Below are 72,089 nucleotides of genomic sequence, written 5' to 3'. Positions count from 1 at the left end.
GAGGGGGGGAATGTCTTGGGAGTGGACGGCTTGGTAGCAAAACCTGTTGGGACAACACAAGACATTAGAGGGTGTTGAGGATGTGGTTATGCATGTGCGTGTGTACATTCATCAGTACATGAACTCACGAGTGAGCTTGTCTTGATTCTTGGCCTTTATGTGACGCATACGATTCAGAGGTACCAGCTTGATCAACTGTCCGTTGGGCTGACGATACATTTTACAGCCCTGGGAGGAGACTGTCTGTAGTAGCATCTTTCCAGCAGGGGGCGATACAGGGGGCGAGCCTTGGGAGGTGCCTGCGGCAGGAGGGGCCATGGGTACCAGGAGCAGGGGAGAGCCGACTGGGTCTTTAGGGTTTGTGGTGCTTTGACTGGTGGAGGTTTTGCCTTTAGATTTGGTGACACCTAGGGACCATGGTGGTCTGTACGGAGGAGGCCTGTTCTTCCCTGGAAACAGACCGCAGTGACAGTAAGAAAGAGAGGCCTTTTCTGAGAGAATACAGAACTATCGCCATCCTTGAACCATCAGGCTTCGGTTACTCAACTGTCTAATTACATCACAACTAATACAGTACAACAAAATGTAAAGGTTAAGTTGATAACTTCTACTTCAAGCCTCTATTGAGGAGGAGTGAAAGGATCTTACCTGCTGGTGTCTGGAATACTTTCTGGGCCAAAGCTCCTTTCTTAGCCATAGCTGTAACACTACTACTGCCTTGAGGAGCAACAGCAGTGACTGCGGTCTTCAAGTGCCCAGCACCCACAGATGTTTTCTTCGCCCTGGGGAAGCAGTTTAGAGGCTTTTGAGGGGCCTTCTGAGGGGCCTTGGCTACAGAGCGCAACCTGCCGGTGACGAACGCAGCTAGCCGATTGGCCGGGTGCAGAGCTCCCATCTGCCCCAGCAGCAATCTGGCCTGGGAGTAGGATTTACCGTTCACCTGGGGAGGAAGAAGAAGAAAGAAGAGAAAGAATGGAGATATAGGCAGAACAGATTAACATAAAGAACAGGTTCCCTGTGGAGGATAGAGCTTTTCACTAAATCTAGGTATAATTGTTAAATTAGAAATAACTCGGAGCTCCTCAATAAAAATAAAAAAAACATTACAAACTACACTTGGTGGTAAAGTGAACCTAATAAACCCACCTGGATTAGTCCTACAGCAGGGCAGGTTGGTTGTTTCTTCCTGGCTTTCAGTCTCCCTGCTGGCACTACTCCTGTCAGGAAGGGAGTCACTCCAACCTGCATCTCCGGCTCCTCAGGCTTAGGGATGCCCTCTTCCTCGTCGTCTTCATCACTGTCGTCACTACTGTTGTCTGTGAGTTCACTATCAGATTCATCACTATTATCGGTATCACCGTCTTCAGCCTTACTGATGCAGACCTTGAAGTAAGGAAGTGGATGATAATAAATCACACTCATTTGTCACTGATCAAGTTATGCATTTTAAATCTGAAACATGGAGCAATTCTGAACATTATGTATGACAGCATGAGTTGGTCCAAATAACTGCTTCTTTAAGACAGGAACGGAAATGGCATGTTTATTGCTTCATTCTAAATGGTCATTATCCCCCCTACCTTGAATATGATGATGGTGCTCTCAGCCTTGCGTTTGTGTGTGTTTGAGAGGAGGCGGACGTGGTAGGGGCCAATGTTGAAGGGTTCGGACAGACGGTTTTGGGTCATGCGTCGGCACAGAACCCCCAGGACCAGTTTCCGGTGCTGGTCCCAGTTACACTCTGACTGGATCTCCAGCTGCCTAGTGGGCTCAGGAACTTTAGGCTTCTTGGCCTGGGTGGAGGGACTTTTCACTCGTACTACTACAGGGGGAAAGGTCAGATGTCACAGGTTAAGGGTTTAGGGGTAAACAGATTAAAACATAACATTTTGAACAGCCTCTTAAGAACTGTGGTGAGCAGTGATTCTGTGTTCAATCTTACCTGGTTTATTTGGAGGTGAGAGGATGGCAGCGATCATTTTCTGCAAAGACAAGAACATTTATAAATGACATTAACTGAGAGGGACTCAGTCTTACATCACCAAGATAGACTAGCTTGGTTACTCCTCTTCCATAGCCATTGAAAAATGTTTGTCTGCCCCTAGTGGCTAGATTAACTTCCTAAATCAGTGATCACCAACCTTTTCTGAGTCACGATCATTTTCGCAGTCAAAAAGCAAGCCGAGATCTACCACTCAGAATTGATTTTATACATGACTTTAAAATGTAAGCCTGTGCAACATTAACCTAATAAAACACTTAGGTAGGAATGAGGTTTGTGCAGTAGGTCTAATACATTATCACAGCATATCAGCTTTATGCCTGGCCTGCCAATACTGTTCTTCTCAAACATATTATATTTCAAAACGCAAGCTTTGATAACAAAATAGATCGGTTGGTGAGGCACAGCGGAGCAAATAAGCTTTTTTATTTTACTGGACTGATGGTACCTGCATCTGATGGTCAGTCTCAGTGGAGGTAGAGAGAGAGATCAGCAGAGGGTCCACCTCTCACAGTCCCTGCTCTCCTCTTTCCTCCAGTGAGACTGACCAGACAGAGGGACCACCTCTCACGGTCCCTGCTCTCCTCTTTCCTCCAGTGAGACTGACCAGACAGAGGGACCACCTCTCACAGTCCCTGCTCTCCTCTTTCCTCCAGTGAGACTGACCAGACAGAGGGACCACCTCTCACGGTCCCTGCTCTCCTCTTTCCTCCAGTGAGACTGACCAGACAGAGGGACCACCTCTCACGGTCCCTGCTCTCCTCTTTCCTCCAGTGAGACTGACCAGACAGAGGGTCCACCTCTCACAGTCCCTGCTCTCCTCTTTCCTCCAGTAAGACTGACCAGACAGAGGGTCCACCTCTCACGGTCCCTGCTCTCCTCTTTCCTCCAGTGAGACTGACCAGACAGAGGGACCACCTCTCACGCTCCCTGCTCTCCTCTTTCCTCCAGTGAGACTGACCAGACAGAGGGTCCACCTCTCACAGTCCCTGCTCTCCTCTTTCCTCCAGTGAGACTGACCAGACAGAGGGTCCACCTCTCACGGTCCCTTGCTCTCCTCTTTCCTCCAGTGAGACTGACCAGACAGAGGGACCACCTCTCACGGTCCCTGCTCTCCTCTTTCCTCCAGTGAGACTGACCAGACAGAGGGACCACCTCTCACGGTCCCTGCTCTCCTCTTTCCTCCAGTGAGACTGACCAGACAGAGGGACCACCTCTCACGGTCCCTGCTCTCCTCTTTCCTCCAGTGAGACTGACCAGACAGAGGGACCACCTCTCACGGTCCCTGCTCTCCTCTTTCCTCCAGTGAGACTGACCAGACAGAGGGACCACCTCTCACGGTCCCTGCTCTCCTCTTTCCTCCAGTGAGACTGACCAGACAGAGGGACCACCTCTCACGGTCCCTGCTCTCCTCTTTCCTCCAGTGAGACTGACCAGACAGAGGGGATACCGTCTTCCACCTGATGATCGAGTCTCACAGCATCTGTCTCATACACAAATTCATGTTGTTCCTATGACCAGAGAAAGTGAAATATTCCTCAATATTTAAATAGACACGACGAGCTGCTAATAATAAAAACGCAGTCCTATCGATACACTTGGCTTCAGCGCGAGTAGAAGTAGGGAGAAGCGTGTTTTATAATAGTGTTCAATAAAAACAGTGTTGACAGAGCTGAATAAAAACATGAACTCACAAAAAACAGCAGCTGTTTGCTGTAGTCTTTGACAATCTCTCTCTGGTCATGGTTTTAAAAGTTCTGAAATCTCACGTAGGCTAGTATCAAACTTCGGTGTGGGGTCATGTAAGCTGTAGGCATGATGATTTGAGCTATATGATTGGCCAGCACAGTAGGCACACTTGAATTAGTCACAGTGCTCCTGGTCCGCCGGGTAGGCGGAGTTTGTTCCTTCAGACAAATTAAAATGGTTCACAATGGGAACACTTTGCCTACCCAGCTTGCAGGGCTTCTGAATCAAGTCCACCTACGGCCAACAGCGCAAGACAGGAAAACAAATTATAGGAGCACAAGGCTTTATCATTGGCTTTTCTACAGAAATGTTCGATGACTGACTAGGAATGGCTTGAAGATTGACCAGTCGATCGCACTCCTTAATGCATATACTCCGACAATAAATATTTAGTGTGTGTGTGTCCTGTGCCTCACCTTTCTGCTGCTGGGGATGATGGAACTATTATTGTCCTTAAAGAGGTGGACCTGTGGCGGCAGCACCTGCGGCGGCGGTTTACTGTTAAACTCTCTGACACGGGCGCACGTCATCATGCTCTCAAAGTACTTGTAGACTGGGTCCTTGTCCTCCTCTCGCAGCTGCACACACACACACACACACACACACATAAAATCCCTCAACTTTTTCATATACAATTTTTGTCAAATCGAGGTTTCCATTATATCACTACAGTTGAGTAATTTGGGGTGGTAGTTTGACAACATAGGATGTGTCTCAAATGTTCCCCCATTCCCTGCATAGTGCACTACCAGGGCCCACAGTATACTATGACAGAGGAATTTACCTCGGGGGTGAGACGAGGTACGTAGCGCTTTGGACCAGGGTTGTAGATCCTGGTTAGAGGCTTGATGGGTATGTTTGGGGCAGGTTTCGGGCTGAAGAGGGGTTCGGGGTCCACCCCTGAGGTGCAGTCCCACAGGGTTGAAACACGGACGCCTCGATTGGGCTGAACCTCATGCTCCACGTTAGACACAGCTGAGCAGGGAGAGAAGACACGTTCATTAGCTTGTTCAAGTTGATGTGTCATTCATTTGGTCAATATAGAATATAATACAACTCTCACAAGTACCCAAATGCACCCTGGGTATGAACTTACTGTAAACAGGCAGTGTCTGGTGCTGGCCGTTCTCTGCTGCTGTGGTCTGTTTGGTGATCCTGCGTTTAAAGCAGGAGCAGCCCAGCATACAGTCAGGCCTGTAACAGTGGAGCGGACCCCTGGACACCCGGGCCAAGCTGGAACACACACACCCCAGCCTGCAGAACTCAGAACCACACTCTGGACTGTCCACTGGACTGGCCTGGGGGGCACGGCTCTTAGGGAGACCCTGGAGGGCAGACAACAGAGAAGAGATAGACCATCAGAAAATGTGTGTGCGCATTGTGTGTGTGTGTGTGTCTATAATCTAAGTCCTACCTGCGCAGTGAGCAGTGCCATCAGGGCTCTCTCCACCCTCTCAGTAGTGATGTGTGTTCTATCGTGTCCTTGGTAGAAGGTGGCATCTTCCATCTCCATCATTCTCAGCTGGATCTTAGAGAGACCGACCAGTCTGAGCTGGTTCTTAGAGAGGCCAGTCAACCCGCTGGAGAGGCCTCTCCCTGGGCTGGAGTCCCTCCTCACAGCCCCCTGGCCTGGAGGAGACCTGGAGGTACGAGTAAAATGTTTAATGAAAGGCTTTATTGTCCAATTTAGGGTAAAAATAGGGTAAAAAAAGGACACTTGTTGTAGGCTTGACAGGCTCAATCCCAAATATCTACATAACATCCAAACTATGAAAACAATTGACATTACTGGCATTTCAGACCAATTTCATATTGCTTTGGGACAACAACAAATATAGATGTGTAAACTATATGCTTTGGCATGGGTATATCATGTCTTTAGCAGCTTACCGCTGTGCAGTAGGAGGGCTGGTGACTTTAACCCCAGCTGTAGCTTTAGCAGCAGTAGTTTTGTTACTGTTGGTGACCTGGATGGGCCGTAGCACAGAGGCAGATCTGGCTTTGCCCTGGGCTGGTGTTATATGGTGCTGTTTGCCCTGTGCTGGTGTGGGTTTGGCTGCTTTAGGAGGGGTCCTGTGGTTGTTGATGGGTGGAGGGGGTTTCTTTAGAGCTGCGTAGAGGAGGGGTTTCCGAGAGAGGGGGCAGGGTCTACAGAAGGCGGGGGACGGGGGGGCACGTGTCTTCAGAACACTGTCGAGGGTCCGCACATAGCTGGTGCTGGTCACAGGCAGCTGATAGGCCACTGAGCCCAGGGGGTTGTGGGAGAAGGCAGCAGCGCGGTCGCTGATTCGCTGGGCCTCGCTCTCCAGGTATTGGTCGAGCATTTCGCTGCAGAAGGCCGAGCGGTTGGGGTTGTGGTTCTTAGAGGTCTCTTTGGTCCTGATGAACTTGTCCCTCCAGCCCTTGATCTTGGTCAGGTCACTGGTCTTCCCCGTCCTGGAGACAAAGGACCTGCTTCCATCTGCACAGCGAAGAGACAAGGCCGTTTGAGAAGAGATACCAATTCCAAATTCCCAATTCCAAATCAACCTCTAGACCCTTCACCTAGCCTCTACCTCTGTTGTTTGGAGACTAAGTAGAGCCATCATTATATTGCACTTATCCAGTCCCTTCAGATTTGCAAATACTGACAGGATTGGGGCTTGTGGGTTATCATCAGACCAAATAATAACCTCGCCCATTACCACTCCCCCATTCTACCACAGTGGTGGGAGTCACATTACTAGGGCTAATTCTGAGTGTTTAAGTTGGTGTAAATCCCATAATTGCCTTGCCTTATTATCTGCCTGACTGACGAGGGGGTTCAATGTGGATGATGACAGTAAACTGGGTATGAAGTGCTCAGTGACTCTGATGTATTAAACTAGCTGAGCCATGCAATTGAAAAAGCGCTATCATCTTTCAAGTGTAATTAACTTACTACTAGGCAGTCACATTTCTCAATCAGGAAATAATAACATGTCTATTAATACGTCCCCTTGTTGGCAACCACGACAACATCCCTACGGCCGCCACGACAACATCCCTACGGCCGCCACGACAACATCCCTACGGCCGCCACGTCAACATCCCTACGGCCGCCACGTCAACATCCCTACGGCCGCCACGTCAACATCCCTACGGCCGCCACGACAACATCCCTACGGCCGCCACGACAACATCCCTACGGCCGCCACGACAACATCCCTAAGGCCGCCACGTCAACATCCCTCGGCCGCCCGCGTCAACATCCCTACGGCCGCCACGACAACATCCCTCGGCCGCCACGACAACATCCCTACGGCCGCCACGTCAACATGCCTCGGCCGCCCGTCAACATGCCTCGGCCGCCACGTCAACATCCTTACGGCCGCCACGTCAACATCCCTACGGCCGCCACGACAACATGCCTACGGCCGCCCGTCAACATCCCTCGGCCGCCACGACAACATCCCTACGGCCGCCACGACAACATCCCTACGGCCGCCACGACAACATCCCTACGGCCGCCACGACAACATCCCTACGGCCGCCACGTCAACATGCCTACGGCCGCCACGTCAACATGCCTACGGCCGCCACGTCAACATGCCTACGGCCGCCACGTCAACATGCCTACGGCCGCCACGACAACATCCCTACGGCCGCCACGACAACATCCCTACGGCCGCCACGACAACATCCCTACGGCCGCCACGACAACATGCCTACGGCCGCCACGACAACATCCCTACGGCCGCCACGACAACATCCCTACGGCCGCCACGACAACATCCCTACGGCCGCCACGACAACATCCCTACGGCCGTCACGTCAACATCCCTACGGCCGCCACGTCAACATGCCTACGGCCGCCACGTCAACATGCCTACGGCCGCCACGACAACATCCCTACGGCCGCCACGTCAACATCCCTACGGCCGCCACGACAACATCCCTACGGCCGCCACGTCAACATCCCTACGGCCGCCACGACAACATGCCTACGGCCGCCACGTCAACATGCCTACGGCCGCCACGTCAACATCCCTACGGCCGCCACGTCAACATGCCTACGGCCGCCACGTCAACATGCCTACGGCCGCCACGTCAACATGCCTACGGCCGCCACGTCAACATGCCTACGGCCGCCACGACAACATGCCTACGGCCGCCACGACAACATGCCTACGGCCGCCACGACAACATGCCTACGGCCGCCACGACAACATCCCTACGGCCGCCACGACAACATCACATCCCTACGGCCGCCACGACAACATCACATCCCTACGGCCACCACGACAACATCCCTACGGCCTCTACCTATGGCTCTACTCAAAAACCAATAATAAAACAGTGAAAGTAAATAATACGTATTGTGTTGGTGTCCCATATAAAGATCACTGGAGAGCTTTGAGATATGAGTTTCAACCATTTTTAGAAACAATCAGTAATCTCACTGCTGTTTTGCTGGTCTTATTGCTACTGTATGTGGCCTACATGGCTAGTAAATTACCCATCACTTAAGTGTAACTCACCAGTGGAGGTAGTGCTGCCCAGCCCAGTGAACACAGGCGGAGACAGCGGTAGACGCACCCCCAGATACTGTAGATCGATGGCCAGGCCTTGGTCCAGGGAGCTCAACTTCAGCCCAACTATAGGTAAGGGAATAACATACACGTTAGGGTTATCAATGGTGAACATTACTGTGAAATATCTAACTCTCTTAGGGCAGAGACTGGTAGGTTTGTGTGGTGAGAGATGGAGAGGGAGGAAGAGAGAGAAATACAGAGAGTGCATGCGTGAGTGTGTTGTCCACTCACCCTCCTGTAGGACAGGGTGGATGACCTGTCTGTGTTTGAGTGTGTTCAGGTCTTGCAGTAAGATAGTCTGCAGACCTGCAATCTTCTCCTCAACACTCTCCAGTACTGCAATCTTCTCCTCAACACTCTCCAGTACTGCACACACACACACTTAGGTTAGAAAATAATAGAATAGACCAGTGTCATCATTATTGGAGACTTTCAGAAATGCATGTGGTATTGTGAATGTCAATCAGTGAAAACAGTAGTGGGTGTTGATGTTCTATTTTGTGTCTCCAGCAGGTCTTGTTGCCAAGTACACTGTAATTGACAAGCCCCAGTAGAATATAACTTCTTCGCTCCCACTTACCAGTTTTCTCTGGCTGTTCCTGAGTGACTGGTGATGTGTTATCGGATGGCATGTCCTCCACATGGACACCAAGAGCTTCCTATGACACAGAGGAAGAGATAACCGTGTCAATACTGTCTGCACCTTCAGCAAAGTTAAACAAAGTTTCCCTCCTATATTTCCAACTCTGGGGTTTCTAAATGAACATTTCCGGATGTCTGAAATTCCTATTTCCCATCATTCTGACCGCACACAAGTGTCGTGTTTTACCTTGGAAGTGAAGGACACAAAAAGTAGACCCTCCACGTCATCCAGTTCCGGTTGCATAGCAACAGGTATTGGGCTGCTAGTTGCAGTGACAGCCGCTGTCGCCGCCTTGGTACCCTTAGAGACTTTTCCGACACTGCCCCACCGATTGCCCCCCGGTTTACGCCCCTTCTTCCATGGCTTAGGAACAGCAAAGGGGGACGCAGTGGGGGTCAGAGGTGAGGGGGTAGGAGAAGGCTTGGGTGCAATCTTTTGAGGTTTGGATGTTTTAGGGGTTAAGCTCGCAACCTTGTCCTCCTGAGTTTCTGTAAGCGAAATGGGTGCGGTCATGGTTGGCTCTACAAGCGGAACCTTCTGTGAAGGCGGAACCTCAGAGTCCATTGGTTCTACAGTAGAACGTTTTAAAGGCTTTGAACATCTGTTTGTGTGTAACACAGTATTCTGAGGGTTAGCAGTCAGGCTGGCCTGTCTGGAGTGGTCCATCCCAGCACCCAGTCTCTCCCCCCCAGCCCCCGGGCTGTTCTCTGGCCCGGAGGCTCCTGAGGGCAGGGCTAGCTGGGCTCGGAGGTACTGCCTGTGGAAGACATGGTCACTGTAGTCCAGATCCATCCCCTCTTCACTGGCAGACACATCAGTCTGATTGGCATCTGAATCTGCTGTACCAGGAGCTACTTTCCTCAACTTCCCTGAGACTTCCCCCACAGGGTGAGTTGTAGGGAGAGAACGTTTCTTCATGCTACAAGACAATGAGGGGTGCAGGTGAACAAAAAAATATTAGCGGTGTATCAAGAACAAATGGAAAACTGAATAGCAACTGTAAAACACTAACATTCAGTAAATTGTAAGGAAAACACTGGAATTATAGTACAACACGATAACAGAAAGCTTCACTCACCTGATATCAGCCACAACATCGTTTACAGTAACAATATGCTCAGTCCCCTCACCACCATTGGACCTAGCAGTGCTACGACCAGGGGAGCGGATATCTCCCTTCCCCGCCTGAGGGTGCTCCGGCCTGGGCTTTGCGAGGCGCGGGCTGCCGCTGTCCTCCCGGAAGCCCTTAGCAAAGGGGTTATAATCTATCTTCAGCTGGGTGATCCTGGTGTTCTGGTACGACGTCACTGCATAGAACTCGGTCTGCGGGAACGTGAAGGTCATGACCTCCGGGCCGAGGAGCTGGAGGTCAAGCAGCTTAGGGTCAAAGCCAAGGTCATCTCCATCTGCGACGGGGATCACGTGTAAACTGGGCCTGTAGCGGTGCATGGAGTGCAGCAACACATGTCCCTCCTGGTCCAGGCAGTGGTTAGTCAGTTTGAGTTTATAGAAGGAGACCAGGCTGGCCATCCAGACCTTCCCCAGGGCTGATGAGTCCTGGTGGGGAAAGAGTCGGCATGAGGCCTGGGTGTGTGGTTCTCCAGGACCACTGGGTTCCCACTCCTTCAGGTTCCAGCGATGGCGGTACGTGTCGACGGGGGTGATTGACAGGACCAAGCAGTAACGACGTGTTGGCTCCAAACCCGTCAGGCGATAGCGGCAGTAGGGAAACATGCGCCGGCCCTGTTTGGTGAGGATCATCTCGGTTCCACAGCAGTGGAACTCCCTCCAGACATTGCTGTTCTCCAGAGTGACCCCCACACTACCACATGAGCTTATCGCTGAGAGGCCTTCCTCCTCGGGATGCAGGCCTCCGGGGGCTGGGCCACTGGCAGCAGATGATGAAAATGGTGAGGGGAGGGCTGGGTTGGCACCAGTGTTTGTCACAGTGGCAGCTGGTGATAAAGATGCTGATACTATGGGTGTGTTAGCTGGCTTAGCATCAGAGTTTATCCTACTATCCATGGGTACGGCTATGGTTCCACTCGCTTCTTTGTTTGTAATGACATCAGTGGATAAAGCTATTGCTAAGTTCACTTCACTGTGTGTGGATGATGCCATAGCTAGGTTGACTTCAGTGTTTGTTATGGTGTCAGTGGATGAAGCCATGGCTATGATGGTTAAGCTTGCATCCTTGTCTGTCATGGCTACAGCTTGGTCCTCCACCACATCCTCGTTGGCCAGGCCTGGCTCCATGGTGACGCTGTCAAATGGGATTGATGTGGTGATAGAGGTAGTAATGGCCGAGTCCTCTACCCTCTCCTCCATTACAGTAGGATCCTCCATAGATGGGACAGAGTAAACGTATACTATTCTTCTTCACTAAAAAAAAAAAAAAAAAGCACCTCAAGTTGAACTATGGTTATTTTCAGTTGACATCCTGGAATAATGAAAAAATAATGTTATGTTAGAAAAATGTCTCATGTGAATGGCCAGATAGTGAACCAACTAACAACATGTAAGGACATGTCTAAATGACTTATTACAGCATAATATATACATTGTGAAAATTGTTAGAAAAACATGGATATTAAATAAGATTTTAATTTATCAAAAATACGTTGTTTTTAGACGTGTGACCTTTCATGTGAAGTTTAGTGTCACCCAAAAGCAGAAGGCAGATCCCTAAAGCTTGGAGCTCGTAGTTGTTTTTGGAATTTTCTTGAGCAATGGCATTGTATTCATGTAATGTGTCATTCAAGTGTAGCAGATGAGGTTGGTCAGCTCACTAGGCTCTCTTCATTGGTAAGTTGCCATAAGGCTTTAGTTCAGATGGATAACACAATCTTGAGTTGGGTCCTATGGAACTAAATTGATTAGCCTAGTTACTAGCTTAAGTTACATAGATGCTAGGCCTATATTCCAAAACCTTATCTAAACTGATTAGGTTAAATTAGCCTAGCTAAACGTTTAAGCTAACGTTACAACAATATGTTCCTGTGCAGGTTCAAATGCAATTATGACATTAACTGGAATGTCCTGGTCAATTTAAGTTCAGAAACAATACAAATACCACGACTTCCTTTCATGTAGCCTATAGAAGTGCTTATTGGAGGTGTTACCGTTATTATTTGTTAAATGTGGTTATACCAAATTATATTTCCATCTCAACTATCAAACCAGTATTATTTTTCCATGAGCTTTAAATCGTGTATTTCTTCAAAAACACATGCCAGTGTCGAGTATAAAAGTTGCTTGACAACACCCCTCGTCCTCTCCTCCCCAAGCCTTGTTGTAGGCCTCCAGATATTTAGCCAGCAAGTTAAAAAGTTGGACATTCACTGACGCCTACCTTCCACCACCGTATGGCGTGTTGCGCTTTTTGGAGAGCAATAATAACAGAGCAAACTCCAACTGTTGCGTGCCGTCGTCGAAACAAAAGGCCTCGAAATAATCTTCGAGCGTGCACATAAATTCGCAAATGGAGGCCGCCGAAGCCACGCAATGTAGCCTAGCATCGACCATGCACACAGGCTACCAAGGCGCATGCACAACATCAACCCTCAATGGCGCGTGATTTCCCACGCCAGCGCGAGGAAAAGCGGGAGTCCATCCCGGGGATCTCTGCCACCTCGAGTCTAATTCGTGGCCTCGAACAACTCCGGCGAAAAGTCTGTGCAATAAATAACAAATACACAAATTGACTCTACCTTTGTGAATCGTGCAGGAATCGGATAGCGAACTGTCTGTTGTGACTCTCTTCGAATCTTGTGCATGTCCGTCCACTTCCAGGCTATCTCTCACTCCTTTCGAACATCTATCTACACATTCTCACTCCACGGAGACACACACACACATCCGTGCTCGGGGTGTGACGTAAGTCACCATGGCGGCACACACACTCAGGTTCGGTCGGTGTGTGTTGCGCAGGCTCCCTCCAGAGGTTTAGCGGGCAGTTATTTCTTCCGTGCAGCCGCCACAAAAAAAAGCATAAAATACGATTCAATCTTTAGTACAGCTGATAACGCGGAAAAAAACGTTCAGCCTATCTGCTCTGTTTTGAACACCTCCATTGGGGGAAATTGCCATTTTAGCCTGTATTCCTGCTGTAGCCTATCTGTGTGTGAATGTGCGTTTATCTGCCTGTCTTTCTGATGGTTGGACGTCTGCCTGAGATTTGGTCTGCCTGTCTGATTTATGATCTCTGTCTTGATCTGTCTGTCTGATGATGGTATGTCTGTCTGTCAACAGCTGAGTTACAAGTTATATTTTCACTAACAGTAGTACGCTATAGTCTACCCACAACTTGATAGGCCTATAGGCTGTGGTTATAACCATAAACCATGCCATCAATACACTGAATAATACATATAAACATATTTACCATATGGGACAGGAGCCAATAGACAGCCTATGCTATTATTTTCCCATGTCAAAGTGTTTAAGTTGTTACATTGTTGCAGCCAAACTGCAATGTCAGAAAGTTCCAAATGTAGCCAAATACAATGTTACAGTAGGCTAGGCAAGTGTGATAGAAATGATGCGATTTGTAAAATAGCCTAGTTATTAAAAGTCAATATTGACCATCCAGTCTATCAATCATGTCCATGGTTACTGCTGTGAAATATAAAAGCTCACAGCGCAAATTGTTACAACTTAAACCACCCAAACTGTTAGCCACAATTTGTAGCCCTGTGTAAACGCGTTAGTCTGCATGGTTTATGCCCCGTATTTTTACATCAGTACCATATAGGACATTTTGTGAATGTTATTTCAGCGCGAGTGACAATGGTTCATATTTTGTGTTCAATTTGTAACTTCTATCCTATAAATGGCCAAATTTCCTATGCTCTTAAATGCGCCATTGTTGTCATTTTTTCGCACTGGAATAACATCAGCAACGTGATTCCTGACTCCTCAGCCCACCTCGGGGGGAGAGTGAAGGACAAGGAGCCCAGATACAGGACTCCAGGGCCAGCAGAGTATTGCAACCTATTGCCGCCTTCGACAGGCTGTGAGGGCCGCAACAATTTTCTTTCTAGGTTAGAACACTAAAATGAATTAGAAACAAAATCCTGCCTCAAACATCTACATCCTGTCATCCTAAAATAAATAGCCGGCAAACACTTTTCGGGCTATTTTGTGAATGCTTCGAATAGTCAATCGTTTATAACATTTCGAGTGTCGGTATAAGCATGCTTCCCTAATGATAAGCTGTTGTCTCGCTGTTTCTACCCAGTCAGGAGTTAGACTCACATACAGGCCTCACCCGCACGATTGATGAATGTTTTAAAAGACAAAAACGACTTTTCAGATCTACGAAATATCAAAATAATATTTGCATCTAAATTATATCGTGAATGAGTAATCACGAGAAGCAAAAATAATAGTGGCGACTTGTGTATGGCATAAATCTCACAACAACAATAACAACATCAAGACGCATTTGGGAAATACAAGTAGACTAGGCTAGTCTATTCTATTGTAATTCGGCATTGAACTAATTACATTTGTCAATTGAAATCCATCGTTCATGATTATCAATCAATAATCATCACTGCTATTGATGATTAATCACTGATTATTTCAACAGGATTTGAGCAGTTATTTTGAGTTAAATCGAGTCTGAAGCCGACATACGTTTTTTTGGTTAATTAAAATTCCCTGTCTTGACAATAGATCTTATATGACTGTGATGTGGTTTAGATTATCATGTTGAATTGAACACCTATTGTGAGTGGAGTGAGAAATGAGATGACTTGAGCCTTTACCCTTTCTGCACATTGCAACCTGTAACTATTGACAGATCAATGAATCTAAATCACTATATTCCTTATTTATTTGAGATGCAATTCAATACCAGTTAAAATGGCTTAGAATGTAACAACATGCATGTCAAATATTTATATTTACACAATGATCAATGGTCAGTTGTTCCTCCAAATGTGCTACTGATCAGATTTGGTTTCAAACAAACATAAAAATGTGTTGCTAGTAAGCTATCATCTTACAAACATTTTGACCCTGGTTTCCACACAAACAATTTGAAAGATCCATTTCCTAAATACTTTGAAAATGTTTTAGAGAAGTATAGAATATTCCCTATTCCATGCAGTTATTGTACTCCTAACACACCATGGTGGATAGTTCCCAGTATGATTTTATTTGACAATTTAAAATACACAAAATGTTGCACCAGGCAACAGATACATATACCAAACCTGTTGAGGTTACATAAGTCCAGACTTATTTTCATTGTTGTCAAGTGTCATGGGCACTCTGTGTCATGGGCACTCTGTGTCATACATTCAATCATAGACAGAGTTCAATGTTATATATACAGTTGAAGTCGGAAGTTTACATACACTTAGGTTGGAGTCATTAAAACTCGTTTTTCAACCACTCCACAAATTTCTTGTTAAGAAACTAGTTTTGGCAAGTCAGTTAGGACATCTACTTTGTGCATGACACAAGTCACCTTTCCAACAATTGTTTACAGACAGATTATTTCACTGTATCACAATTCCAGTGAGTCAGAAGTTTACATACACAAAGTTGACTGTGCTTATAAACAGCTTGGAACATTCCTGAAAATGATGTCATGGCTTTAGAAGCTTCTGATAGGCTAATTGACATCATTTGAGTCAATTGGAGGTGTACCTGTGGATGTATTTCAAGGCCTACCTTCAAACTCAGTGCCTCTTTGCTAGATATCATGGGAAAATAAAAACAAATCAGCTAAATTGTGGACCTCCACAAGTCTGGTTCATCCTTGGGAGAAATGTCCAAACGCCTGAAGGTACCACGTTCATCTGTACAAACAATAGTATGCAAGTATAAACACCATGGGGCCACGCAGCCGTTATACCACACAGGAAGGAGACGCGTTCTGTCTCCTAGAGATGAACGTACTTTGGTGCGAAAGAAATCAATCCCAGAACAACAGCAAAGGACCTTGTGAAGATGCTGGAGGAAACAGGTACAAAAGTATCTATATCCACAGTAAAACGAGTCCTATATCAACATAACCTGAAAGGCCACTCAACAAGGAAGAAGCCACTGCTCCAAAACCTCCATAAAAAAAGCCAGACTACGGTTTGCAACTGCACATGGGGACAAAGATTGTACCTATGGAGAAATGTCCTCTGGTCTGATGAAACAAAAATAGAACTGTTTGGCCACAATGACCATCGTTATGTTTGGAGGAAAAAGGGGGAGGCTTGCAAGCCGAAGAACACCACCCCAACCATGAAGCACAGGGGTGGCAGCATCATGTTGTGGGTGTGCTTTGCTGCAGGAAGGGCTGGAGCACTTCACAAAATAGATAGCTGCATGAGGAAGGAAAATGATGTGGATATATTCAAGCAACATATCTAGACATCAGTCAGGAAGTTAACGCGTGGATCTTCAAATGGACAATGACCCCAAGCATACTTCCAAAGTTGTGGCAAAATGGCTTAAGGACAACAAAGTCAAGGTATTGTAGTGGCCATCACAAAGCCCTGACCTCAACCCTATAGAACATTTGTGGGCAGAACTGAAAAATCGTGTGCGAGCAAGGAGGGCTACAAACCTGACTCAGTTACACCAGCTCTGTCAGGAGGAATGGTCCAAAAAGAAATCAAATTTATGGTGGGAAACTTGTGGAAGGCTACCTGAAACGTTTGACCCAAGTTAAACAATTTAAAGGCAATGCTACCAAATACTAATTGAGTGTATGCAAACTTCTGACCCACTAGGTATGTGATGAATGAAATAAAAGCTGAAATAAATCATTCTCTCTACTATTATTCTGACATTTCACATTCTTAAAATGAAGTGGTGATCCTAACTGACCTAAGACAGGGAATTTGTACTAGGATTAAATGTCAGGAATTGCAAAAAACAGAATTTAAATGTATTTGGCTGAGGTGTATGTAAACTTAAGACTTCAACTGTACACACACACACACACACACACACACACAGTCAAAAGTTTGGACACACCTACTCATTCAAGGGTTTTTATTTATTTTCACTATTTTCTACATTGTAGAATAATAGTGAAGACATCAAAACTAAGAAATAACACATACGGAATCATGTAGTAACAAAAAAAATGTGTTAAACAAATCAAAATATATTTTAGATTCTTCAAAGTAGCCACCCTTTGCCTTGATGACAGCTTTGCACATTCTTGGCATTCTCTCAACCAACTTCATGAGGAATGCTTTTCCAGCAGTCTTGAAGGAGTTCTCACATATGCAGAGTACTTGTTGGCTGCTTTTCCTTCACTCTGTGGTCCAACTCATCCCAAACCATCTCAATTGGGTTGAGGTCAGATGATTGTGGAGGCCAGGTCATCTGATGCAGCACTCCATCACTCTCCTTCTTGGTCAAATAGCCCTTACACACCCCGGATGTTTGTTTTGGGTCATTGTTCTTTTGGGGAAAAAATGATAGTCCCACTAAGCGCAAACCAGAATGGGATGACCTTCATGCTTCACACATGCGGAGATCATCCGTTCACTCTGCGTCTCAAAAGACACAGCGGTTTGAACCAAAAATCTCCAATTTGGACTCATCAGACCAAAAGACAGATTTCCACTGGTCTAATGTCCATTGCTCGTGTTTCTTGACCCAAGCAAGTCTTTTCTTCTTATTGGTGTCCTTTAGTAGTTGTTTCTTTGCAGCAATTCGACCATGGAGGCCTGATTCATGCAGTCTCCTCTGAACAGTTGATGTTGAGATGTGTCTGTTACTTGAACTCTGCAAACCATTTATTTGGGCTGCCATTTCTGAGGCTGGTAACTCTAATGAACTTATCCTCTGCAGCAGAGGTAATTCTGGGTCTTCCTTTCCTGTGGCGGTCCTCGTGAGAGCCAGTTTCATCAAAACGCTTGATGATTTTTGCAAATGCACTTTAAGACATTTTAAAAGTTCTTGAAAGTTTCCGGATTGACTGATCTTCATGTCTTAAATTAATGGACTGTCGTTTCTCTGCTTATTTCAGCTGTTCTTGCAATATTATGGACTTGGTCTTTTACCAAATAGGGTTATCTTCTGTATACCACCCCTACCTTGTCACAACACAACTGATCAAATGCATTAAGAAGGAAATACATTTCACAAATTCACTTTTAAGGCACACCTGTTAATTGAAATACATTCCATGTAACTACCTCATGAAGCTGGTTGAGAATGCCAAGAGTTTGCAAAGCTTTCATCAAGGCAAAGGGTGGCTATTTGAAGAATCTCGAATATAAAATATATTTTGATTCGTTTAACACTTTTGGTTACTACATTATTCCATATGTTTTATTTAATAGTTTTGATGTCTTCACTATTATTCCACAATGTAGAAAATAGTAAAAGATAAAGAAAAACTCTGGAATGAGTAGGATTTCTAAAACTTTTGACCGGTAGTTTACGTCTAAAAACTGTGCTTTGACTTCTTAAAATTACTTCAGAGAAAATAGAGAATCACCTACATCTAACACAGAGGGTTTATAAATATACCACAATTACTTCGTTACATGTTTCAGAGAAGAGATTATTCCCTTATCCCATAATCATACTGCACAGAAAATTGCTTACACCTGACACCTAAGGCCTAAAAATTCTTTCTTCCATTACTTCTTAAAGTGTTTCACAGAAAACAGGTTACTCCCTATCCCATACACATAAGGGCTGATTGTGATATAGGACGTTGTGATGAAGAACTCCACCTCGGTCCAAAAGGGGAAGTCGTAGGGACTGAAGGATCCATTCCACCTGGAACACCCCCATGGCAGCCAGGATGCCCATTGTGTTCCTTTCGATCCCCAGGTAGAGACCTTCTTCCTGGGAGGCTGCTCCACTGGCGCCCCTGCTGGCACCACCACCCTCCTCCGAACCAGCAGCACCTGGTGCACCAACATTTTAGTCATTCAGTAAAACTTCTATACATAATGAGTTATAATATAATATAGTATGTTTAACTAATGTTGTTGACAATGTGTCTGCAAACTAGTGGTCACAGACAGAGCATTGCCACTATCCACAGATCTAGAATCCGATCACTCCACCCTCAAAAATAACCTTATTAACTATTAGACGGATGTGGTTAGGGGCAACCTCTACCGACTCCAAGGTGGTTACAGACCTTTACAATGAGACAGCTGGTGACGATGACGATGAATAGAGGCAGCAGGTTGCAGAGCAGGATGAAAATATACCTGAAGACACAGTTAATGGTCGGGCAGTTCTCCTTGGGCCACTGGATGAAGTCTGGAGGGCAGCCTCCGTCTTGCGTATAGTTATCCATATGACCATCTACATTCATGTGATAGGTAGGAGCTCCCAGGAACATGGCTAGCATCACACACAGCCCACTCACAGCCCAGGCCAACCAGATGTTGTCTGGTACCAGAAGATGCTGATGAGGAATGTGAAGAGGATGCTGCCGATTTCACCGAACACCTACATTCCAAACAAATAGATCAATACATTATACAATTATCTCAGCTGCTGTCAACTTGTTTCTGACAGGAATGATTTATAAGTACATTTGTACTTATGAGACTGTGTAAATTCCACCTGACCAGAGCACAAACTCATATAACCCTCCACACTGTAACACAACAAAAAGCACTGTCAAAAGCCTACCACTGAGCCAGAAAAGCAATTTCGAGATCCAGGGTGACAGTACTTGTAGGTCTTGGGAAGGCAGTAGCACTTTAGCCATCCGCTGCTACATATACTGTACTCTACTTTACTCTCACCATGAGGAACTTGAGCGTCCGGCAGGACAAGGGGGTGAGGACAGACACAGAACATGATGACGTTGCAGATGTTTACGACAAGGAGCTCTTACAGGTTGGAGGCAGCAAGGCTCAGGAGAAACACCTCAAACGTTTACAGATGGGAGATCTGGTTCTTTATTAAAGACATGATCAGGACTACATTACCCATAATGCCCAAGATGGTAATCTGTTGGAAACTTGGCCAATGTGCTTGTAAGAACCCCTTGCCTTGGCAAGCCAGAAGAAGATGGACTGCCTCTCGAGCCTGGTGCCTCTGCAGGTTTTTCCTTGCCACTGTCGCCTCTGCTTGCTTGTTGGGAATCTATAGGCTCAGATTATTTGCAAAAATAAATATACACATCAAATTTGATTGATTGAAGAACCATTGTTCTGTCTTTCTCCACACACCAATACACTTCTTGTGCGTGTGTGTGAGAGCTTATAGTTGATCTGTTCTCCATTTCTTTCTACTTTTCCGCCTCAGTGACCTCAAGCTCTGTTGTCATGCCTTCAAAGGCATCTGAACCCAGATTGCTGATTGGTTGAGCTCATTAGGTGACAAGGAAGCAGAGGATGCTGGAAAAGCGGAGGCCTGGGACTGGGAGTCTCTTAAATTGCACCTTGGAGCTTCGTTTGGACAGCCTCAACTTTCAACATTTATACAACTGCATGGCACAAATAAATTAGCTGGCATAATTAAATTGGGTTGTTGCGGAAGGAGGTAGAGGTTGATTTCTACCCATTGAACTCAACTCACACAATCTTCCTCTGAGTTATTACTATCAAACATGTGTCACCTAAAATCACATGGAAGCAAAAAATCAGTACCTCTAAGAATTTATTTTCATTCAATTCTGACGATCATAATATGGGTTTAATTCAGACATAGGATGTAAAAGTGCCTAAACAAAACCTCTCCTCCCACTTAGAATTACTCCGAAGTCAGACAAGTTCCATATAAGGCCCTTCCTGTAAGGACAACAAATAGAAAATGGGTTAAGTTTCTAGGTTGTCAGCGGTTACACAGAGTGGATTAATAGAGAAATTAACAGGAAATGGAGCGAGAGCATAAAATGTAGGTACAATTATAATTAGTACAGCATACAGGTATTTGGTGCACATAAAAAACACACCTATTTCAAAATCACTGAACGTTCACTCATCCTTTCACACTCTTCCGTGTTCCTCTCATCAATCTTACAATCCCTCAGACTCTCACCCTTTCTATCTCACCATCTCTCTTTATTCTTTCCTTTGATACCTCATGCTCACTCCCTCAAGTCTTTGTCCTCAATCTCTCATCCCTTCATTCCATCTCCCTGTCCTAATTCTCATTCCCTTACTTTCACTCTCTTACTGTAATACTCTCTCCATCTTTCACTCCTCTAACCCCTCACCCTCTCTATCTCATCTCTTCACCCCCTCTCTCATTTCTCTTGTTTGTAAGGAAGCAAGACACACTCAGCAAAATAGGACAGCGAGTAAATATGTGGGGATTGATTCTCAGTGGATAGTACAGAGTGTGGAAATCTGTAATAACACAATATCACTACACTGGTGGATTGTGAGGGAGGAGTGTAAAATCGTGATGAAAAGCTTTTGCCAATTTCAGCAGGCAGTCTATGATTCACAGGTAGACAGTGTTATTTCACGGCACATCTCTTTTCCTCCATCAGCACTGACAAGTCTGTCTTTAACACTTACCCGGTCTCATTTGAGATCTGCAAAGGGGAGTGAACGAGAGCAGAAGGGAAGGGTCAATTTACTAGAACGAGATTGAGATGCAGTCAGACCAGAGAGAGAGAGAAAAAGAGAGAGAGAGAGAGAGAGAGAGAGAGAGAGTGCCTAGTGGTTATGAGTGTGGGCAAGGGACAAGGAGAGGAAACAATTTGTGGATTGAGATGCATACAGAGAGTGAGTGAGTGCCTGGTGGTGAGGACAGGAGATGATGGGAGGAATGCCTGCTGTATTTCTGTATTTTGAAAGTTATAAACTGTATCTTGAATAGTTGATTTCTGTCATGGAAACCATTTTGGGACTATATCAACAATGGACTAATACCAAACAAATACCAAAAGATAGTTTTTTAGTGGAGTTTTCCTTTAAGTGGCTTTAAAGCGTAACTGAGGAAAAGAAGACAAGGAAAGGAAACCACTTTAGACTATTGAGATGTATCCCTAGCAATCCAGAATGGTAAGTGAGTGTCTGCTGGTGCGTGAGTGAAGAGATAAAATGTCCTCAGCCCTGCTCTTCTAACACCATAGCACATTAGATCATGTCCCATCTTGTCTGTTTGTTCCAACAGTCTCCAAACGAGGTCTCCAGCTACCACCACACAGCCTTGTTTAAACCCGTTACTTCTCCTCTACTCTCTTACAAACAGACCCATTTCCCTCCTGCATCAGCTTTTAATCATCAATTGTATTATGTGTCTACTGTGGAAACCATGTCAAAATGGAATAGAAATGTTTACCCTGAAATGGACAATAACGCTTTGGAACATTGAATTCCCCCTTCGTCCTCCAAGTGTGTGCTTTTATTTTATCTGAATAAAACTGGTTGCTTCCAAGGGGCTTTTAATGCCTTCAAATACAGTACCTCAACAAGAATCATAAAGACGAGTCATTCGTTGCGTAATAGAGACTACTATGCTATGCTTCTTGTGCCCTCGCTGTTGGCCATTTGCCATTATCTTTTTTGACCTAAACAGGACAAAATGGCCACTTGACTGACCACCACATATAGTAAGTGTTCTAACAGTAGCACGCCAGACTGCATGGGCCAAAAATCTGAACATGCTCCAGTGGCTTTACCTAATGCTGCTGTTAGAACTGAATGTTTAAATAGAGATATGATATGGCTTCATACAAATTCTACAAAGGACTTTGGTTAGCTTTTTACAGTGCCTTCAGAGAGTATGAAACCCCTTGACTTTTCCCACATTTAGTTGTGTTACAAAGTGGGATTAAAATGGATTTAATTGTCAGGTTTTTTTGTAAACAATCTACACAAAATACTCTGTCAAAGTGGAAGAAAAAGTGTTACATTTGCAAAATTTATGAAAAATACAACATATCATAAAACATAACATAATATATCTTGATTAGATAAGTATTCACTCCATCAATACGTTAGAATCACCTTTGGCAGAGATTACAGCTGTGAGTCTTTCTGGGTAAGACTCTAAGAGTTTTCCACACCTGGATTGTGCAACATTTGCCCATGATTCTTTTAAAATGTCTTCAAGCTCTGTCAAATTGGTTGATGATCATTGCTAGACAACCATTTGCAGGTCTTAATATAGATTTTCAAGAAAAACTGTAACTCTGCCACTCAGGAAAATTTACTGTCTTCATGCTAAGCAACTCCCGTGTAGATTTAGCCTTGCGTTTTAGATTTTACCTGTGCTTAGTTTCATTTAGTTTATTTATTTTTTATCCTGAAAAGCTCCCCAGTCCTTAACGATTACAAGCATACCTATAACATGATGCAGCCACCACTATGCTTGAAAATATTGAGAGTGGAACTCAGTATTGTGTTGTATTGGATTTGCCCCAAACATAACACTTTGTATTCAGGCCAAAACGTGAATTGCTTTGCCACCTTTTTTTCAGTATTACTTCAGTGCCTTGTTGCAAACAGGATGCATGTTTTGGAATATTTTTATTCTGTAAAGGCTTCCTTCTTTTCACTCTGTCAATTATGCTAGTATTGTGGAGTAACTAAAATGTTGTTGATCGATCCTCAGTTTTCTCCTATCACAGAAATTAAATTCAGTAACTGATTTAAAGTCACAATTGGCCTCATGGTGAAATCCCTGAGCTGTTTCCTTCCTCTCCAGCAACTGAGTTAGGAAGGACACTTGTATATTTTTTGTGACTGGGTGTATTGATACACCATCCAAAGTATAGTTAATAATATCACCATGCTCAAAGGGATATTCAAAGTCTGCTTTTACATTTTTATCCATCTACCAATAGGTGCCTTTCTTTGCGAGGCATTGCAAAACCTCCCCTGTCTTTGTGTTTGAAATTCACTGCTCGACTGAGGGACCTTACAGATAATTGTATGTTAGTGGTACAGAGATGAGGTAGTCATTGAAAAATCATGCTAAACACTATTATTGCGCACAGAGTGAGTCAATGCAACATATTGTCTGACTTGTTAAGCAAATGTTTACTCCTGAATTTATTTAGGCTTGCCATAACAAAGGGGTTAAATACTTATTGACTCAAGAAATTTCAGATTAATTTTTTTTATTAATTTGTCAAATAAAAAATAACTGACATTATGGGGTATTGTGTGTAGGCCAGTGACAAACATCTCAATTTAATCCAATTTAATTCAGGCTGTAACACAACAACATTTGGTGTGAATGCTTTCTGATGGCACTGTATGTATAAAGTCATCGTGGAATGCTATGCCACCAGAGATTACTAAGGCAAAAAGCAAGTTTAGCTTTAAAAAAAACATCAGCCCAAGGCAACTTCCTTGAGGGATACCGTAAACACAATTTTCACCAACAGTTTACGAAGCACAGGCAGCAAACTGATTGGGTGGCTGTTTGAGCCAGGAAAGGGTGCTTTACTATTTTTAGGAAGTGGAATTACTTTAGCTTCCTTCCACACCTGTGGACATACACACTCCTTTAGGCTTTGGTTAAAGACATGGCAAATGGGGATGGCAATACAGTCTGCTACCATTCTCAATAGTTTCCCATCTAGGTTGTCTATACTTGTTGGTAAATCATTGGATTTGATTCATTAATTTGCAATTGCATCTTTGAGAACTACAATTTAGTATCTATTTGTATCTATTCTAAAAACGTATTTGGTTGCAAATGGAACTGGGGCCATGTAAATAATTGTAAGGCTACTCATTTTGAATCCACAGGTGGCACCTTGTGTGACCATAAAAGCCTGTGTGCGATTGGACAAAGTAATACAATTTGGTTGCAAAAGTCACTGGCCTGCCATACAGCATATAAATATAATTAGTATTGTGACACATAATTGCCATGGTAATTGGAATTACAATGGAATGTTAAGTCAATAAGCATTATGGGTAATTAAGTAATTTTCCATCATATGCATTGTGACATTGTTGTTGCTCTGGTTACCAAGATAAAAAAATAAAAACGGACAAATAAACAAAAATACAAAACATAGTGGAATATAAAGTGGCCTATGGCATGTATCCGGACAATGCACTTCTTATGAGCCTTAGATAAAGAAAATCAACCATTACAGGTGGTAAATAATTGGAAATGTATCATTTGATTCCCTCAAAAATATGTTTATCTGTTAAGTTTTTTGGTCTCTGAATATGATGCTAATATTCTTAAATCTGGAGCATTTAAAAAAACTCCCATATTTCATGTGGGATCATGGCATTTGCATTTGAAAGAAAAAGTAATGTTTCTAATCAATTTTCCCCCTCTCCAGTGTGGGGTGAGTAATCTACCAGTTTACGTTTGTGGCCTATGTTTTTGGCCTAGTGCTTATTTGATTGATATAAAAACAGCTGTATTCAGCCTTTAAAAATTGGGGAAAACAGGGCAGCTACAGAGACATGGGATATGCAGTTGTTGATATAGGAGTGGAAACCTTTTCCCTCCAACACCTGTTTTGCAGAGTCATACAGTTTGGTCATTGAGGTTTTTACCAAAGCATTATGATGCATCCACTATGATGCATTTAAATTACATCACATAATGACATGAGGGCAGATGGAATTGTGGATAATGTAGACATTCTACAGTTTCCAGATTGGCCTACATCATATGCATTGTGACATTGTTGTTGCTCCGGGTAAAGAGGATACCGAAAACACGAAAAAATGGAAAATAAACCAGCATGAAAAACACAGCGGAATATACAGTGACCAGGGGCATGTCACTGTGTAACGGAGACAAGGTCTTCTCGGGTCCAAAGGTTGGTCCGAACAGACCCAAGGACAATCAGACCCGGATATGAACGGACCCAATATTTTTTATGAAATGGGGACCCAAACCCGAATGGACCGGAGGACAACCAGACCTAGACCCAACCCGTACGTACCCTAATTGGTCCGTGTCTAGATCAAAACCGATTAGACCCGAGTGACAAAAAAATTATGTTTATCAGCCAAGTTGCTCTTCTGATAAACAAATAGGTCTTTATATGTGTGCTAGGCCTTCTATAAGTCGGTAAATTCACCTTATTAGAAAATAAATATGCTATAGGCTATGCAGAGCCGTGGTCAGGTCCATTCGAGTCCACTCAGGTCTATCAGCTTAGCTTACATAGACCCGATGACAATAAAACAGGACCCGACCCAGACCTGAGGGAAAGTTTGAGTTTTGGACTCAAACCCAATGGGGTCCGGGTCAGGTCCCGGGTAATTAGATCCCACCAGGACCCGTGAAAAGCTCTACTCCACAGCCAGCTGGAAATGTTGCCAATGTAGCTGCTGAATTGGATCCTTTTCCATAGGGCAGTCACCTGTTTTAGTGAGGGAGAGGGCACTGGGTTTACCGTTTACCCCGAGTTGTATTCGGAGGGAGGAAGCTAATACTGCTAAGCTAGCACATTGATATTGATTTCATTCTATAATATAGAATGCATCATAACTCCACTTATTAAATCAAATGCTGCTGGAGAGTAACACATTTAGGCTACAGTCTCACACTCCTTACTGTTAGGGAATGAAAGCAATTTCTTGTATTCAGGGAGGTTTGTGCCACTTTGCTGAGTTAAGGGTCACTAATGATTTTTCAATACCCAATCTTGATTTAGGTGATTCGGGTTGGTTAGGGGTGGTTGAAAACCATGGCAACCAATGCATTTCACATTCTTACATTCTGCAACAACAGTTGCTGACAACACCCGTTGAATATGGCGGGTGTTGTAAAAATCGGCAAAAAAGCTTAATTAAATTGTTGCCGGCAGCACAGTTACAGTCACCAACGCTCTGGATAACATGAACACTGATAAACACCTCTGCTAGGGCGAGTAAAATGGTCAGAGTGAGGAGTTCTCTCGTTAATATCTGGAAATAGCTAGCAAGCTAGTTAACTTTAGCCAGTTAGCTTGGGTGTTTGACTGCCATTGTGAGAAACGCTCTGAATTTACGAACGTCCAGAGCTCACTCGGGCACTCCAGATTGAATTTACGAACGCACCCAATATCAAAGGCAATATTAGAGCGAAGTCCAGCCTCTATTTGCCCCAAAAGGATTGTGAAGAGAATTGAATAGGTAGCCGTGCATGAATGAACTAATTGAAATGCTGTTGGGCCATTTACTATGTCGTCTGCAGTGGTAGTCTCCAGATCTCATATACAAAGATGCCCAGATCCGTGGTTATTTAGGCCTGTGATTCCTCAAATATGCTAAATAATAGAAACATTTGCAGGAGGATAGCCTTTGTTTGAGTGTTTCCACCTGTTAATTTTGTGGTAGCCTTGTCTAAAATGGATGCATGTTCATGAACTCAAGTTTAGACTATGCTATATAAAAAGTTGCATCCTGGAGGAAGGACCCGTAAAGGCCCAATACCCCCTATATTGCTATTGAAAGATTGCCGACCAAGCGCTGGATGCCCCTTTTAAAAGTATATCCATGTTGTCCTCAACTGTGATCGGACACACACCCCTCCTGGGTGATGCTGTTATGTAAAATACGCTACACTGCCAAAAAAAATATATATATATGTTTTTACATGCGAAGAAAACAGTTCTGAGATGTTTTACCTGCTTTGAAGCCCGGGTCTGCTGAGAATTGGTACACTGTTCACAACCGGTGCAACAGAGTAGCTTAGCTACAGCACTTGGGTTTCTGGCGAGCAGCCTTATTTGTCACTGGTGCGCAACTGAAAACTGCCACACAGTGCAGTTAGGTTGTACAGTGCCATAACGGATAAAGCGACGTGTATCTCTACACTTTAGCCCGCCCCAATCAACGGTATCAACTCGTGTGTGGAAATAGGTCCGTGTTTGAGTTGATGTAGCTAACACTAGGGAGTACCTTTCGGCGAATAGGATGATGCTTGGAGTTGTTTACTTCTTTCGTCGATTGTTTTTGGGGGGTCCTCGAAAAGAGTGTGGAAAGGCTAGAGGAAGCCACATCTAATTCTGCGACATTGACGTTCGCTGAGACAAGCACTTCAAGTAAAGAACAGAATCTAGCAGCCCCAGTATCGGACAACTAGCTAGCTAGATAGTTCGTAGTTGTTAGCTATCCACCTCTGTTAAACAACAAGGTGTCCTGGAGAGTATTATACCAAGATTGCAGATTGTTAGCGTGCCAATTAGGACAGGAGTGCCACGGAGATCCATACGGAGACCCATACGGGTGAGTAGCTTGCGTTGCTGCCTCTTTTCTCATGGGTTCGTTCGTGGAGTAGCTAGGTAGCTAGCTAGCTAGATAATGCCACTAAACTAGCCCATACTATTTCGCTGTTCTTCCAGTGATGGCGATTGCGTTTGCTGTGTATGTTTCGAGTCGTGTGTGTGTGTATTAATGAGTCAAGTAGCCATGAAAATAGGAAATTGTTTCGGGGAGTGGTACTTGGCTGTGCTGCTAGCCTAAAAGCGTGCGCGATGTATAGTGGTCATCCACTCCAGCCCGTGTATGCTACTGCAGTGGTTCCCAACCTTTTTCGGTTACTGTACCACCATCTGAACTTTGCTCTGTTCGGAGTACCCCTGAAGTAACCACTCGTGTGCATTTTACCAGTAAGTCTATGGTCTCATGAGTCTACTCAAGTACCCCCTGTGGATAGGCCAAGTACCCCCAGGAGTCCTAGTACCCCTGGTTGGAGACTACTATGCTACTGTGTCACTGCTACTCGTGCTAGCCAAGAAGTGAGCATTAGGAGCAATAGAGTCGATGTTGTGATTCAAAAGCGTGCAATTAGTTTTGAAATCTGGTGTAGTTACCAATAAATTGATGTTTAGCCTTCAATAAATACAACAATTAGGCAATGTTACAGCCTAATATATTATTTTATATGGTGGCAGGTAGACTAGCAGTTAGAGCGTTGGGCCAGTAAACGAAATGTCGCTAGTTCGAATCCCCGATCCGACAAGGTGAAAAATGTCGACGTGCGCCTGAGCAAGGCACTAAACCCTAATTGCTCCAGGGTCGTCATTGATAGAACCTGGCCGTGACCCCACTCTGCCTAGGGAGAGTGGGATATGCACAAAAACATATTTCAAATTCATCACATGCTTGTGAATACAAAACATGCACATATGTGCTTATTTGTCCTATTTCACACATCAAATTATTATTAGCTTGCTAAGCCACCTGGATGCATGACTCAACAACGAGCATAACATTTAGTTTAGTTTAAAACTATATCCTTCTTACGATCCCTTATAACACATGTATTAAGCTTTGTGCTTCTTTAACTTATATTGTTATTATGTATCTTTGTCGCATGTTTCTCTCAGAGTCAGTATCATGGTGTGTGTGCATATGACACCGAACATCCCATTTCAAAATCATGGGCATTAATATGGAGTTGGTCCCTCCTTTGCAGCTATAACAGCCTCCACTCTTCTGGGAAGGCTTTCCACTAGATGTTGGAACATTGCTGCAGGGGAATTACTTCCATTCAGCCACAAGAGCATTAGTGAGGGAGGGCACTGATGTTGTGTGATTAGGCCTGGCTCGCAGTCGGTGTTCCAATTCATCCCAAAGGTGTTCGATGGGGTTGAGGTCAGTGCTCTGTGCAGGCCAGTCAAGTTCCTCCACACTGATCTCGACAAACCATTTCTGTATGGACCTCGCTTTGTGCACGAGGGCATTGTCATTATGAAACAGGAAAGCGCCTTCCCCAAACTGTTGCCATAAAGTTGGAAGCACAGAATCGTCTACAATGTCATTGTATGTTGTAGCGTTAAGATTTCCCTTCACTGGAACTAAGGGGCCTTGCCCGATCCATGAAAAACAGCCCCAGACCATTATTCCTCCTCCACCAAACTTTAGTTGGCACTATGCATTCGGGTAGGTAGTGTTCTCCTGACATCCGCCAAACCCACATTCATCTGTCGGACTGCCAGATGGTGAAGCGTGATTCATCACTCCAGACAATGCATTTCCACTGCCCCAGTCCAATGGTGGCAAGCTTTATACCACTCCAGCCGACGCTTGGCATTGCGCATGGTGAACTTAGGCTTGTGTGCGGCTGCTCGGCCGTGGAAACCCATTTCATGAGGATCCTGACGAACAGTTATTGTGCTGACGTTGCTTCCAGAGCCCGTTTGAAACTTGGTAGTGAGTGTTGCATCCGAGAACAGACCATTTTTACGCGCTACGCGTTTCAGCACTCGACGGTCCCGTTCTGTGAGCTTGTGTGGCCTACCACTTCGTGGCTGAGAGGTTGTTGCTCCTAGACATTTCCACTTCACAACAACAGCACTTACAGTTGACCGGGGCAGCTCTAGCAGGGCAAAAATTTGACGAACTGACTTGTTAGAAAGGTGGCATCCCATGACGGTGCAACGTTGAAAGTCACTGAGCTCTTCAGTAAGACCATTCTACTGCCTATGTTTGTCTTTGGAGATTACACCTGTCAGCAATGGGTGTGGCTGAAATGGCTGAATCCACTCATTTGAAGGGTTGTCCGCATACTTTTGTGTGTATATATAGTGTATATCAAAATATACAAATGAGATCATATAGGCCTTACATGTGCCTGTACTGCCAATCTGCTTTAATAGACACTGGATAAAGTCATTATATTTTGGGGTGCATTCATTTGAAAAAGACTCCAGGGGCCTAATTTATCAACAGTGTACATTTCTCACAAAATTCTTGCATATGTGGAGATTCTAGGATTTGCGTGCGCAATAAATTATTGGGATTTATCAAACTGTCACATGCGCATGTGTTCATTAATAGATCAGAGCCATACTATATTTCTACGCTCGTGAACAAGCATAACAACCAATGAGATAAACCCTGGATGGCTGTTGCTGTGTTTTGGCCAGTGAGAGGCTTTGAAGCCACCGATAGGCCTTACTGGCACTCCCCAGAAGGAGCGGTCCTCCATAGGAATTAATTGAATTCTACAGTATTTCAAATAAATGTTTCAAGAACAAAATGACATGTATTTTTGTTGTTGTGGTGGGGGAAGGTAACATTAGAACTTTTTTTTAAAGTACACTTTAAGGAAAATGTTTTATACGTTTATATTTTTTCTTTGTATGTTTAGCTCACATAATTTAAAAGTATGCATTTAAGGTTTCTGTAATAGAATAAACGTGGCAAAAACAAATGTAGCTATTCATAATAAAGCGCCCCCTGTCAGTGATCTAGTGTATATTTAAATCATTGGTTTACAACCCAGCCTGGAAAACGCCCTCTATTCACCTTGCATGCTAACAACAACGCTCTCATTTGCTGTATGATTTTGAGATGTTGGAACTGGGCCATGATGGTTTCTAAAGCGCACAGTTCTGTAGTGGTATTTTGCAGTGACTTTTTCCAACTTAAAATGCATGCCGCCTATAGCGAGTGCTAAACACTGGCCGCGCATTCTGCAAGATTGTCTTTTCAACTATTTAAAAGTAAATGCTTCAGCCCACACTTCTATGAAAAAGACAAAATTGTTGTTCAATATTTTGTTTCAGGACATGATTGTGTTTCTATCTCCTGCCTTTGGGCGGCAGGTAGCCTAGTGGTTAGAGTGTTGGACTAGCAACTGTAAGGTTGCAAGATCAAATCCCTGAGCTGGATTTGATCTTCTGTCGTTCTGCCCCTGAACAAGGCAGGTAACCCACTGTTCCTAGGCCATCATTGAAAATAAGAATGAGTTCTTAACTGACTTGCCTAGTTAAATAAAGGTCAAATAAAATAAAAATAGGCTCTGAGATTAATTAGGCTATGATTTCGTGCTCCTACCACACAGCAATACTAGCCTATACTGTCAAAAGGCTACCGGTTTATTTACGTTCGCGCATACTTGGCTATTGAATGAGCAATGGATAAATAGTAGCCTAATATTTGTTGTGCAGCTGGAATAACCCAGTCATGTCAGAAAATGAGAGTGCTGCAAAATAAACACATTAGGCTACATGCTGCTATGCGATCTCCTAACCAACCGCAAATGCATCTGTTTTATCATGCTTTACCAAGCTTTGACGTTTTTGTTAGCCTACCATAGTTATAATTCCTGTGCATCAAACACTTCAAATTCCCTGTAAGAACAATATTTGCTTGCAATACAACTGATCAACTACCATAAATTGTGTACGTGTGGTCTGAGCTGTACCTTGAGGTATGCACACTTTTGGGTGCGCATGCACCTTTGATAAATGAGGCCCCAGGACTCTTCACAGATAAAAAACAAAAAAACAGTATTGCCAGAACACAATGTTAGAGATATCGGCAATTGCTTCAGTAAGAGTCTGAAGAATATAAGCACACAATATAAGTGGTGACTGCACAAGCTTCTGAAGATGAGGTATACAGTGCATTCGGAAAGTATTCAGACCCCTATACTTTTTCCACATTTTGTTATATTACAGCTTTATTCTAAAATTGATTCAATTGTTTTCTTCCCCTCTTCAATTTAAACACAATACCTCATAATGACAAAGAAAAAACAAGTTTGTAGACATTTTTGCAAATGTATACACTACCGTTCAAAAGTTAGTGGTCACTTAGAAATGTCCTTGTGTTTGAAATTTAAAAAAGTGTCCATTAAAATAACATTAAATTGATCAGAAATATAGTGTAGACATTGTTAATGTTGTAAATGACTAGCGTAGCTGGAAACGGCATAGATGTACAGAGGCCCATTATCAGCAACAATCACTCCTGTGTTCCAATTGCACGTTGTGTTAGATTAGCTAAATTTATAATTTTATAAGGCTAATTGATCATTACAAAAACCCTTTTGCAATTGTTAGCACGGCTGAAAACTGTTGTTCTGATTAAAGAAGCAATACAACTGTCTTTCTTTAGACTAGTTGAGTATCTGGAGCATCAACATTTGTGGGTTCGATTACAGGCACAAAATGGCCAGAAACAAGAAACTTTCTGAAACTCGTCAGTCGATTCTTGTTCTGAGAAATTAAGGCTATTCCATGCGATAAATTGCCAAGAAACTGAAGATCTCGTACAACGCTGTGCACTACTCCCTTCACAGAACAGCGCAAACTGCCTCTATCCAGAATAGAAAGAGTGGGAGGCCCCGGTGCACAACTGAGCAAGAGGACAGGTACATTAGTGTCTACTTTGAGAAACAGATGCTTCACAAGTCCTCAACTAGCAGCTTCATTAAATCGTACCCGCAAAACACCAATCTCAACGTCGACAGTGAAGAGGCGACTCCGGGATGTTGGCCTTCTAGGCAGAGTTGCAAAGAAAAAGCCATATCGCAGACTGGCCAATAAAAATAAAATATTTAGATGGGCAAAATAACACAGATTGGAAAAAAAGTGCTCTGGTCAGACAAATCTAAGTTCGAAGTGTTTGGATCACAAAGAAGAACATTTGTGAGACGCAGAAAAATGAAAAGATGCTGGAGGAGTGCTTGACGCCATCTGTCAAGCATGGTGGAGGCAATGTGATGGTCTGGGGGGGGGGCTTTGGTGGTGGTAAAGTGGAAGATTTGTACAGGGTAAAAGAGCCTTCCTTCTTCAAGATCTATCACTCAATTTTGCAACTCCATGCCATACCCTGTGAACGGCACTTATTTTGAGCCAATTTCCTCCAACAACAGGACAATGACCCTAAGTACAGCTCTAAACTATGCAAGAACTATTTAGGTAAGAAGCAGTCCGCTGGTATTCTGTCTATAATGGAATGGCCAGCACAGTCACCGGATCTCAACCCTATTGAGCTGTTGTGGGAGCAGCTTGACCGTATGGTACATAAGAAGTGCCCATCAAGCCAATCCAACTTGTGGGAGGTGCTTCAGGAAGCATGTGGTGAAATCTCTTCAGATTACCTCAAAAAATTGACAACTAGAATGCTAAAGGTCTGCAAGGTTGAAATTGCTGCAAATGGAGGATTCTTTGATGTAAGCAAAGTTTGAAGGACACTATTATTTAAATTACAAATCATTATTTATAACGTCAACATTTTTACTATATTTCCTATTATTTTGCAACTAATTACATGCATGCTTTTCATGGAAAATAAGTACATTTCTAAGTGAACAACTTTTGAACGGTAGAGTGTACATAAAAAAAACATATTACATTTACATAAGTATTCAGACCCTTTACTCAGTTCTTTGTTGAAGCACTTTTGCAAGCGATTACAGCCTCAATTCTTCTTGGGTATGATGCTACAAGCTTAGCACACTTGTATTTGGGGAGTTTCTCCAATTCTTCTCTTCTGATCCTCTCAAGCTCTGTCAGGTTAGATGAGGAGCGTCTCTGCACAGCTATTTTCAGGTTGAACTATTTGGCTGGAATGCCAAGCGTCACGTCTGGAGGAAACCTGGCACCATCCCTACAGTGAAGCGTGGTGGTGGTAGCATCATGCCGTGGGGATGTTTTTCAGCGGCAGGGACTGATTTACTAATCGGGATCAATGGAAAGATGAACGAAGCTAAGTACAGAGATCCTTGATGAAAACCTTCTCCAGAGCGCTCAGGACCTCAGAACGGGGTGAAGGTTCACCTTCCAACAGGACAATGACACAAAGCACATAGCCAAGACAACGCAGAAGTGGCTTCGGGACAAGTCTCTGGATGTCCTTCAGTGGCCCAGCCAGAGCCCGGACTCGAACCCGATCTAACATATCTGGAGAGACCTGAAAATAGCTGTGCGGCGACGCTCCCCATCCAACCTGGAAATAGTTGTGCAGCGACGCTCCCCATCCAACCTGGAAATAGTTGTGCAGCGACGCTCCCCATCCAACCTGGAAATAGTTGTGCAGCGACGCTCCCCATTCAACCTGGAAATAGCTGTGCAGCGACGCTCCCCATCCAACCTGGAAATAGTTGTGCAGCGACGCTCCCCATCCAACCTGGAAATAGTTGTGCAGCGACGCTCCCCATCCAACCTGGAAATAGCTGTGCAGCGACGCTCCCCATCCAACCTGGAAATAGTTGTGCAGCGACGCTCCCCATCCAACCTGGAAATAGCTGTGCAGCGACGCTCCCCATCCAACCTGGAAATAGCTGTGCAGCGACGCTCCCCATCCAACCTGGAAATAGCTGTGCAGCGACACTCCCCATCCAACCTGGAAATGGCTGTGCAGCGACGCTCCCCATCCAACCTGGAAATAGTTGTGCAGCGACGCTCCTCATCCAACCTGGAAATAGTTGTGCAGCGACGCTCCTCATCCAACCTGGAAATAGTTTTGCAGCGACGCTCCCCATCCAACCTGGAAATAGTTGTGCAGCGACGCTCCCTATCCAACCTGGAAATAGCTGTGCAGCGACGCTCCCCATCCAACCTGGAAATAGCTGTGCAGCGACGCTCCCCATCCAACCTGGAAATAGTTGTGCAGCGACGCTCCCCATCCAACCTGGAAATAGCTGTGCAGCGACGCTCCCCATCCAACCTGACAGAGTTTGAGAGGATCTGCAAAGAAGAGTGGGAGAAACTGTAATCGCTGCCAAAGGTGTTTCAACAAAGTACTGAGTAAAGGGTCTGAATAATTACGTTTTTTATTTTTAATAAATTAGCAAAAAATGACAAACCTGTTTTGCTATGTCATTATGGGGTATTGTGTGTAGATTGATTAAATTGCTTGTTTTTCTCCATCAATTTTAGAATAGGGTTGTAATATAACAGAATGTGGAAAAAGTCAAGGTCTGAATACTTTCCGAATGCACTGTGTGTGTATGATATGTGTGTAATAGCCATCACATCCACAGCTGTTACGGATGTTACGGATATCAACATGCTGAAAAAAGGATACTAACAATGAAAAGGGAGTAACCAATTATAGACCATATATAACCTTGACGAAAGTTAGCTTCACAGAGAACATTTCAAGATCTGATGTAAGGTGCATGTTTTACCCCCAAAAATCATACAAATGTTTTGTAACATTGCCTGTCCCAGTCACCTGCTATCTTTATAAGGTCTAAGGTCTTCGAAAGCCAAGTCAACAAACAGATTACCGACCATTTCGAATCTCACCATACCTTCTCTGCTATGCAATCTGGTTTCAGAGCTGGTCATGGGTGCACCTCAGCCACGCTCAAGGTCCTAAATGATATCTTAACCGCCATCGATAAGAAACATTACTGTGCAGCCGTATTCATTGATCTGGCCAAGGCTTTCGACTCTGTCAATCACCACATCCTCATCGGCAGACTCGACAGCCTTGGTTTCTCAAATGATTGCCTCGCCTGGTTCACCAACTACTTCTCTGATAGAGTTCAGTGTGTCAAATCGGAGGGTCTGCTGTCCGGACCTCTGGCAGTCTCTATGGGGGTGCCACAGGGTTCAATTCTTGGACCGACTCTCTTCTCTGTATACATCAATGATGTCGCTCTTGCTGCTGGTGAGTCTCTGATCCACCTCTACGCAGACGACACCATTCTGTATACTTCTGGCCCTTCTTTGGACACTGTGTTAACAACCCTCCAGGCAAGCTTCAATGCCATACAACTCTCCTTCTGTGGCCTCCAATTGCTCTTAAATACAAGTAAAACTAAATGCATGCTCTTCAACCGATCGCTACCTGCACCTACCCGCCTGTCCAACATCACTACTCTGGACGGCTCTGACTTAGATTACGTGGACAACTACAAATACTTATGTGTCTGGTTAGACTGTAAACTCTCCTTCCAGACCCATATCAAACATCTCCAATCCAAAGTTAAATCTAGAATTGGCTTCCTATTTCGCAACAAAGCATCCTTCACTCATGCTGCCAAACATACCCTTGTAAAACTGACCATCCTACCAATCCTCGACTTTGGCGATGTCATTTACAAAATAGCCTCCAATACCCTACTCAGCAAATTGGATGCAGTCTATCACAGTGCAATCCGTTTTGTCACCAAAGCCCCATATACTACCCACCATTGCGACCTGTACGCTCTCGTTGGCTGGCCCTCGCTTCATACTCGTCGCCAAACCCACTGGCTCCATGTCATCTACAAGACCCTGCTAGGTAAAGTCCCCCCTTATCTCAGCTCGCTGGTCACCATAGCATCTCCCACCTGTAGCACACGCTCCAGCAGGTATATCTCTCTAGTCACCCCCAAAACCAATTCTTTCTTTGGCCGCCTCTCCTTCCAGTTCTCTGCTGCCAATGACTGGAACGAACTACAAAAATCTCTGAAACTTATCTCCCTCACTAGCTTTAAGCACCAACTGTCAGAGCAGCTCACATATTACTGCACCTGTACATAGCCCACCTATAATTTAGCCCAAACAACTACCTCTTTCCCAACTGTATTTAATTAATTAATTTATTTTGCTCCTTTGCACCCCATTATTTTTATTTCTACTTTGCACATTCTTCCATTGCAAAACTACCATTCCAGTGTTTTACTTGCTATATTGTATTTACTTTGCCACCATGGCCTTTTAGCCTTTACCTCCCTTCTCACCTCATTTGCTCACATCGTATATAGACTTGTTTATACTGTATTATTGACTGTATGTTTGTTTTACTCCATGTGTAACTCTGTGTCGTTGTATGTGTCGAACTGCTTTGCTTTATCTTGGCCAGGTCGCAATTGTAAATGAGAACTTGTTCTCAACTTGCCTACTTGGTTAAATAAAGGTGAAAAAAAAAATAAGACTGTAGAATGCACAAACAAAGTCAAGACACTTCAATTTGGTTTGTATTGCTTCATTAACATCTCATGTTCATAACTAACACTTGGGGACAGCTGTGAGTGGAAAAACAAGCTATTTGAGCCCATTCTAATAGCCTTGGACACCTACTCTGTAATGGTTAAAATTTAGTCAAATTCCTCCTTTTCAAATAAAGCCTGAACTCCAACATATACTGTAGACCATAAGGATAATTAAAGCCTGAACTCCAACATATACTGTAGACCATAAGGATAATTAAAGCCTGAACTCCAACATATACTGTAGACCATAAGGATAATTAAAGCCTGAACTCCAACATATACTGTAGACCATAAGGATAATTAAAGCCTGAACTCCAACATATACTGTAGACCATAAGGATAATTAAAGCCTGAACTCCAACATATACTGTAGACCATAAGGATAATTAAAGCCTGAACTCCAACATATACTGTAGACCATAAGGATAATTAAAGCCTGAACTCCAACATATACTGTAGACCTTAAGGATAATTAAAGCCTGAACTCCAACATATACTGTAGACCATAAGGATAATTAAAGCCTGAACTCCAACATATACTGTAGACCATAAGGATAATTAAAGCCTGAACTCCAACATATACTGTAGACCATAAGGATAATTAAAGCCTGAACTCCAACATATACTGTAGACCTTAAGGATAATTAAAGCCTGAACTCCAACATATACTGTAGACCATAAGGATAATTAAAGCCTGAACTCCAACATATACTGTAGACCATAAGGATAATTAAAGCCTGAACTCCAACATATACTGTAGACCTTAAGGATAATTAAAGCCTGAACTCCAACATATACTGTAGACCATAAGGATAATTAAAGCCTGAACTCCAACATATACTGTAGACCATAAGGATAATTAAAGCCTGAACTCCAACATATACTGTAGACCATAAGGATAATTAAAGCCTGAACTCCAACATATACTGTAGACCATAAGGATAATTAAAGCCTGAACTCCAACATATACTGTAGACCATAAGGATAATTAAAGCCTGAACTCCAACATATACTGTAGACCATAAGGATAATTAAAGCCTGAACTCCAACATATACTGTAGACCATAAGGATAATTAAAGCCTGAACTCCAACATATACTGTAGACCTTAAGGATAATTAAAGCCTGAACTCCAACATATACTGTAGACCATAAGGATAATTAAAGCCTGAACTCCAACATATACTGTAGACCTTAAGGATAATTAAAGCCTGAACTCCAACATATACTGTAGACCTTAAGGATAATTAAAGCCTGAACTCCAACATATACTGTAGACCTTAAGGATAATTATGGAAATTACTAACTTGAATGTGCATGTGTAAAAGACGTCACACTTCTTGCTTAGTCAGTACCGCTTCCTCCTGATTCGGCTCACAACGAGGCTCGGACCCAGGACCCCTGCCTTGCTAGCACACGTGGCCGCCCTCCTGAAGCATGTTACCAGTCTGCGCCACGCAAAAAGCTAGCGCAGGTGCTGAGGAGGAACAGTTGGGCTGAGGAATAAGTTTCACATCCCCATGAGCTACACATGCTCAGGTTGACTTTTACACAAAACCGCCCTTCTACAGATGTTCCCCTCACACAGCATAGCCCATCTCTCACAGGTGTAGATGAAGTTTGGGGTGCAACATCATTACAACAAGTCCAGTCAGACCTGTATGGAGGACAGGAGAATGGGAAGTATTTGTCATTCTAAACTAAAGGGTGTCACTGACTGTGATAAAAGTCCCCTGGAAACAACAGCACAGAAATGAACCCTTGCCATTAGGTGGGGAAGATGGTACAGCATGGAAGTGTCATCAGATAAATGGTTTGGGAAATTACCACTTTGTATTAGTCACTCTGCTCTTTCTCTCCTTCCTGCTACATATTACCATAGCTGAAAAACAATTCCATGGCTTTATGTTGTTTGTGAACAGCCCACGGATAGAGTTTGTGATTAATATATCACCTTAAAACAGTGTAGTTTAAATCTAGTCAATGCAAGGATTTTTGGTTCTATGTTTTTGTTTTAATATTAGTAAAGTGATTTTTGTCTCCATTTTGCAAGATTATAAGGCTTTGGGTGAACGGATAAAGTTACTCTTTGACGTCCTGGTTTATTGCCGATTAGACATTAATCTCTGGGGTAGAGGGTACTGTAGTTGGCTATAGTATATAAAAGTTATTCAGTCACTAGCTGTAGTTTTGTAGGGAAGCAGCCGGTAGCCTAGTGGTTAAGGTGAAAAATCAAATAACCATAATTTGCTCCAGGGGTGCAGTACTACTATGCCTGACCCTGCAAAACAACACATTTCACTGCATCTATCTGTGTATGTGACAATAGGATATTTGTTCTTGTTTGCATCATGCTTAATTTGGTTGTGTCAGAGGTGTCATCAGCCTATAATGCAGTGGACTCCTGATAGGCTACTGGCTTGGGACTGTTGTGACGGTGCAGTGTGAAACTGAAAAACAGTAGTGAGCTTAGCTGAAGTGACTACTGATTGTGCCCTCAGTTATTGACATATCAATGAAATATGTCAAATTGGCAGTCATATGAGCGGCTGTGTAAAATGTTTATTAACTGGTTATTATTATCCATGTATGGCTGCTGTGTGATTTAAAGTGACATGTTTAACTTGTATATAGGACAGATCTTGCACATATCGAGATGGCTCTATCTATAGAAATGGCATACAGAAACAATCAGTCAGTTGTCTTAGTTGAAGCCTTCAAGTCATCTGATCATTTACATTCTGTTCAGTCTGCAGCCCAAATCCTTTTCCTCAACCGATTTTCTGACCGAAATGATGCAATTGACAGACATTCAACTACATTTTTTAACAAAGATTACCGTGGCTTCAATATGGATACTCTGGAAACAGCCTACGTCTGAAAGAGCGACGATTGGTGGTCGCGTGGCCAGATGTCTCGGGCCTTGAAATCACACGTTTCACCTTAATGCACATGGTGTTGTGGGGAATTTAAAATCGTATAGGGTTCATCTTAATAGTGTTCAACAGCTTCCTCTACTTGTCTCCTCTCCTTAATCTCGATAGTCTAAAGGAGTTTCCTCTCATTCATCTGCTTATATCTGAAAACCCATACCAAGGAAAAGCAATATGGTGGATACCCACTGGGGATTTGCTTTCAGCTGTCCAGTTCCTTCATATCTGTGCTGCTGAAGGAAAGGAGACAATGAGAGGAAGCAACTCCAGACTATTGAGAATGGGTGCCTATGCATTATTACATTGTAATCACCTGACACCTACACAAAACTAGGACCTGATCACTATAATTTATCATATTAATTTGCCCGTTATTACACGGAGTGTGGAGGCCCGCATATTATTAATGCGCTCGATTAATTTCCTCTGCAATATGACTGAGTGGTGTTTGCATGTACCTATAATACAGCAATATATACTGTAATAAAGCGATTAATAAAACCGGTAATAGCGGTAGCCTAATGCACATGAAGCAGCTTATGCCTGGTCCAAAGGTTCAATCATTTGGACCCTATACTAGTGAGAGGCTTTGTAATATATTGATTGAAATTATAATTATTTCCATATCCAATTAACTGTTTGGGCACGCTAAGAAATCAATTAGGCCAATGAAATGGAGGGTTATTATTTGAAAAGCATTCTCATTTTATTCCACCACAGGCAATGAGAATGAACTGGTGTTTCCCTGCATGTTTTACATTCTCTTGGGTGTACATTACAATGTTGTGATAGCTGTACACACCAGAAGACGTGTGGAAATATAGCTAGTGGTTTACTCAATGTGGTCTGGTCACGACAAAATGACAGGGTGAGGCTGGCGTTGAGGGCGGACAACATCGCTCCATAGCCGGTGCAATTAACCGAGTTGAATCAAGTTAATCCGAGCCACTTCGCAGGGGAACGCATATTCGACAAATATTTGGGGTTTTAGTCTTGAAATTAACCGCCAGGCCTTTTCGCTATTGGAAGACTGGGATGTCAGCGAGGCTTGTCTGTATAGCAATTGGTTAAAATGAAGTTTTCTGCAAATCCGTGAAGCCGAACCAGGAAGAGCAAAGCACATCGCGCAGGCAGCCACCGTCCTCTCTCTCTCCACTCCCCAGCTCTCTCCCAGTCAGTAACAGAGATCAGTTCAGCCATCACACCAGTCCAGCACTATTTCGACGCTTCTCCAGGCATAGTATGACGGAGTCGTCGGAGTGTGTAAGTTAATATCTCTCAAATATTTCTTCCGTAACGATTTTCGAGTGCCGAGTGTTGAAGTTGCGTTCGGAGCCCGTCCAAAAAGGAGTGCAGAACCTATTTTCGCTTCGGAGAACGAAACCCCTTCTGCCATGCAAAATCGATAGCTGTAGCTTGCTAGCATACGATTTCCTTGGGGTTTCAGACTAAGTAGTGGTATAATAGCTCATTATTTCGATGTTATTTTCATAAATAGCATGGGAAAAGTGTTTGTGGCACCATTATTTTGGCTGCGGTTTGTGTTCGGGTCGCCCACAGCCCCGTAGATAGCAGTTACTTCAGATGGCAGGCTACTCACAGACGTCTAGCGAGCGAGGCGCAGCCTGCCTACTGTAACGTTATGTCGGCCCCGATGTCCTCAAGTAGGCTATAGGACGTTGTGTATGTTTGAGCAAGTCAAATAGGTCACCAGGGAGAAACTCAGGTGTTACATGTAGCGCTTGAGTCGATTTAGATGGACTGTAGAGTAGACCCTCTGAAAACCATTTCATGACAAACAAGCCGACGCCTCGTGTTTATTGTTTTTGTTCGGGCATCGAAAGTGTTCAAAATACCCCCCTGCATCAGTTCAAAACACCTTACCCTGTGGGTTATTTTGGGGAAGTTCTCGGTCCCCTTGTCATTGCCCCCATATCTCACACGGTGTTAAGGTGTAATTACATAGATTAATGTCAGCGTGAATGCCTGGTTATGGATATAATTGTGTCTAAATGTGGAGTAGCTTGCACTGAGAAATGGTAGGCAAGATAGATACATACTTATTAGGTGTCTGTATAGCCTGTAGGCTAGGCAACACCGGACATGACTGTTTGTTTTCTAACTTGTTTACCGAATGAAACCAGAGGCAGTGGGCTATACAGTCATGTAACAATTATTTCATACAAATAATATGTAATTGCCTAATTGGGTTCTGCTGATTTTAGAATGTTTGCAGAAATGTAATGTCTGCTGGATTAGAATGTCTGGTGAATTTCATTGGCTGTTTAAAATGCCCAGATGTGTCAGATTCTCTTCATGCATATGGAAATCTCCCCGACCTCTCACGTACTCGATAACGGTCCAATCATGTTTTGACTATTTTCATCTCTTCAATATTGTTTGCTTTGAGTGCGTCGGCATATGCGCTTCGATTTTGCTGCATTCCTTTTATTAAGTATTGTTTAGCATCTCGGCATTTTCATTTTTACAGAGAATCAGAAATTCTAGAACGTTCTTTCAGAAGAAGCATATGGAATAGACTACATTGTGGAAAGTTTACTGCTTCTTGGTAGTAAATGAAAAAGAAACCCACCAGGAGCAACATTTTCTCAAGCGGGTGTGAAGTGCAGTTCGACCCAATTATACATGATCGTGCTGTGGAAGGGTCAATGATCTCTGCTGAAGATGTAAAGTGAATTTCAAGGAATCCCTTTTTTATGACTACTTAAGGCCAAATTGATATCATTCGCAGCTCAGCATACATAGATTCGTCATATTTTGACACACCTCTATTTTCATGATTTATTGGATTATTTCGTAGATTAGTGTTGATGTTATTGACTAAAATATACATTTGTGAATTAAAAGGTAGTGCTGTGACAGTCATGGAATTTTGGATGACTGTAAAATGGCCAGCCATTGGTCTCGGCCTTGGTCTCGGTCATAACCGTTTTGAATCGCATTGGTTATCTATATTTTTTTAAATGAACACATTTAAAAAATAAATTAAAAAGTGTTCTGACTGCATGTACTGCCATAGAAATATAATGAATAGAACAGGAATCCTCATTCAAATGAATGATGGCATAATGGGTGGCGGCCATTGCGAGTGTTCCCCGTTTAAGCAGGAAGTGTACCCATCAATATTTTTTGTATATATTTTTTAATGTTTATTATTATTATTTTTTAGCCTTTTATCTAACTAGGCAAGTCAGTTAAGAACAAATTCAAATTTTCAATGATGGCCTAGGAACAGTGGGTTAACTGCCTGTTCAGTTGTTTCATTCTCAACCAGGATTTCATCATACATGTCAAGCAGTGAAGTTTAAGCTCTGTCTGTCCATGGCCTCTCTTCCTCGGAGCTTCACTGTCACTGTGTCCGTTTCCATCTTGTCCAGCTGTGTCTAACATTTCACGTAAACCCTGTTTCTAGTCTGTATCTGTATCGAAGCAGCGGTCCTTGTACCTAGCATCGACCATGGTGGAGACACAGTATAGAGGCTCAGAGAAAATGGCCCTAGGAGTGTGTTCACGTTTCCAAGTTTCAAACATGTTCTCAAGTGCCATTGAAATGGAAGCAGTGGTATGAGAACCTGCACATTCTTGAGCAATACGGCTTTCCTCAGTACAAATTCCTTGTTGACCCACTGTGCTGTCAGACAGCATGCTCATGAGGCTGACATCGTTGGTCCAAATGTCAGTCGTGAAGCTAATAGCAGTGACGCCCATAGCAAGTAGCTCATGGATGTTTCAACAATACTGCGTAACTCCGGTAAGGCAACATCTAAAAAATAGTGCCTTCTTGGTTGACAAAAGCCAACATCACCCACGACAGAGAACGGTTGATTGTCAAGGGCAATGAATTCCATTATCTTGGAGTTAATGGATTTCACCTTCGAGTTGTCTCACTGAAATGTTCTTACTCTTTCAAATGACTGCTCGACATGAACTTGTTTAGTTGTTGGAAGTGTGCACTTAGTATTTTTCTGCTTTTGTTCTGTGTAACGCTGTATTTTTTTGTGGCGTCATTACGTCATCTGCCTACATTATATAGGTATGCACGTCATCTGCCTATGGTATATAGGTATACACATCATCTACCTACGTTATATAGGTATGCACGTCATCTACCTACGTTATATAGGTATGCACGTCATCTACCTACGTTATATAGGTATGCACGTCATCTGCCTACATTATATAGGTATGCACGTCATCTGCCTACATTTATATAGGTATGCACGTCATCTGCCTATGGTATATAGGTATACACATCATCTACCTACGTTATATAGGTATGCACGTCATCTACCTACGTTATATAGGTATGCACGTCATCTACCTACATTATATAGGTATGCACGTCATCTGCCTACGGTATATAGGTATGCACGTCATCTGCCTACGTTATATAGGTATGCACGTCATCTACCTACGTTATATAGGTATGTACGTCATCTACCTACGTTATATAGGTATGTACGTCATCTGCCTACATTATATAGGTATACACATCATCTACCTACGTTATATAGGTATGCACGTCATCTGCCTACATTATATAGGTATGCACGTCATCTGCCTACATTATATAGGTATGCACGTCATCTGCCTATGGTATATAGGTATACACGTCATCTACCTACGTTATATAGGTATGTACGTCATCTGCCTACGTTATATAGGTATGTACGTCATCTACCTACGTTATATAGGTATGTACGTCATCTGCCTACGGTATATAGGTATACACGTCATCTGCCTACATTATATAGGTATGCACGTCATCTGCCTACATTATATAGGTATGCACGTCATCTGCCTACGGTATATAGGTATGCACGTCATCTGCCTACGTTATAAAGGTATGCACGTCATCTGCCTACGTTATAAAGGTATGCACGTCATCTGCCTACGTTATATAGGTATGCACGTCATCTACTACTTTTTTCAGCTTCAGTATAAAATTCCAAACACTTAAGACAGTGTCAATAACCATCAATTGCCATACTGTTGGATGTTAAGAATAATGGCTTTTTGGATTCTTCGTAAAGCAGATTGCATTTTATTCATCCCTTTTAGTGAGTTTGCTTATAAAAAATAATACTCCTGATTCTACCAGACTATTGATTGATTCGTATGATCATGTTTGACTTTAAGTGTAGGTAATGGATAAGATGGTAGAATTCATTTTTGGCAACTTTTGAATACACAGTTCTTTCTGTGAGAAATGTCTTGTTGTGGATATAGATACCCACCTTCTTTGTGGTATGTGGCTCCTGTTGGCATGGTTTAATTTCGGCCCCTAAGCCCTTCCCCTAGGGCCCCTACCACTTCACTGTAAGAAATGGATAGCAGAGAATGAGTAATCAGTATACAGTGCATTCGTATCTTATTCTAAAATGGATTCAATCTACATGCAATACCCAATAATGACAAAGCAAAAACAGGTTTTTAGGAATTTTTGCATATTCATAAAAACTTTAACTGAAATATCACATTTATATAAGTCTTCAGACCCTTTGTTGAAGTACCTTTTGGCAGCGATTACAGCCTTGAATCTTGTATGACGCTACAAGATTTGGCACACCTGTATTTGGGGAGTTTCTCTCATTCTTCTCTGCAGATCCTCTCAAGCTCTTTCAGGTTGGATGGGGAGCGTCGCTTCACAGCTATTTTCAGGTCTCTCCAGAGATGTTAGATCAGGTTCAAGTCCGGGCTCTGTCTGGGCCACTCAAGGACATTGAGACTTGTCCCGAAGCCACTCCTGTGTTGTCTTGGCTGTGTGCGGTTGGAAGGTGAACCTTTTCCCCATTCTGAGGTCCTGAGCGCTATGGAGTAGGTTTTCATCAAGGATCTCTCTGTACTTTGCTCTGTTTTTCTTTCCCTTGATCCTGACAAGTCTCACAGTCCCTGCCCCTGAAAAACATCCCCACAGCTTGATGTAGCCACCACCATGCTTCACCGTAGGGATGATGCCAGGTTTCCTCTAGACGTGACGCTTGGCATTCAGGCCAAAGAGTTCAATATTGGTTTCATCAGACTAGAGAATCTTGATTCTCATGGTCTGAGTCCTTTAGGTGCTTTTTGGCAAACTCCAAGTGGGCTGTCATTTTTATTTTAATTGTATTTTTATTTAACCAGGCAAGTCAGTTAAGAACATATTCTTATTTTCAATGACGGCCTAGGAACAGTGGGTTAACTGCCTGTTCAGGGGCAGAATGACAGATTTGTACCTTGTCAGCTCGGGGGTTTGAACTTGCAACCTTCCGGTTACTAGTCCAACACTCTAACCACTAGGCTACCCTGCCACCCCTCATGTGCCTTTTACTGAGGAGTGGCTTCTGTCTAGCCACTCTACCATAAAGGCCTTATTGGTGGAGTGCTGCAGAGATGGTTCTCCTTCTGGAAGGTTCTCCCATATCCACAGAGGAACTCTGGAGCTCTATCAGAGTGACCATTTGGGTTCTTGGACCAATGCCCTTCTAACCGATTTCTCAGTTTTGCCGGGCGGCCAGCTCTAGGAAGAGTCTTGGTGGTTCCAAACTTCTTCCCTTTAAGAATGATGGAGGCCAGTGTGTTCTTGGGGACCTTCAATGCGGCTGACATGTTTTGGTACCCTTCCCCAGATCTGTGCCTTAACACAATCCTGTCCCTGAGCTCTACGGATAATTCCTTCGACCTCATGGCTTGGTTTTTGCTCTGACATGCACTGTCAACTGTGAGACCTTATATACAGTGCCTTGCGAAAGTATTCGGTCCCCTTGAACTTTGCGACCTTTTGCCACATTTCAGGCTTCAAACATAAAGATATAAAACTGTATTTTTTTGTGAAGAATCAACAAGTGGGACACAATCATGAAGCGGAACAACATTTATTGCATATTTCAAACGTTTTTAACAAATCAAAAACTGAAAAATTGGGCGTGCTAAATTATTCAGCCCCTTTACTTTCAGTGCAGCAAACTCTCTCCAGAAGTTCAGTGAGGATCTCTGAATGATCCAATGTTGACCTAAATGACTAATGATGATAAATACAATCCACCTGTTAGTAATCAAGTCTCCGTATAAATGCACCTGCACTGTGATAGTCTCAGAGGTCCGTTAAAAGCGCAGAGAGCATCATGAAGAACAAGGAACACACCAGGCAGGTCCGAGATACTGTTGTGAAGAAGTTTAAAGCCGGATTTGGATACAAAAAGATTTCCCAAGCTTTAAACATCCCAAGGAGCACTGTGCAAGCGATAATATTGAAATGGAAGGAGTATCAGACCACTGCAAATCTACCAAGACCTGGCCGTCCCTATAAACTTTCAGCTCATACAAGGAGAAGACTGATCAGAGATGCAGCCAAGAGGCCCATGATCACTCTGGATGAACTGCATAGATCTACAGCTGAGGTGGGAGACTCTGTCCATAGGACAACAATCAGTCGTATATTGCACAAATCTGGCCTTTATGGAAGAGTGGCAAGAAGAAAGCCATTTCTTAAAGATATCCATAAAATGTGTCGTTTAAAGTTTGCCACAAGCCACCTGGGAGACACACCAAACATGTGGAAGAAGGTGCTCTGGTCAGATGAAACCAAAATTGAACTTTTTGGCAACTATGCAAAACGTTATGTTTGGCGTAAAAGCAACACAGCTCATCACCCTGAACACACCATCCCCACTGTCAAACATGGTGGTGGCAGCATCATGGTTTGGGCCTGCTTTTCTTCAGCAGGGACAGGGAAGATGGTTAAAATTGATGGGAAGATGGATGGAGCCAAATACAGGACCATTCTGGAAGAACCTGATGGAGTCTGCAAAAGACCTGAGACTGGGACGGAGATTTGTCTTCCAACAAGACAATGATCCAAAACATAAAGCAAAATCTACAATGGAATGGTTCAAAAATAAACATATCCAGGTGTTAGAATGGCCAAGTCAAAGTCTAGACCTGAATCCAATCGAGAATCTGTGGAAAGAACTGAAAACTGCTGTTCACAAATGCTCTCCATCCAACCTCACTGAGCTCGAGCTGTTTTGCAAGGAGGAATGGGAAAAAATGTCAGTCTCTCGATGTGCAAAACTGATAGAGACATACCCCAAACGACTTACAGCTGTAATCGCAGCAAAAGGTGGCGCTACAAAGTATTAACTTAAGGGGGCTGAATAATTTAGCACGCCCAATTTTTCAGTTTTTGATTTGTAAAAAAGTTTGAAATATCCAATAAATGTCGTTCCACTTCATGATTGTGTCCCACTTGTTGTTGATTCTTCACAAAAAAATACAGTTTTATATCTTTATGTTTGAAGCCTGAAATGTGGCAAAAGGTCGCAAAGTTCAAGGGGGCCGAATACTTTCGCAAGGCACTGTAGATAGGTGTGTGTGTGTCTTTCCAAATCATGTCCAATCAATTGTGTTTACCACAGGTGGACTTCAATCAAGTTGTAGAAACATCTCAAGGATTGTCAATGGAAACAGGATGTACCTGATCCCAATTTCGAGTCTCATAGCAAAGGGTCTGAATAATTATGTAGATAAGGTATTTTCTAAAAACCTGTTTTCACTTTGTCATTATGGGGTATTTTGTTTTAGATTGATGAGCAAAACAATTAATTAAATCCATTTTAGGATAAGTCTGTAATGTAACAAAATGTGGAAAAAGTGAAGGGCTCTGAATACTTTCCCGAATACACTGTAATGATGTTCCATCTAGCTCTTCAAGACCCTTAGCTCCATAAGTGGAGCTTCTATAGGGCTTTCATCTGTCCAGTCTTTTCAAATGGGTAGGAGGGGGGCTAGGATAAGGGACTAGAGATCAAAATGGAACCTGGCAGTACTTTTATATCAGTGAAAACTTCAAGTATATGTGTACACAGAATATATGTGGAAGGGTTTATGCCAGTGGTCGCCATCCGGTCAATCAACTAGGAATGCCCTGAAAATGGCGTTGACGTTATGCGCACTTGATTCAGAAGCCTTGTGCACCAGGTAGGCAACGTTTTCCCATTTTGAACCATTTCATTTGTCTGAAAAGACCAACTCTGACTACCTGGTGGACCGGAAAATCTGTGGCAAAATCGAGGCTTACTGCACTGGCCAATCGGATAGTTCAAAACCCGCTCCTACAGCGCTTCCTTGACCCCTGCCACAGCAAAGTTTGATTCTGGCCTACGTGAGATCGAATAACTTTTAAAACCATGACTTGAGAGAGACTGTCAAAGAGTACAGCAAAGAGCTGCTGTCCGACTGGGGAAAAATAGCTTTGAATGGTCATCCAACTCAGAATTCTATTTTTCTAGACCTCCGACTTTTCGACCTGAGGATCACTGACATCATGATTTTACCTAGTTTTTTTTCAGAGTTCCCAGTTGTCCTGTTCAGTACCATGACCATTAGGTGCAGGTATCATCAGTCCAGTAAAAATAAAATAAAAAAGGGAATTATTTCAGTTTATGCTCAGCTGTGCCTAGGGCTGTGGAGGTCACACAATTTCTTCAACCGGTCATTGTCAAGCAAATAACTGTCGGTCTCACAGTAATTGACCATTCACTAACATAAACACATTTAGCATCTCCTGGCTTCCACACAGCCTGCAAGCCATTTTAAAAAGGTCTAATAAATCCATGTAATATCGCCTACACCTTCACAATAAGTCCATGATTTATTTTAGACAGGTCTAAAGAAGCATGATATGAAGAACATGTAGTCTATTTCAGAAGAAAATAATAGCGTATTACTGAGTTGTCCTGATGTGGCTATGCAAAATGGCTGTGGGCTACACTAGTTCATTTAGCAGACAAGATTTGCTTATAATTTGGTGGTATTATTTTATAGTATGAAGAATACAATTGAATAAAGCTTGGATCGATTGGAAGGACTGCGCACATGCGGCTATTCTGCGTTGAGCGGTTAACAAAAAAACAAGTACTCCTATTTGCTTAGATTTTTAATACATTGTAAGGCTTGGGTAGGTTACTTTATAAATGTAATCCGTTACAGTTACTATTTACCTGTCCAAAATTGTAATCAGTAACTTAACTTTTGGATAACCCAAACTCAGTAACGTAAACTAATTACATTCAGTTACTTTTAGATTACTTTCCCCTTAGGAGGCATTAGATGAAGACAAAAATGGATGTTATCAATTGAACAACATCTATTGCAGGATAAATCAATGTTAAACTTTACATAGCTGGCCATATGGATGTTACATTTTACTTTATGGGTTGGTTATGTATACTTCTTCTAACCCATCACTTTCTGCTACATATAATAATACAATTAAATTATATCTTTACATTAAAACCCAAAGTATCAGAATTCCAGTTATTCCAATAAATGTTATACATCTTGATCTTCAAGAATAGGACTTGAAAGTATGGAAGTATAGACTAGCCAACTGGTATTACCTGAGCGTAACCCCAAAACTAATGATTTCTTAGCCAGCCCTACTGTGTTGTTTATGATTTAGTTGTCATGGAGGACTGATTGGGCTCATTGATTTGAGTAAAATGAAAATGAAATGCTGCGCTCATTGAATGGCATGCTTTGAGCACTATTGAAAAGTGATATTTACATGTGAAAAATGAATGCCATATGCTGCATTTGCTATGGGCCTATTGTTTACCTTTTTTGTTGGTGACACTTTGATATCGTGATAATATATAGATATTTAAAGGGCAAATCTACATATGAAATAATAACAAAAGGGCCTCGCTGCCTCTGTTTTGGTAAAAAGCTGAGGGCTGGGCCTGGAGAAATATAACCACTCAGATTAATAGACAGCTATGGATGCAAGGACTTACCATCACTGATATCAATTATAGTTTTAACCATGTTATAAGGTTACACAGTGTTTTTTAAAACAATATTTACAAACATTGGAGATAAACAAGTGGGACAGTTGAACGAAGCTCATGAGGCATTTCTACAGTTGAAGTGGGAAGTTTACATACACTTAGGTTGGAGTCATTAAAACTCGTTTTTCAACCACTCCACACGTTTCTTGTTAACAAACTATAGTTTTGGCAAGTTGTTTAGGACATCTATTTTGTGCATGGCGCAAGTAATTTTTCCAACAATTGTTTACAGACAGATTATTTCACTCATAATTCACTGTATCACAATTCCAGTGGGTCAGAAGTTTACATACACTAAGTTGACTGTGCCTTTAAACAGCTTGGAAAATTCCAGAAAATGCTGTCATGGCTTTAAAAGCTTCTGATAGGCTAATTGACATAATTTGAGTCAATTGGAGGTGTAGCTGTGGATGTATTTCAAGGCCTACCCTAAAACTAAGTGCCTCTTTGCTTGACATTATGGGAGATCAAAAGAAATCAGCCTAGACCTCAGAAAAAAGATTGTAGACCTCCACAAGTCTGGTTCATCCTTGGGAGCAATTTCCAAATGCCTGAAGGTACCAGGTACGCAAGTATAAACACCATGGGACCACGCAGCTGTCATACCTCTTAGGAAGGAGACGCCTTCTGTCACCTAGAGATGAACGTACTTTGGTGCGAAAAGTTCAAATCAATCCCAGAACAACATCAAACGATCTTGTGAAGATGCGGGTGGAAACAGGTACAAAAGTATCTATATCCACAGTAAAACGAGTCCTATATCGACATAACCTGAAAGGCCATTCAGCAAGGAAGAAGCCACTGCTCCAAAACCGTCATAAGAAAGCCAGACTACGGTTTGCAACTGCACATGGGGACAAATATTGTACTTTTTGGAGAAATGTCATCTACTCTGATGAAACAAAAATAAAACTGTTTGGGGGGAGGCTTGCAAGCCGAAGAACACCATCCTAACTGTGAAGCCCGGGGGTGGCAACATCATGTTGTGGAGGGTGCTTTGCTGCAGGAGGGACTGGTGCACTTCACAAAATAGAGGGTGGAAAAATGAGGGGGGGAAACTATGTGGATATATTGAAACTACATCTCAAGACATCAGTCAGGAAGGTTAAGCTTGGTTGCAAATGGGTCTTCCAAATGGATAATGACCCCAGGCATACTTCCAAAGTTGTGGCAAAATGGCTTAAGGACTACAAAGTCAAGGTATTGGAGTGGCCATCACAAAGCCCTGACCTCAACCCTATAGAAAATGTGTGGGTAGAAATGAAAAAGTGTGCGAGCAAGGAGGCCTACAAACCTGACTCAGTTACACCAGCTCTGTCAGGAGGAATGGGCCAAAATTCACCAGCTTATTGTGGGAAGCTTGTGGAAGGCTACCTGAAACGTTTGATCCAAGTTCAACCATTTCAAGACAATGCGACCAAATACTAATTGAGTGCATGTAAACTTCTGACCCACTGGGAATGTGATGAAAGAAATAAAAGCTGAAATAAATCATTCTCTCTACTATTATTCTGACATTTCACATTCTTAAAACAAAGTGGAGATCCTAACTGACCTAAGACAGGGAATTTTTACGAGGATTAAATGTCAGGAATTTTTAAAAACAGAGTTTTTAAATGTATTTGATTAAGGTGTATGTAAACTTCCGACTTCAACTGTATGTATTACATTAATGTTACATTATGTTACATACCATAACATTGATGTAATGTATGTGGCAACTACAGATTTCCCCTTTTAAGTCTATCAAAAGTGTGTGAGTTTGAGCATGTGTCCATTAGGACTATGGATTGGGTTTTTTTATCAGCAGGAATTAGATTGATCAATTAAAGCTCAGCTTTTATTACATAGGCTGGGATCCGCATTATGCAGCTGTTACAAGAGCGCATTTTTCACTGGCTGTCCACTGGTTTCAAAAACAATGATTGATAGGCAGCTTCTCAAATTCAACCATTATTGGGTTCAAATACACAGTTTCTGAACAGCCATCCACAACAACCACAATCCGTATGGCGCAAATAGATAAATGAGAGGGCAGCAGTGTGATTCAAATCAATATCAATAATAAGTCCTGTCCGTATCGCCGTAGACTACACCACTGCTCTAATCCTTACCTCCTAACGTTTAATCAAGTTGGATCATCTTTAGATGCCAACAGTAGTCGCACCATTGGATGACATGGCTTGGACGGTAGCCCACAAAAGTCTATTCCTGCCCCTTTCCCGCGCTCCATCAAACACATTTGATGTGTCATCGTAGTGGTCTCAGGTGGAACAAACGTAAACTTATGCCTTTTTTCAATGCTGATTTTGAATGTCATTGAGAAAAAAGAAGTGTCAAAAATCCCTGAGTGTGCTGCGCAATCCAAAGCGCCTCTCACTCACAGGCTACAAGTGAAGACAGACACATCAGGGATGCAACTGCTCGCATCCTTATCCAATTCCGAGATGCATATTGAAGATATTGGAAGAACTGTCCACATTTGCTTTCCTTCAGCCAGCAGATCAGTAGGCCTAACGAACAGTAAAAGCACTAGACTATGTCAATTTACTATCCCCATAGTACAAAGTCGACCTATTCTGTACAATAAATAAATATTCCAAACATGTTGTGGGACACACACACACACACACACACACACACACACGCGTTAGATCCCAAATTAATCAAATCAGTAGCATAAAAAAAACTTTTTTTATGCAATGTGGCTCACACAACAGATCAGAATGTTTATAAACTATATGCTGTTTCTTCACATTATAGGTGCAGCAATGTTCACAATGCATGTCCCATTAGCGGAAAACACCATTATCAACAGTGACCGCAAATGCAATTGTGCATTTTATTATAAAGGTGCATTTTTACGGTGAAAATTAAGCTCACGCACTGCTTATATATGCCAGTTAGGCTCTACACTCCTTGTAAAGCGGATTAATGTACTTAATTTTAAGAAGTTATTGGCCTCCCGAGTGATGTAGTGGTCTAAGGCACTGCATCGCAATGCTAGCTGTGCCACTAGAGATCCTGGTTCGAGTCCAGGCTCTGTCACAGCCGGCCACAACCAGGAGACCCATGGGGCGGCGCACAATTGGCCCAGCGTCGTCCGGGTTAGGGGAGTGTTTGGCCGGCAGGGATATTCTTGTCCCATCTTGCTCTAGTGACTCCTGTGGCGGGCCGGGCACAATGCACGCTGACACGGTTGCCAGGTGTTTGCTTTGACACATTGGTGCGGCTGGCTTCTGGGTTAAGCGGAGCAGTGCTGCTTGGCTGGGTTGTGTTTCGGAGTTGCAGCGATTGGACAAGACTGTAACTACCAAGTGATGATATATAATTCACAAGTGATAATATTGTCACCCATCAGACTGTTCTTCATTTAAACTTGTCTTTACATATACTAAATAATATATGTGTGACATTTGTTTTGATTTAGAATAGACCATCATGCACCTGTCTCGAAACAGGGGCAGGGGAAAAATACATGTAATCTATGCACTTAAATGGCGAATGGAGGACGCTTTTCCCTGTGGTTTATTTTCATGCCAGCCAGGTAGGATATACTCCCGTTGTAAATATAAGCAATGTGCTTAGTATTAGGAGAGTTGAGAAATAAATACAGTAGGTCTAGCCTATAGAAAGATGATGGGATCCTCGTCTTTTTATTAGCAGCAATCACTCTGTTTTCTCCTGCAATTCGATTGCCTATATAAATGTTGTGCAACATGAGCTCATGGGCTCTCATGGAGTGTTTGATTAGATTATCCAATATGTTTGCATTGATGTCAGAGTGATTAGTGGGAAAATAGAGTGCTGAGTACCAGGCAGTTAGCATGTTTGGTAGGTTACTGATGACCAGCAGCACTATCAGAGCTTGGAGAAGCCTAATTACTGTCACTAAATGGTCATGTATAATTTGACTGCCTTCATGACTCGTGACCGCTGGTGTGGCGGTAAACGGTCACCGCAACAGCGCGAGCTGTGCCTCGGAAGTGCTACACCAAATTATATATTTTGTCATCAAAGCTCAAGTTTTGAAATATAATATGGTCGAGAAGAACAGTATTGGCAGGCCAGTTACAGAACTGTTTTTTTTAGGTTAATGGTATGTTCTTTAAGTCTGGTTTAAAAACAAATTGTGCGGTAGATCTCGGCACTGGTTTAGGTGATAAGCTAGGGATTAAAGAGATACCAGTGTTGTATTCTTTAGGACACAGTGTAGCAAAACGGAAATGATGAGAAATACGAAAAGAAACCATCCTTTTTTTTATTGGACAAATTCAAGCAGTCCCTCCCTGCTTGTCTGTTTCCTTCCGTTTGGTGCCTAATGAATACGTCCCCGGCCATATTACCCTGTTTTTAGGAGTGACATTAACAGTGTGTCTCTCCTCCCCAGGCCTAGTGGTGCAGCATGTGATGACCCACGCCCAGAACAAAGGTTCTCTTAGCCAGAGTCGTAGCACAGTGACGCAGGAACACTGCCCCGATAGGCCACATGGTGAGACCATGGGCGGGGCCTGGCCTGAGCGCACGCTGCGATTCGGCAGGACCATGAAGAAGGGCGGAACTAAGCGAGGAAGGGGCGGGGTTAAAGAGATGATGGACAGGAGGGAGAAGACTCCGGAGCGGAATAGGAGGCGGAGCAGGAAATCTTATCCCTTACGAGGAAGGGGAGGTGCTCCGGAGGAGGAGGGACTTAGCTGTCACGTTTTGCTCACCCGACTGGAGAAGGACATCCAGGAGCAGGAGGACACCAGTGAGAGGGGGAATGATTCGCCAACTCAACCGTCCGTCAATCCTGAATCCCGGAGCAAGAAACTGGACAAAGGAAAAGACAAAGCCAAGGGGAAAGTCCTGGCAAAGAAGATGATACCAAAAACTAAATCAAAAAGCACCAGTGATGAGCAGGGGTCGCCATTTCCAGAGCCGCGTAAGCGACGGCTAGCTTCTCTCAACGCTGAGGCTGTGAACAGTCTGCTGTTGGAGAGACCTAACGAGACCCAGCCGGCTTCTAAACAGGCCAGGAGACAGCAGGATGAGCCTACCAGCGGTGAGTCGTTCCTGGGGACAGATGCAGCCAGGCGTGGGGTGACCGGCAGTCCTAATGCTCCAAGAGCCAGCAGCAAGGCCTTCGCATCGCACAAGCCTGACCCGTGCCAAAGCTCCAGGAAGACTAAGAAGGTCTCCAAGAAACCGGCCAAACCAGACAGAGGACAGAAGAAAGAGATGATGACTTTACAAATGTTACACACCCCTGCTCCCCGACGGCTAGCTGGACTTAACGCTGCCGCGCTGCTAAAGTTAACGAGCACCTCGGCGACTAGCAAACAGCGAGTGAAAACGACATCAACGACTACGACGATGGACTGCAAGGCTACGAGCACCGCATCAGTTGACGTGAAGCAGAAGCAACCGCAACGGCGACCGAATCTTAAAACGTGCAGTCGCCAGCCTAAGCAGAAGGGAAGGCAGTTGATTCCAGAAGAGGTAGGCTGTTCTGCCTGCAAGAAGTCCAACTTCAAGAAGCCCAAAGTGGAGTGGGAGTCTGGCGGTTGCACCCACCGGCTAACCAAACCAGGCTACCAGTCGCGCAGCATGCTAGCCTACCCGTTGAAGCCCGTCGTCAAAGAGGAGCAGGTGGAGGCAGAGCTGAGCCCATACTACTGCTGTCCCCCGGAGGGCTCTGTGGAGTACTGCCATCGCCTGGCCTTGTTCCTGGGTCAGCAGGCCTACGCCGACTCTGAAGAACGACCTTTAAACTCTGCCCTAACCTCTGTGAAACGGGAGTGCCTAGTGACGTCACCCTCCCATCCCCACTCCCACGCAGCCCTGACCCTCAGCCCCCACCCCTGCCTCTGCACCGCTGACCCCGCCTGCTTCTCCAGCTACTACGTCCACATCGCCCATCCTACACACCCTGGAACTCCATCAGCCAACCTCAGCTCGCGACCTCTGAACTTTGGCTCCTCGACACTGTGTCCCGGCAGGGTGTCTGGCTCCAAGCTGCTGGGTCCTCCGGTGTCCCATTCCTCGACACTGGCCCATCCTGCCTTCTGTGGCTCAGTGGGCACTCCCTGCTACAGCGAGGCCTGTCGGGTCAGCGGCTACACATACAGAGCCATGCAGCCGGTCAACAGCAGGGGTTGCTCTTTCTCCACAGGCTGCTCCGGGTGTACACACAGCATCAAGACAGGTAAGAGGAGGACACATGGAATGTAGGCCTACTGACTAGGCCTCTATATGCTGATTTAAAAAGTAGTGGTAGTTTGGAATTATGTAGTGCATGTACTGTAAATATAATTTATAAGGGAATTCTAACTCATTGAGCACACACTCAAAGGCACATCTATTGTTTATGCTTCTCAGATTGCAAATGAGGATGTGTTATTATCACATGTGTGTTCTCGCCATTTGGCGTGATCGTGACTGAATTATGTTTATTTTCTTACAAGAGCAAGACATCTTTGTCTCTCTGTCCCAGACATTGAGTACATTGCAGTAAACAAACAGTATCTACAGGGAATCAGAGAAAAGCATGACATAGGACTCGAGTTAGGCCTATGTAGCATAACATCTAGTGAGGCCTATGTAGCATAACATCTAGTGAGGCCTATGTAGCATAACATCTAGTGAGGCCTATGTAGCATAACATCTAGTGAGGCCTATGTAGCATAACATCTAGTGAGGCCTATGTAGCATTACATCTAATGAGGCCTATGCAGCATTGTTTATGGAGTAAACACTAGTCCATTCTTCCTCCCTTCGCTCTCTCTCCAGAGGGTTACTCCTCCCCCCAGGGTGACCACAACCCCTCCCTTCTGGTTTCTCCCTCACTCCCCCTCTCAGGCTGTCCCCTCCCTACCACCCCGTCCTCCACCCAGGCCAAGCCCCGTCTCCTCACCCCCCTGTCTGACCGCAGTGTGCCCCAGGCCAGGCTGAAGCTGGCCAGGGAGTGCCCTCAGGGCTCCAAGCCCCCTAATGGCTCTCTGTCCATGGGGAGAACCAGGCTGTCCCAGAAACAGCCAGCTCCGACACACAACCTATCTCCCGCCAAGCAGAAGCGGGTCAGCCACCGACGGGCCACCAACGGGTGGCTGCCTGTAGGAGTGCCCACAGAGAAAGAAGTGTTCATTGCGGTATGTGGGATCAAGTTTGTGTGTGTTGAGGTACTGAGAGTTTACTCTGCTCATACTACCATGGTAACCTAACCATCCCTAGCTTTCAATTGGCTCATTGTTGTTAATGAGAATGTGTTCCGAGACCTTTCTGATAGAATACTGCTGATGTCGCCAGTGACTGGAGAATAAAGATAAGTGTGTTTTGACTGTGTGTGTGTATCAGGGGGAGGACGAGACGGCCTTACGGCAGTGTTATGAAGGAGTACAGAGAGACGGCGAAGTGATACGTGTCCGAGACACAGTGCTGCTGCGCGCCGGTCCCCGGAAGAAGTCCCTGCCCTACGTCGCCAAGATATCAGCGCTATGGGAGGACCCCAAATCTGGTGAGAGAGACAGCAGGATGTCTGAACCTGTTGTTGGGGTATAATAATTGTGTGTGTGTGTGTGTGTCAGGGTTTCCGGCGCTGGACAATGTGGTAGGGAAGATTGAATATTTTCTAAACACTGTTCTAAACAGCGTACCTGATAGCGGTCCCATATGTGACAGAGATGAACATCTCTGTTAGAAACTTAGAAAGAGGGGGAATCTAAAGATGCAGCAGGATGGGTTGCTAATATGACTAGGATTGTGCCTTTGGCTTCTGGGCAACAAAATCAATTCTATACAGAATACTTCTCCAGAAAGCATGACTTAGCCACAGAGGAATTGGGAATCATTAGGTTATTTAAATAAATAGCTGTGGATTGTTTCAAATCACAAGCTCGTAGGCCTATGCCTATTTGGGAATGGCCTGCACGCTTCAATTACCATTTGAGAAATAAAAATAGTAGCTCTTTAATTGTGCACTAAAACGATTTAGAATTGTTGTGCAATGAATGGGCTTGTAAAAGCCCAAGTTTTACTCCAGTAGCACCCAGCTGAGGCTCTGCAGGAGAAATCCTGTTCAGAATAGGCTCTGTATGCTGTGCGCGTGTGATAGTTGTGGTGAATGAATAAGATACATGATGACTAACCAAAATAAACACAGGCCAATTTAATTCCAATAAATTATTCAAATTAAACTATAGACCGATAAGCATGACGGTCAAATTAATTTACATCGACTGGTATTTCCATAAATTTAAATTTAAAAAATTTGCAATGGGAATTTGTTTTCTTATACCAGTCATTTTGGCCTGCAACAGTTTTATTTATCAGTTTAAATTTTTTGGGGTGCCAAAAAACCTCTATTTCCGGCTAAGGGAATCCCTGGTGTGTGTGTCTGTGTGCTGTGAATGGTTGTTTATGTCTGAAATGCTGCTTATGTCTGGCTGGTTAAAGACCTGGCTGGTCCTTTGATCCTCTGTAGTTGTTTCACTGTCTGCTGTGTGTGCACGTGGGTGTGAGTGTTTGTTTGTGTTTGTGCACGTGCGAATGCGTGTCTGCCTGTCTGGTGTTTTGACCGTGTGGGTGTGTGTCTCCTCCTCAGGAGAGCTGATGATGAGCCTGTTCTGGTACTATCGACCTGAACACACACAGGGAGTCCGAGACCCCAGCATGCACTGTGAGGTGAGGACAACTCTCTGACTCCACAGAACAACTCGGGATAACTCTGCTCTACTCAACTCTGGCTGCATCTCAGTAGTCTAAAGAGGCCTCTCCTTGTCTCCTTTCTTCGTCTCCTTTCCTTAATTTCAATAGTCTAGAGCCCTCTCCTTGTCTCCTTCCCTTCATCTACACTGATGTGTGCTGACATAACTGGTGGAAGCAGGTTTCCAGTAGGCTTTTACTATATTGCTTTCACCTGTCTTCTGTTTCTCCATCAGTGCAGATGCAAGACATGAGAAGAAGAATGAGATTCCGTGCCTCTCATCCATCTTGTCTCTGTACCCCTTTGATTGTGTGGTGATTGATATTTCTATGTCTGTTTCTCTCTTTTCAGAATGAGATTTTTGCATCTCGGCATCAAGACGAGAACAGTGTGGCCTGCATCGAAGACCGATGCTATGTTCTCCCATTAGCGCAGTACTGTCGGTAAGAAACAAAATATATAAATACACAGACACACACACACACTGAGAAAGACCGTATATCCATCATTAACACACACCATTGGACAGTTGAAGTCGGAAGTTTACATACACTTAGGTTGGAGTCATTAAAACTTAATTTTCAACCACTCCACAAATTTTGTTAACGTCATTTAGGACATCTACTTTGTGTATGACAGAAGTCATTTTTCCAACAATTGTTTACAGACGGAATATTTCACTTATAATTCACTGTATCACAATTCCAGTGGGTCAGAAGTTGACTGTGCCTTTAAACAGCTTGTAAAATTTCAGAAAATGCTGTCATTGCTTTAGAAGCTTCTGATTGACATCATTTGAGTCAATTGGAGGTGTGTCTGTGGATGTATTTCAAGGCCTACCTTCAAATTCAATGCCTCTTTGCTTGACATTATGGGAAAACCAAAATAAATCAGCCAAGACCTCCACAAGTCTGTAGAGTACAAGGACCTTGTAGACATCCACAAGTCTGGTTCATCCTTGGGAGCAATTTCCAAACACCTGAAGGTACCACGTTCATCTGTACAAACAATAGTACACAAGTATGTTATGTATGGTGCTTGCCTACGGAGCTGTGAGGGGAACGGCACCTCAGTACCTCCAGGCTCTGATCAGGCCCTACACCCAAACAAAGGCACTGCGTTCATCCACCTCTGGCCTGCTCGCCTCCCTACCACTGAGGAAGTACAGTTCCCGCGCAGCCCAGTCAAAACTGTTCGCTTCTCTGGCCCCCCAATGGTGGAACAAACTCCCTCACGACGCCAGGACAGCGGAGTCAATCACCACCTTCCGGAGACACCTGAAACCCCACCTCTTTCAGGAATACCTAGGATAGGATAAAGTAATCCTTCTCACCCCCCCCCCCCCTTAAAAGATTTAGATGCACTATTGTAAAGTGGCTGTTCCACTGGATGTCTTAAGGTGAACGCACCAATTTGTAAGTCGCTCTGGATAAGAGCGTCTGCTAAATGACTTAAATGTAATGTAAATGTAAGTATAAACACCATGGGACCACGCAGCCGTTATACCGCACAGGAAGAAGACACGTTCTGTCTCCTAGAGATGAATGTACTTTGGTGAGAAGTTCAAATCAATCCCAGAACAACAGCAAAGGACCTTGTGAAGATGCTGGAGGAAACTGGTACAAAAGTATCTATATCCACAGTAAAACAAGTCCTATATCGCTCAGCAAGGAAGGAGTCACTGCTCCAAACCAGCCATAAAAAAGCCAGACTCCGGTTTGCATCTGCACATGGGGACAAAGATCGTACCTTTTGGAGAAATGTCCTCTGGTCTGATGAAACACAAATAGAACTGTTTGGCCATAATGACCATCATTATGTTTGGAGGAAAACGGGGGAGGCTTGCAAGCCGAAGAACACCATTCCAACCGTAAAGAACGGGGGTGGCAGCATCATGTTGTGGGGGTGCTTTTCTGCAGGAGGGACTGGTGCACTTCACAAAATAGATGGCATCATGAGGAAAGAAAATTATGTGGATGTATTGAAGCAACATCTCAAGACATCAGTCAGGAAGTTAAAGCTTGGTCGCAAATGGGTCTTCAAATAGACAATGGCCCCAAGCATACTTCCAAAGTTGTGGCAAAATGGCTTAAGGACAACAAAGTCAATATATTGGAGTGGCCATCACAAAGCCCTGACCACAATCAAGTAGAAGATTTGTGGGCAGAACTGAAAATGCGTGTGTGAGCAAGGAGGCCTACAAACCTGACTCATTTACACCAGCTCTGTCAGGAGGAATGGGCCAAAATTCACCCAACTTATTGTGGGAAGCTTGTGGAAGGCTACCCAAAATGTTTGACCCAAGTTAAACAATTTAAAGGCAATGCTACCAAATACTAATTGAGTGTATGTAAACTTCTGACCCACTGGGAATGTGATGAAGGAAATAAAAGCTTAAATAAATCATTCTCTCTACTATTATTCTGACATTTCACATTCTTAAAATAAAGTGGTGATCCTAACTGACCTAAGTCAGGGAATGTTTACAAGGATTAAATGTCTGGAGGTAGGAATGTAAAGTAGGGGGAAGAAAAGGTGCGACTGCATTCAAAATTCACTTTGATTTTCCATCTCTAGATTTTGTGCCTTGGTGAAGCGGCGTGCAGAGGGTGTGCCCCCTGGCGCTGCCAGAGTGGTCCCCTGCCCCTCAGACTTCGACCCCCCCGACCACCGCCAGGTGCCCGCCGACATAGATCCTGAACTGGTGTACCTCTGCCGCCACGTCTACGACTTCCGCTACGGACGCATCCTGAAGAACCTGCAGTAGGGGGCAGCAGAGGACAGGCAGACTGACCAACCGTAGTGGAGCACACGCACTCCTTCACATGGGGCTGAAGGATGAGAGGGGGAACCCCTGAAGGGTTTTGGGGGTCCCCTGAACTGGAGGGAGGGCTGCTGAAGGATCAAGTATTGGAGGGGGACCACTGATATCTGAATCCCCAGAATGGCGTTGAAGGAGTGGGTACTGAAGTACCTTACCCCCTTTTACAACTGTTACTAGGGAGGTGAAGTTTTGACCCCCTCAACTGGAACTAGAACTGTACTGGCTTGGACAGAAGGGAGATATTTGCTAGCTGTCCTGCTATACCAGGGCTCATCACCATGTGGACAGCCATGTTGGTGACCTAACAAGAGGAAGAACTGTGCTACCAGAGCCATACAGGGCTCGTCATGACGTTGATGTTAGAGCCTGATGTGATGACCGTTCTTCTTCATTTGTGTTTGTCTCTGAGGCAGCTGTGATCGAGAGGGCACTTGCAGCTTGAACACACACAATGAGGTTTTATGTCCCTGGTGTGTGTGTGTGTGTGTGTGTGTGTGTGTGTGTTCAGTCTGTTGGCTACAGTGAAACCACAGGTGCAGGTTCACAAAGGAAGTGGAAGTCTCACCTTCCCTTCCTGCATTGTCCGAACAGAACACAACACACTATTCTGAAGTACCCTCAGCGCTGGCTGAGTCTCTAATCATACCCTATTCCCCATAAAGTGCATTACTTAGCAGATAAATGTTACTGTATAGCAGGGTTCCCCAATAGGCAGCCCCCTAAGTTTTCTGAACAAAATTATTTTATTTATTTATTTTTCAATACTGATTGTTGTGGGACATAAAAAAACGGTAAAATCAGCTCGAAGTGATTTTAATTGAGGAAATCTGTCCTCAAGTATTCCCACTCATAAATGGAGATGATCATATCCCAGTGTAATCAAGGTTTGAAATGATGTTTTTGTCAAATACTATATCTGTTTGGGATACTTGTGGTCAATTTGCAGGGTACATATAATTTATAACCATCTACTGGCTCCCCGACCATCCGCTTAAGAAGAAATTGTCCCCGGCTGAATGTAATTGGGAACCCCTGCTGTATCGGGCTTTGGTCAAAGACAGGGCACTATATGAAGAATAGGGTCATGTGAGATGAAATCCCCCCCTGACCCCCTTTTTCTGTTCCGAAGAACAGGACTGTCGTCATGCTTTTGTCCAACGGTCCAATGGAGAGCCCCCTTACTGTGGAGGGCTAACCTCTCCCATGCTCTGCATTGGCCTATCAGATGGAGGGTTGTTGATGTCAGTGCCCACATCTTTGGAGTGTTCAGAAGTCTGAAACATTCCAGAACGTTCAAATGGAAATGTAATGTATTGCAGAGACCATTGCTTACTATACATGTCTATCTTCACTTTCTGTAATGTTGCACTCTCCTGTTGTTCCCATGACTTGCCTTATGACTTGCAGGTAGAGCTTTAGGCAGCTAGTCCCACCCAATTAGAAATTGGATGAGTAGAATGGAAAAAGTACAAAACCACAGACAAAAATCCACATAGATTTCACCCCGGTCAACACTTTGCCATTGTTGTTTGAGTATAACACTGAGAAAGGCTTGGTTTCCTCAGAGATTCCCGAGTGATAAGCATTTTATTCAACATTACAACATGGTACATCCAATATGGCTGCTGGTCCACATGTTGTGGATCTTTGTCCAGTCTACTCATTCTACTTCTATCCCCCTATCCCTTTCCATCCTTCGAAGCTCCGCCCTCTCCAAGATAAACCAAAGGATGTCACGAAGCAGAGCACCACCACTCCTCTCCTTCTTCTCTTGTCCTCTTCCCGCCTCTCGTCTCCTCCCTCCCCTGTTAGATTGCACTAATCCATTACTGATTTACAACGTCTATGATTGTGTTCTGATTTATGTTAAGCTACTAATATGTTATATTATAACTGGGGACAATACTGTGTATTATCACTGTCTGTGCGCTTAGTAGAGAATGGAAACTAAGGCTGTGTCATGGCAACTTTTATCAATGCATAACTACTTTATGTGTTTTACTATTAGAGACATCCGCCAGCATACTATCTATGTGTTACTTCAGGGGTGAATGACCTTACTCCTAGCGAGCTACTGGGTATGCAGGCTTTCGCTCCAGGCCTGCTCTAACAACTGATTAGTAAAAGCAGGTGTGTTAGTTGGAGCAGGGCTAGAGCAAAAACCTGCATATTCAGTAAACCTCCAGGAGGAGTGTTGGTCACCTCTGGTTTATATGTTACCTGCTATCCAACCAACCTGTCATATCATCTAATGAAATAATATGTACAATGAAAAATCATTCCTGTAGATTGTGGATCCACACTGGTATTATTGTTGTTCATCCACGCTGTCCAGGGGGTTCAGGTGAGTTGGCATCTTGGTGTAACTCGCTGTGCGGAATGATGTAATGTGATGTTCCGGAGGCTTGGAATCTCTGAAAAATGTCCTTTTGATACGCGTTATTGAGATGTGTTGGTTTTTAACCACAATCATTCAACATTGCCTTGTAACCTTCTGCAGAAGTGTCTGTCCGTCACGTGTAGTCCTAGACAAGCGGCAGTGTCTGATTGAGTTAGTATTTCTTAAAACACTACCTTGGATTGCTTTCTTACTGTGCAAATGTTCTATTGCTGGACTTTGTGCCTAATCTGCAAAGTTTTGAATAATACCCAAAAGCCATCTGAAACATTTTCCATTATAACAGTTTGAATCATACCCCAAAATAGCGACTAAACAAAGCTTGTATCGGATAAATCATATAAAGGTTTAAATTGAAATATTATCAATAGGTATTTTGTTGCTAGTGGTGCCCAGATTCTTTGAAAAAAATAATATATATTCTCCTACTTTACAATTTTTCCTTATCGAAAATATTTTATTATGTCAATTTCTTAAGATGGCATATGCAATATATTTTTCAGAGGGACTATTTTTGACAAATGTATATGTAAATCGAGGAAGTAAAACTTTTTCATTTTATTTTAGCTTAGTTTTGAATTTGAATCACAAGTCATAAATTGAGATTTGACCAAATACCTGGAAGACGAGAAATGGGAAGGGTTAGGTTATGTTTTGGTTAATTTCTGACTATAAGGGTTGGTGCAAGATCTGAGGTCCCTACCTAAAAGATGTTGGTTACACTTTATTTTACAGTCCAGTATTCACTTGGGCCCAGATTCACAAAACACTTCATAAGATTGTCATAAGTTCAATTCCTCAACAATATCTTAAGATTTAATGATTTTCTTACGAACTTCTCAAATATCTTCTTACAAATCATCTTAAAATGTTTGTTGCAAGGCAACCGTTTTAACTAGCTATCTAGCTTGTATGCCAATGATGTTAGCATATTTCTTCCTGAGATTACTGTTCTAAAACATGTTTTGGGGTTTCAAATAATACGTTTGTGTGAATTAAACATGTTCAATTGCTTTCATGAGCTTTTTCTCTCACTGCCCTGAGTTTAAGACGAGGGTTAAGCTATCTTGGAATTAAAATTTCCAGGAACTTTATTTAAGAATCTAATTTCTTAACTTTTTACTTAAGGAGAAACATAAGAAATAGCGCAAGAAAATTTCCAAGAACCTTTTTGAGGAATAGCAACTTTGCTTAACTTTCTTCTTAAGTCTATAGTTAAGGAAAAAATGTCAGTTAAGAAGAAATGTCTTCTTAAGACAGTGTTGTGAATCTGAGCCCTGGTATTTACTTTGAATTTGCATGATTAAATGGCAGTTAGTTACCTAATATTTACTTAGTAATTACATTTTAGTTTCTAAAGGATTCATTGGAAAAAGTATAACTTGGTACCAAGTAGTTACCAACCTGAGTTGAATTGTTTGAAATAATGACCAGAAGGCAGAAGGTGCCATTTGAGAAGCGACCTACTCTGTACTCTGCTGTGGTGTTACCACTTAATATCCTTCTGAATACTATATAAATACCAGCTAAAAGAGGACTGTAAATAGAGTTTTATGAAATTATTAAGTGTACATATTTGAACCCTGACTCTGTGACCCCTGACCCTCTGTAGACAGCAATTGCACAGTGCAGTAGTAGTATTTTTTTGCAAGACCTGTAGCTGATGATTATATTTAAAAATGAATACATAAATATTTAAATGGAGTAAACCAATACAATATATAAAGATTTCAATTTAACTTATTTGGATAATGTGTTTTAATTGAAAAAAGTCCTCTTGCCAAGACTTTCGTGGTCAATAATGAAAAACAATTGGTTTCTTGTTATTAGTAATTTATGAGTTTGGATATTAAATGATTGAATGGAGATTCACAGAGGTTGTAGTAGTTTGTACTTATATAGCTGGCGGTGTAGAAGGTTGTTTCTGTAACAAGGCTATATTACTGCCCAGCCAGACAATGGCCTGGCCCGGTTGGCTGCAGCAGAAACAGACTGGCACCAGAGCTGGTTTCTATCTAGAGGTGCCACTTGGCATCAAGGGTAAAGAAGACCAAAGCACATTCTGACACAAAGTTAGGGGAGGTAGACGTTACACTCTAACCACTGATCCAGGATCAGATATGTCCTCATCCCCCTGTTTGTTAAGGTTAGAATTGTGGTTGGAGGGTGAAACTAAGCTAATCCTAGATCTGTGGTTTAGGGAGTGAAGTGTCTACATGTCTGACCTTAGGGTTTGACGTCTGGGAGGTTGCCATGGTAATGGGTGTCACCTGAGCCCTCCCCTCATCGATCTATCCAATTAGAGGACAGAGTCACTCTACACCTGAGACGGCCTGGCTATAGGACGATAAACTTTATCTTTCTGCGGTGTTCTGTCTAGTGGGGTTTTGCTGCTGATATTTTTTGTGACGTGGTAAATTGTCATTTTGGATTTTGACTTAGTCATATTGTTTCATGGGTAGATTCACATGAGAGAGTTGAAGATACACTCTTGACCTGATCAGCTGTTCTGCACCATCAGCACACAGACAGACCCACCATGGCTTTACTCCCAGACATGTATTTACAGCATTGAGCCCGTAGAGGGCACTACATGAACGGAAATTGGGTGTCCCACTGACAACTTTAGAATAGAACACCCTGGCTATGTCCCAAAGCTCTTTTAACATTTACTTTCCTCATCTCCTTTCATTTATGTCACTGAGGAGGGGGGAATGATATAGTATAGGTGTTGTGTGATATTTAACTGTCAAACATTTAAAGTCCTATGGCAAGAGAAGTGAGGAAAGGAGATGGTATATTATGTTTGGGCTATTGGGACATGGTCATGATATGTCATGTGTACCTATGGTTTCCATGGTAACATGGGTCAAATGTTCCTGACCTCTGATCTCCATCATTCCACTTCTCACTTACCCAGGAGGTGTTTTTATCTCTGCACCAATCGAAACTAATCACCCGACCAATGCCTGAAACTCTGCTTTTTGTGGTCTTCTGTATTACTGCTAAGTGTCAGCATATATTTTGATATATTTAACAATGAGGGATCTAAAAGTCTAGATATTTTTGGAGTAGATAAAGGATGTGTGTATCAGATAACTGTCACTTTGTCATGCTCTCTGAAAATCTCTTGGGTTTTTGGTAAGAATTCTAGAATCCCTGCTGATTTAATGTTCCATTGAAAGACTATTTATAAAGTTTAAGTCCTTTGTGAAAAAAATCTTTGGCGTGTTCTTTATTGTGATTCTGCCATATGTTGCTTTGAAAGTTGAATGCAAAACTAACAATCAGATGGCCACTTGTGTGTCATCATGGCTTTCGGAAGGCTCAGACACGAGGCATGTGGCAGGGTCTACAGTCAATCACGGACTACAAGAAGAAACCCAGCCCAGTCACGGACCAGGATGTCTTGCTCCTAGGCAGACTAAATAACTTTTTTGCCCGCTTTGAGGACAATACAGTGCCACTGACACGGCCTGCAACGAAAACATGCAGTCTCTCCTTCACTGCAGCCGAGGTGAGTAAGACATTTAAACGTGTTAACCCTCGCAAGGCTGCAGGCCCAGACGGCATCCCCAGCCGCGCCCTCAGAGCATGCGCAGACCAGCTGGCCGGTGTGTTTACGGACATATTCAATCAATCCCTATACCAGTCTGCTGTTCCCACATGCTTCAAGAGGGCCACCATTGTTCCTGTTCCCAAGAAAGCTAAGGTAACTGAGCTAAATGACTACCGCCCGTAGCACTCACTTCCGTCATCATGAAGTGCTTTGAGAGACTAGTCAAGGACCATATCACCTCCACCCTACCTTGACCCACTCCAATTTGCTTACCGCCCAAATAGGTCCACAGACGATGCAATCTCAACCACACTGCACACTGCCCTAACCCATCTGGACAAGAGGAATACCTATGTGAGAATGCTGTTCATCGACTACAGCTCGGCATTCAACACCATAGTACCCTCCAAGCTCGTCATCAAGCTCGAGACCCTGGGTCTCGACCCCGCCCTGTGCAACTGGGTACTGGACTTCCTGACGGGCCGCCCCCAGGTGGTGAGGGTAGGCAACATCTCCTCCCCGCTGATCCTCAACACTGGGGCCCCACAAGGGTGCGTTCTGAGCCCTCTCCTGTACTCCCTGTTCACCCACGACTGCGTGGCCACGCACGCCTCCAACTCAATCATCAAGTTTGCGGACGACACAACAGTGGTAGGCTTGATTACCAACAACGACGAGATGGCCTACAAGGAGGAGGTGAGGGCCCTCGGAGTGTGGTGTCAGGAAAATAACCTCACACTCAACGTCAACAAAACTAAGGAGATGATTGTGGACTTCAGGAAACAGCAGAGGGAACACCCCCCTATCCACATCGATGGAACAGTAGTGGAGAGGGTAGCAAGTTTTAAGTTCCTCGGCATACACATCACAGACAAACTGAACTGGTCCACTCACACAGACAGCATCGTGAAGAAGGCGCAGCAGCGCCTCTTCAACCTCAGGAGGCTGAAGAAATTCGGCTTGTCACCAAAAGCACTCACAAACTTCTACAGATGCACAATCGAGAGCATCCTGGCGGGCTGTATCACCGCCTGGTACGGCAACTGCTCCGCCCTCAACCGTAAGGCTCTCCAGAGGGTAGTGAGGTCTGCACAACGCATCACCGGGGGCAAACTACCTGCCCTCCAGGACACCTACACCACCCGATGTTACAGGAAGGCCATAAAGATCATCAAGGACATCAACCACCCGAGCCACTGACTGTTCACCCCGCTATCATCCAGAAGGCGAGGTCAGTACAGGTGCATCAAAGCTGGGACCGAGAGACTGAAAAACAGCTTCTATCTCAAGGCCATCAGACTGTTAAACAGCCACCACTAACATTTGAGTGGCTGCTGCCAACACACTGACACTGACTCAACTCCAGCCACTTTAATAATGGGAATTGAAGGGAAATGATGTAAATCACTAGCCACTTTAAACAATGCTACCTTATATAATGTTACTTACCCTACATTATTCATCTCATATGCATACGTATATACTGTACCCTATATCATCGACTGCATCCTTATGTAATACATGTATCACTAGCCACTTTAACTATGCCACTTTGTTTACATACTCATCTCATATGTATATACTGTACTCGATACCATCTACTGTATCTTGCCTATGCTGCTCTGTACCATCACTCATTCATATATCCTTATGTACATATTCTTTATCCCCTTACACTGTGTATAAGACAGTAGTTTTGGAATTGTTAGTTAGATTACTTGTTGGTTATTACTGCATTGTCGGAACTAGAAGCACAAGCATTTCGCTACACTCGCATTAACATCTGCTAACCATGTGTATGTGACAAATAAAATTTGATTTGATTAGATTTGGTATGTAAGTTGCAACCAACGACCACAAGGTGTCGGTAGATATACTACAGGTTCACGACACCGACTTTGGCCTCTTCAGAGACATATTTCCCTCGGCCCATCTTTGTACAATGCTTAATCCGGCTCAGGGCACTAGGAATGCGCAGTGCTCTATGTGGCCGGACACAAGCACAGCATAGCTGCTGGTGTCCATCCCACAGACGTAGACACAGACAGTGCAGAGCGAGATCACTGAACACTACAGTGGAGGATCTGACAACTCAACAGCTCCAGCAGGCTTTCCCGATTTCATTTCAAACATTTAGTAGCAGTAAGGATGGACTAGGACCAGAAATCGTCCTGGGCATTTCTGAAACACTGGCCCATTTGTTTTCTTCTGGCACATGTCATTTTCTCTTTTTTTTCAACCAAAATATATTTCTCCCATGAGCTCAGCCCACTGGCCTAAAGGTGGACCAGCCCAGTGGGCATTTGCCTGAACTGCCCTATCTATGGCCAGTCTCTTTCTGAGTAGCACCCAGCTCATAAACCTAATGTCTTGGCATAACGCACCAGCAATCCTCACTCCCATCAGTACTGTAGGCCTCGAGCACCCACAATCCACTCCCATCAGTACTGTAGGCCTCGAGTACCCACAATCCACTCCCATCAGTACTGTAGGCCTCGAGCACCCACAATCCACTCCCATCAGTACTGTAGGCCTCGAGCACCCACAATCCACTCCTATCAGTACTGTAGGCCTCGAGCACCCACAATCCACTCCCAGCAGTACTGTAGGCCTCGAGCACCCACAATCCACTCCTATCAGTACTGTAGGCCTCGAGCACCCACAATGCACTCCCATCAGTACTGTAGGCCTCGAGCACCCACAATCCACTCCTATCAGTACTGTAGGCCTCGAGCACCCACAATCCACTCCCATCAGTACTGTAGGCCTCGAGCACCCACAATCCACTTCCATCAGTACTGTAGGCCTCGAGCACCCACAATGCACTCCTATCAGTACTGTAGGCCTCGAGCACCCACAATCCACTCCTATCAGTACTGTAGGCCTCGAGCACCCACAATCCACTCCTATCAGTACTGTAGGCCTCGAGCACCCACAATGCACTCCCATCAGTACTGTAGGCCTCGAGCACCCACAATGCACTCCTATCAGTACTGTAGGCCTCGAGCACCCACAATCCACTCCCATCAGTACTGTAGGCCTCGAGCACCCACAATGCACTCCCATCAGTACTGTAGGCCTCGAGCACCCACAATGCACTCCTATCAGTACTGTAGGCCTCGAGCACCCACAATCCACTCCCATCAGTACTGTAGGCCTCGAGCACCCACAATGCACTCCTATCAGTACTGTAGGCCTCGAGCACCCACAATCCACTCCTATCAGTACTGTAGGCCTCGAGCACCCACAATGCACTCCCATCAGTACTATAGGCCTCGAGCACCCACAATCCACTCCCATCAGTACTGTAGGCCTCGAGCACCCACAATCCACTCCCATCAGTACTGTAGGCCTGCTATTAGA

General features: G+C 43.8%; 2 protein-coding genes across 4 annotated transcripts in view; one reads left to right on the top strand and one right to left on the bottom strand.

The window, feature by feature from the left end:
• The window catches only part of LOC115139214 (MAX gene-associated protein-like), a 13,061-nt gene extending 229 nt beyond the window's left edge, over positions 1-12,832 (bottom strand). Inside the window, exons 1-17 of the mRNA XM_029676361.2 lie at positions 12,658-12,832; positions 10,026-11,329; positions 9,134-9,866; positions 8,885-8,963; positions 8,536-8,670; positions 8,251-8,367; positions 5,642-6,212; positions 5,166-5,391; positions 4,848-5,076; positions 4,536-4,726; positions 4,168-4,329; positions 1,943-1,982; positions 1,581-1,822; positions 1,147-1,383; positions 649-940; positions 129-449; positions 1-43 (exon numbers count right to left, since the gene is read on the bottom strand). The exon at positions 1-43 is cut by the window's left edge and continues 229 nt beyond it. Of these exons, the coding sequence (XP_029532221.2) occupies positions 1-43; positions 129-449; positions 649-940; positions 1,147-1,383; positions 1,581-1,822; positions 1,943-1,982; positions 4,168-4,329; positions 4,536-4,726; positions 4,848-5,076; positions 5,166-5,391; positions 5,642-6,212; positions 8,251-8,367; positions 8,536-8,670; positions 8,885-8,963; positions 9,134-9,866; positions 10,026-11,293 (4,886 nt within the window). The 5' untranslated portion in view covers positions 11,294-11,329; positions 12,658-12,832. The remainder of the gene's footprint in view (positions 44-128; positions 450-648; positions 941-1,146; positions 1,384-1,580; positions 1,823-1,942; positions 1,983-4,167; positions 4,330-4,535; positions 4,727-4,847; positions 5,077-5,165; positions 5,392-5,641; positions 6,213-8,250; positions 8,368-8,535; positions 8,671-8,884; positions 8,964-9,133; positions 9,867-10,025; positions 11,330-12,657) is intronic.
• A 14,740-nt stretch (positions 12,833-27,572) lies between these two features.
• On the top strand, positions 27,573-68,389 carry LOC115139212 (bromo adjacent homology domain-containing 1 protein-like). 3 transcript variants are annotated; one of them, XM_065026252.1, is made up of 7 exons: positions 27,573-28,041; positions 55,653-57,449; positions 58,103-58,392; positions 58,598-58,757; positions 59,844-59,923; positions 60,297-60,388; positions 62,523-68,389. In XM_065026252.1, exons 2-7 carry the CDS (start codon positions 55,673-55,675, stop codon positions 62,710-62,712), a joined length of 2,589 nt encoding a protein of 862 aa, XP_064882324.1. In that variant the 5' UTR covers positions 27,573-28,041; positions 55,653-55,672; the 3' UTR covers positions 62,713-68,389. The 3 variants fall into 3 exon arrangements, with proteins under 3 accessions (XP_064882324.1, XP_029532220.2, XP_029532219.2); XM_029676360.2 differs by having other exon boundaries at positions 58,034-58,392; XM_029676359.2 differs by lacking the exon at positions 27,573-28,041 and adding an exon at positions 41,310-41,675 and having other exon boundaries at positions 58,034-58,392.
• The last annotated feature ends 3,700 nt before the right edge of the window (positions 68,390-72,089 follow it).

The sequence above is a fragment of the Oncorhynchus nerka genome, linkage group LG13 (genome assembly GCF_034236695.1).
Source record: "Oncorhynchus nerka isolate Pitt River linkage group LG13, Oner_Uvic_2.0, whole genome shotgun sequence".
Taxonomy (NCBI): Eukaryota; Metazoa; Chordata; class Actinopteri; order Salmoniformes; family Salmonidae; genus Oncorhynchus; species Oncorhynchus nerka.
Note: the sequence above shows the minus strand (reverse complement) of the source record. Positions and strands in the feature narration are given on the sequence as shown.

Coding starts and splice junctions, on each gene's coding strand:
- LOC115139212 (XM_029676360.2), top strand. CDS start 55,673: ATGACCCACGCCCAGAACAAAGGTTCTCTTAGCCAGAGTCGTAGCACA. Junction 57,450..58,033: donor TACACACAGCATCAAGACAG/GTAAGAGGAGGA, acceptor CTCTCTCTCCAG/AGGGTTACTCCTCCCCCCAG. Junction 58,393..58,597: donor AGAAAGAAGTGTTCATTGCG/GTATGTGGGATC, acceptor TGTGTGTATCAG/GGGGAGGACGAGACGGCCTT.